The sequence below is a fragment of the Panthera onca genome, chromosome C2, assembly GCF_046562875.1.
Source record: "Panthera onca isolate mPanOnc1 chromosome C2, mPanOnc1 haplotype 2, whole genome shotgun sequence".
Taxonomy (NCBI): Eukaryota; Metazoa; Chordata; class Mammalia; order Carnivora; family Felidae; genus Panthera; species Panthera onca.
In genome coordinates this window covers 78,953,745-79,025,833 of record NC_138347.1, presented here as the reverse complement: position 1 = coordinate 79,025,833, position 72,089 = coordinate 78,953,745, and the positions used below count along the sequence as shown (strand labels likewise).

Sequence of the window (72,089 nt, the reverse complement as noted above, 5' to 3'; positions counted from 1 at the left end):
TCTGGCAGCCCCCCATCCCACCCCAGGGTGCGCTCGCTGCAGGATTCCTTCAATTCTTGCCTGGACGCCAGGGCCTCCGTCCCCTCCCTGGGGGATCGCTCTAGTGCAGTAATAAGCACCTTGGCCCTGCATCTCGAGGAGGGCAGCTATATTTAGAGTGGCATCCCCTTGCCCCTCCCTCGCCGCCCCTCCGGCCGCTCGGCCCGCCCGCTCCCCACCGCCCCTCCCAGCCATCTCTCCCTCTTTGTCGCATTACATAGTAATCTGAGATGCATTGGATGAGCTCCAGGGAACAGAATGTACTTGGCAGAGACGCGGGGCTTGATGTCTGCAAAATGTCGGAAACGCAGCCAAGAGCTGCTAACTGGGTCATTAACCTCCAAAAGCTAAGCGAGGACTGTAGGCTCGCTCTGCCTCCCTTCATCTCGCCAATAAAAGTGCCTCAGTGTGAGGGGAAGAAAAAGCCCAAGGTTGGCTGCTTTGATTTCTAGGCACCAAAGGCAGGCCCGGCCCCTCCTCCTGGCCCCAGCTCTTGGGCTGCCCCTGCTGCTTCGTCCCCCAGTACATGTGGCCTTTGAAAGGCCCAGCAACCCCACGGGGCCAGGCTCTCGCGCCCCAGGAGAGACATAACTGGGCAGCCCTTCCCTACCGCAGAGCCTGGGCCCACTTTCTTGGGTCTGGGAGGAAAAAGTGGGAGAGGGTTTCTAGGCCCATCTGGGACCCCACAACCAGATGGAAGGGTTTGCCCTCCCTCTATTCTGATTCTCTCCCTTCTTCCTTCTTCCCTCCCTCCCTCCCTCTGGCTCTGCCTTCTCTGCCACCTTTGCCTCCTTCCCCTCCTCGTCAGCTCCCTTGTCTCCCTTCTGAGAGCAGGCTGTGGGGTTGGTGCATGCGTACATGGCCTGGCTCCAGGAGAGGAGCTCCACGGCTTGCTTGCTGTATGACCTTGGATGAGTCACCCATCTGTCTGCTCCTTAATTCCCTTATATGTCACTTGTTCACAGTAATAACACCTTCCTGACCTCTCTCACAAAATGTGGGGACCACATTGGAAAGTCTCTTACTTCCCAACTGCAAAGCTCTGCTCAGTGTCAGAGATACTCTCCCTGGCTACCTTGACCTATCTCTTTCTGAAAGCCCCAAGGTCCCAACTTCCTCTGGACTTGTGTGCACTCTTGGAAATTAGGACTGTAAGTGGTCCCACCACGAATCTCAAAGGTTTGACTATTTACCATGGGATAGCCCCTAAAATCCACCCCCCCCCCCAATGTCTAGCCCTCAGGATTGCCAAACAGACACTTCCCCCTAATGTCCAAACCCACTTCTCCAGCAGCTGGATGGAGAGAGAAAGTGCTTGGTCCTGAAACCAGAAGAGGTCCTGTAGTTCCTCAATGATGAGACTCCCTTTGTTGTCCGAGGGGAGGACGGTTGGCCCCGTGAGACCAGTAGCAGCTTATGCGATGTGTCTGGGCATCTGGGTAGTCTCAACTGAAGTCCAAGGCCGGGGAAGCTGATCTGTGCAACCCCACCTATGCTTCCTGCTGGTGTCCACAGAGCTAGAACCAAGTCCAAATGGGCATCAGCACCCTTCCTGCCTCATCCCTCCCCGGTCTCACTACACCTCCTCTACAGCTCCAGATGCAGCCCCTCACCATGCCCCATAGAGGCCCCTGCCACTGGGCCTTGGCTCAGGCTTCTTTTTTTTTTCAAAATCACCTGGAAGTCTCTTTGGCCTCTCATTGCTATACATTCAAATCTTTGGCATCCCCCAAAACCAATTCTCAAATGCAATTGTCTTCTCTACAGGTGTTACCCTTCTCCTTCAACTCTTCTTGGGACTGTTCTGTAATGTCTCAGTATAAGCAGCTAGCTTCAGGTCATGTCATCTGTGTGCTTGTTATGTCCTTCTTATGGGGGGAGAGTTCTCCATGGACAGACAGGGACCCATCATTGTTGACCTCAACTCTGAAGGTTAAGGTGACCACATATCCTGCTTTGCCTTTACAGTGTATGCCCATTGCTCTGGTATTATGATTCAATAGCTCCCTTTCCACCCTTAAGTGCTCTGGTTTGGATGATACATTATAGGGTCACCTTACTGAGGGTTTCTATCCTAGTACCGAGCACATTAGTAGGACTCCGAGAATGTGGAGAGCTACTCTGCAGAGCCTGTCAGAGCTGTTTCTTGCCCAGGCCCCGGGGGCTCTCAGTTCCCTCCTTTTTCTCCAGTCTGGAAGTTCTCAGGCATTCTTCTTTCTCTTTCCTGGGGAAGAACTTCAGAGACACCCAGTACCATTGTCTTTTCAACCAGCCTTCCCAAGATTTCCCAAATGCACTGACCCCACATGAAGTTGTATACCCCAACTCTTCCCATTCCTCTGAACCCCTGAACAGTAGTAGGACCACCACTGGATGCTGGAAGTAGATAGCAAACTCCAGAACCGGTTACGTGGTCTGTGAGACAAAGCCCTCGTTTCTAACCTCCACTGGATTTTAGGCCTCGCCCAATTTCTTTCACAGTTCGACTCTTCAAAATTACCTTCAGATAATTATGTAGTTGCCTTAGGAGGGGGGTCACAACCTAGAAAGCTCAGATCTTCTTTGTTATAAAATAAGTAGTTACGGGCGCCTGGGTGGCTCAGTCGGTTAAGCGTCTGACTTCGGCTCAGGTCATGATCTCGCAGTTCATGAGTTCGAGACCCTCATCGAGCTCTGTGCTGAGTGCTCGGAGCCTGGAGCCTACTTCAGCTTCTGTCTCCATTTCTCTGCCCCTCCCCTGCTCATGCTCTGTCTCTCTGTCTCTTTTTCTCTCAAATATAAAATAAAAAGTAAAAAAGTAAAAAAAAAAAAAAAGTAGTTAACATTCTAGGTACGGCTCAAAGGCTGGGGATAACAAGGTCCTTTGCATCAGGATAATTTTTCTCAAAAGCAAACTTGATGGGGTGAGTTTTGCCTTATTTTTTTAAATATCAAGCATTTGGAAATAACAGCAGGCAAGGTGCCTGGCCCGGTGAATGGAGCACCAGCGTCAGGAAGCCTGGGGCTTCTTTCTACTTCCCCTCTGACTCACTGCTTTCTGGAGGATGAATCATATGCCCTTTCTTGGCATTGGGTCTCACTTCCTTCATCTCCCCTATAAAATGGGCGTATTTGCCATTCCTACCACTCAGGAGGGGGCTGAGGCTTGAAGAGGCCTTGGTAATTATGCAAAAATATTATTAAAAGTAAAAATGTGCTGTAAGTGGTTTTTTCTTTTTTGACCCTCTGGAGAGGCACACATGAAGGGTATCCGAGGCCACTTGATGATTTGCTTTCGTTTGGGGAATACTTCAATTCACTGAGAACAGCCTCTCAGAAACTAGAAATGGGGAGGAGGATCAGTCTCAAGACAGGGGTTGAAATGAGTCTGGTCTGAGTAGGAGCAAGAGTCATGTGAGGAGCAGGCCAGCTAGCAATCAGGAAGGGAAACTGGGAGCTGGGATGAAAAAGCAAAAAGGACTATTAGCCGCAGGACTCTGATGCCAGGCTGGGACATTGCAGTCTCCCCCGAGGGCCACGGGAGATGGATGGAAGTGACCGAGCAGGGGCATGGCATTGTCTACATTGTGTTTCGGTGAGACACATCCATTAGATGGAGGGACAGACTCTGCAGCTGGCATCTGTCACAACCCAGTTTGTCCCTAAGCAAGTGGCAGCTCCCTTCCATCTTTGTAAAATAAATGGGTAAAATGACCCCGAGTAGCTCTAACATGCCGTGGTTCTCCGGTAAAGACCACGAAGAACCACCTTGCCTGTATGTGCGTGTATTTGGATGGGGGGAAGGAGTGGGAATGAAGTGACTACTCAGTAGACACAAAGCCAAGTCCGGCAGCCTCGTTCTTCAGGGAGGAAGCCTGATCAGTCTCAGCATCTCAGGTCTGAAGGACTCCCTGTATATCCAGAGCCCAAAGACCTTCCTTTGGGCCCCAGCATGGCACATCTGAACTTTAGGGCCTGGTCAGCAACCTCTGTCTAGACTTGTCTACTATCTACTTCCTAGTCCGGCTGAGACACCAGTATCTGAGGAGACAGCACCGTGGTTCCTGCTAAGCAGCTGTTCTTTAAGATGCTTCAGATTTCCCCCTATCCTGTATTAGGTTTCCAGGAAGCCCTATACTATCCAAGACTACCTGTTTTGGAGCCTCAGAACTCTGCCTTAGCAGTACAACTCCACAGTATATGTTTGACATTTACTAAGTTCCACGAAAAGATTGACATGTAGAACGTTCTTTGTTATGAGGGTGCTCTTGGCATATTGTCTGTTAAAGTATTTAATAGCTCTTATGTATAGGCCCACGTAGAAAATCCCTCAGTGTAGTCATACTGTAAAAAAACATTATTTAAAATCATTTTGGGTTATTCTGGGGTTGCAATAGTGCCTTCAGGTTTCAGGGTGGTTTTAAAAGCACTTATGCTTTTTACTGTAATCTTCCTTAAATATCTTTTCTCAAGTCAGTTTACATAAATAAGTAAATGAATAAGTGAGGGTTCAGTTAGACCTAAGTCAGTGTGTGAAGTTGAGAAATAAACCCACTTACGATTAGTGAACTGACTAAAGCCCTCCTAATTATAATTGAAGTCAAAGGTCCAAATTTCATGGCATCACTCAAACTATTGACTTAGTGCTCCTATGTTTGAGTGGCAGTTTTGTGTGAAATGGTTTGACAGGATTGTGATTATCTGTAGGCAGTGCAAGGACCCAATGATAATTGGAAGAAGAAAATTTAAATAGTACTGGGGGGGTCATGGGATTAGCAAGTGTGGAGTTTATACAGTGGAAGTTACAACTAACCTAGGAAGATACCATAATCCAGACTTATTCTACCAATGCCCGTGTTGCCTTGAGATGTCTGTCTTGGTATTATTAAATGATAAAGAGAGTGGTTGCACTGTAAGTTTCCTTCCAGTGCTCATGGTCTATTTGCTGAAAAGTCAGAGTCTGCCTGGGTTCAAATTCCACAATCCACCTTGGAGCCCACAAACCAGTGAAAAAACCGATGCCCTCCCACCACACTCCCACTGCCAGTGGTTAAAGGGCAGAAATGACTGGGGAGGGTTGTGGCTAGAACTTTCTAACTCAAGCCATTCTTCCTGACAAAGGGCGTATGTATTCATTGAACAGTGACTGAACAAACAGTTATCCTTAACCTTCCTTATGTGAATTCCCCAAAGAAAAGTTAAATTATAATTCTAAGGTGCTAGCAGCGGATAGACTCAGAATGCAGAATGAGAAATGCATCTGACAGATTGTGTGGTTCACCTCCCTCACTCGATAGATGAGGAAACCGAGGCAAAGAAACCTACCCAAGGGACTTGGTCCAAGACACAGAGAAAGGAAGTCTCAGAGCCAGGGCTGGAGCCCAGATCTGCACTGTTCCTTGGCGCTTATGTTTTTGGTAAGAGCTGCAGCTCAGTCTCCAGGTTGCAATGGATACATCTTTTTCTAGGCAGCCCAGTTGCTAAGCTTTGATTACATCATTCTCGGTCTCAAAACTCTTTCTGGATTTCTGCTCCCCATTCCTACTTCAAAGTTCATTTTGTGTCATTATTGGGCTCTATCCATGCTATCGGCCCCTGCTTTTTAAAAATTTGTGAATTTCCACTCCCGACCCCACCCCCAATTTTTGAATTCCCTTGTAGATGATGAGATATGGAGAGGTAGATAGGTGATCTTGCTTATGCTAGTTTGACTGTCTCTGACACACACCTAACCTGGTTAACCTTTTCCTGATTTCTCAGTTCTCAGCAGCTTTTCAGTGCAATTGCATAGGTGTCACATTTCTTAACTCATTTCTGAACTCATTTCTTATCTCTTGAGGATCAGTTAGTCACTTTTTTCTTGTAGTGGGAAGAGAGGTAGAGCTGGAAAACAGGGTCTTCAGCAGAGTTTAACTGGGCTATGAATAGAATCCTATAAAGCAGGGCAGGAAAGACCAAGGATCTGTCTTGCAGGTCAGCCCAGAAGGCTGTAACACCAAACCAGCCTGGTGGTTGGAGGTGGAGGTTGTCTTCCCAGAGTTTCCCACCACCCTCACCAATTGTACTCCAACAGCGCCCTCTGCTGGATTGGAGCAGGACCCAGCAGTCTCAACCATCTTGGAAGTGGGGCCAACAGGAACTTTAAAAGAATGAAAAGTAAGATTGGGGTTTCCTTGAGAGAAGGGGTCCCCACTCAGGGAAGCTCTGAGTTGCCAGTATTTAAACACAAGCTCAAAATAACGTGGCTCCATTCCATGAGATTCCCTTGCTTTCCACTCAGGGAAGCTCTGAGCTGCCCCTAATAAAACACAACCTCAAAACAAGATGGATCCATACCATGAGGTTCTCTTGCGTCTTCATTTCTCATTCCTTCTATTTCAAGTTCTGTCTTTTGCCTCATCTCGCTGATTAGTATTTGAGGAAAAATTTCACTGTAGTAATTAAACCCAAAAGATCATCTTTGAATAGATGAAAAGAGGGGATTTATGGAGAGGAAAGTGGGCATAAAATATGAATTCTACCTTCTTGATGTCAAATGGCTGGGTTACAAAGAGCAAGTTCTTGCAATAATGATTTCTAATCTCAGCTTGTATTATTCCTTAGGTTAAAGACTTTCATCAGACCCTCACTGCCTACTAAATTAAGTCTACATTCTTTACCTTAGCATTCAAGGTATATTTGTATATTCACAATGCATTATTTTGTTTGCATTAATTTATCAAGGCTAATAGCATGCTTATTTTAAACAAGAACCTTACCATGATTTAGTTTTTAGAAAATGAAAATGTATTGAAATTTTTAAAAGTATATTTGAATACCAAATTTATACCTTTCACACTGAAATCAGGTTCAACAAATAATTAATCTGCTTTTAATTTTGAACAAGGCAGAAGACCTTGTGTAAATAATTAATTTTTTTTTAAACAGAAGCAATAATTGATAGATTCAGTGTTATCTTTAGCATTGATGTTAGTCCTAACATATTTTTTATTGAGAAAACCAGGTGAAACTTATTTGATATAAAAGGTTTTGGGGGCTGATAATCTTTCTAGTGCCACGGAGACAGTGGGAGACACAGTGGTTAGGAGTGTATTTATTGACCAGAGACAGTAATATGGTAACCACTAAAACTGCGCCCCCAAATTAATGACTAAAGCTGGATGGGGCACCTGGGTGGCCCAATCAGTTAAGCATCCGACTCTTGGTATGAGCTCAGGTCATGACCTCACAGTTCGTGGGTTCAAGTCCCACATCAGGCTCTGTGCTGACAGTGCAGAGCCCACTTGGGATTCTCTCTCTCTCTCTCTCTCTCTCTCTCTCTCCCTCTTTCTGCCCTTCCCCCTTTTCTCAAAATAAATAAATAATTTTTTTTTTAAATCCAAGAAAAAGAAAAAAAAAGAAAAAAAGAAAAGAAAACCCTCCTGGATGAAAACTTACAGAGGGCTCTACCCTTTTATAACTCAGATGGTAAAATGAGACCCAGAAAGAAAAACCTCAGCACACGTTCACAGGCAGTTAGTGAAGGAGCCCAAGTTGAAATCTGGGTCATCTAATTCTTAGTCCGAAGCTCTCACCACTCCTCAACACAACCTTCCCACAAAGGCATGAAAAAGGACTCATAGAAGAGGACCCTAAAGTGCCTTTGGAAACTGTGGCCCAAATTATATTAAAAATTAAAGAGTCCCCTAATCCAGGATCTGTCCCATTTCACTATATCTTTGAGGCTGAGAAATGGGGCATTCAGATCCTTTCCTCTCTCTGAGCCTTCATTCTGTTTACACATGGGTGGACCAGATGTCAGAGAAATAAGAGAAACATTTGCAGCTGTTACAGGGAGAGGGAGGGGTTGGGTGGAACCCATGAGGTTCCCAAGTTTTGATGCAACACATCAGAACACATTTGATTTTTACTGGTGGCTTAGAGTTTACTACCCTCAGCTCCATCTTCAAAGCTGGGAGTTTGCCACTTCATGTTGAAGGCCACACTGAGACATGCTGAGGGTTTCCGGAGCTAACTTCAGCCCATGGCCACAGCAACCCAGGTGACCAAGGCAGCTACTGCTCCATTACAACTTTAGGGGTCCCTTTCTGCTCACCCCCTGAATTCCCTGATGCAAGGTCAGTGTTTCTTCTTATCAGGCAGAGGCCAAGAGGGACACCATGTGAGAGACAGTGCATTCTAGTGAGCAGAATGTGGGCTTTGGGGTTATGTAAGACCTAGTTTTGATCCTGGCCCAGCCATTCACTGGCCATGTGATTTTGAGTGCGTTGCTGCTTAACTCCGAGCCTTATTATCCTTGCTTTTTCTTAAAAGAGGAATAGATACTAATACTTACTTTTCAAAGTGAAAAGGTTTAGGGATATAATGTATTTGGACTTTATGGTGTACAGGAATGTCCAATAAACTGTAGCTATCACTATTTTTTCCTGAGGGTTTTTTTTTTTTTTAATCTTCCTGGAGCCTATATGAATGATGTAGCTACTAATTGGTAAGAATCTAGGGGAGAGCATTAGGCCTGTTACCATTATGCTGTTTCCTGAGGCCTCAAAAAAATGTGATGACATTATCAATAATAGTCTACTGTCTGAGTTTAAAGCTCTTCAAAGCTTGTTCCCCACCCCCTCCATTTTATGGGAAAAAATTTTAAATCTATATCAAAGATAACATAATTTTATAACACTTATATACCCACTACTTAGATTCTACCATTAACATTTGACTGAACCTGTTTTATCAATTATCTATCCATTTAACCATTCCTTTATCCATCCATTAATCCACATTTTTATGTATTTCAAAATAATTTGCAGACATCCATACACTTCCCCTTAAATTCTTCAGCATGAATATCATTAGCTTGAGTTCACTATTTGTTTGCTGTTTTTCTTTCCATATATACTCATATACAATGAAATGAAGTCTTAACTATACATTCGCTGAGTTTTGACAAATGCGTGCATCTGTGAATCCCAACACCCTGTGAGGATATATAACACATTAGCATCACCCTGTAAAGTTCTGCTACGTCTCCTTCCAGTAAATCCTTGTCTTCCCCACCTAGCGGGAAACTCTATTCTGATTTTTTTCACCATAGATTCATTTTGCCTGTTCTAGAACTTCCATATAAATGGAATAATATAGTATGTACTTGTCTGTATAAGTCTTTTTTCACTCAACATACTATTTTTGATTCTTGTTACCGTATGTATTGGCAGTTTGTTCATTTCCACTAGACAGCTATCTTTAGTGAGTGGTTTTACATACCTCTTTGAGAATGCTGACTTGGTAAAAACAAAAGCTTATGTGTGTATACAAAAAGAAGAAAATCTGGAAAGATCATCAGCAAAGTGTGTATAGCCTTTACCTCAGATATGCAATTGGAGTAAAAGGAAGAAATGGGGAATTTGTTCTTGAAAGTACACACTTTTATAGTGGTTGAATTTCTACACATGTATAGAGATGTTAAAATATAGGCAACACATAAAAGTATTTTAAAAACAAAACAACAACTAAACTAAACTCCGTGTGGGATGGGAAGAGGACTGAAGGTCTCATGCTACTGAGGCCAAGGAGCCCCAAGCTTCCTCTCTGCCAGAGCTTTCTTCATGCTACTGAATAGACAATCGAGCCTGGAAAAGTAGCGATGATGAGGTCTGGATGAGAAGAATAGTCAGAGAAAACAGAGAAAGTTATAAAATACGGTCAGGGTTTGAAGGGGGGAAAAGGTATAAAGGAAATAATTCTGGAAGTAGACTGACAGACTGGCCCAGCCAGTAGTCCTAGAATCCTACAGCTATAAATCCATAAGAGGTTTCAAAGGGTATTATTGTGACTCCTTTGTTTTGAAAAGTGCAAAATGAGGTCCTACTTAAGAAAATGACATGTAATAGATCTTAGAGATCATCAAAGCTCCTTGAGGGCCAGTCCATGTCTGTGTTTCCTTTCAAGGGTACCATGTACTTAAGTGCCATTTATTGGAAGAGTGATTCTAATCCTAGACCTGATTTTACAGATAAGGAAACTCACACATGAACTGACACTTGCTCAGAACAATACATATCTTACCCAAAGGATAATAAGAGTTGTTGATTACTAGTTTCCACTCAGACAACACAATAAGAGATAGATTGAAATTGTATTTCAGGGCTCTAGGTTAAATATAAGGAAGACTTTCTTGGAGGAAAGGGTTCTGAAACCTCCATTTCTTAGAAATATCTAAGAATGCAGTACAGTCTCGCATGTTGAAAGACTTTAAATGTGGCACTACTTGCCACGCTAGACCACCTCTTGTTTCCTCCCAGTTAGGGAAAAAAAGAAAGAAAAAAAAAACAATCCAAAATTTTGGTTCTTTCTTGCAGGTCTGACCCCTAGTGGTCATCTCTCTGGGTTGGACCTAAGAGAAAAAAGGCCAAGAAAAGGAGGACTACCAGACTTTGTTTTTAAAATTGGAAATGAACCTTGAAATTTCCTAGTTGAATGATCTAATTTCATAAACAAGAAAACTTAGACCAAATGAATAGCAATGATTTCCCAACATCAGTGACTTTGTAGTAAAACTTGAAGTGGAACCCAGCTTTTGTTAGTGTTATAGGTTCAAGCTCCAATTCCTACACCTCTCATTCTCTGACCTTTGGTGACTCTGGAAGCTGGAGCCTGGCTAGATATTTAGGCCTCAAGTATGCTTATGGTCTTGGTCACTAGCCTTAAAAATAAGTTATTTTCTTTAGCTAAAAGAGCATTAAAAAATCATCTGAGCATTGTGTCATGGACAGGTGACCTCAGACAAACTGCTTCTGTCTCTGAGCTTCAGTTTTTAAAATGGGGAAACCATATGATCTCTAAGGGCTTATCCAGCTCAAATACTTAAGGCTTTCAAGCATACTCTGTATTTTGGCTCAGAATTTTTAGCAAAGTGACGGAACTGTTACATTAACATAATACTCCTCGCTTTTATAATAAGGATCCCTAATCTAGGATGGACAGAATCCTGTAGGATCAGGCTTCATGAGAAGAATCATGAGCTCTCTGACATTGCATGGGGTTGCTAATGCATCTGTATATTTTCATGAAGAAAAACCTTCTTATATTTAATCAGAAGGGTCTAGGACCACCTCAAAAGGTGTAAGAACCACTGAGTTATAATACTGGAATGAGGTTTCCAAGAAAGTAAAGGACACAATCTCTGACCCTTAGCTCTAATTACACAGAGCTAGACTAGTGTCCCTTCAGTCCCTTGTTGACATAGAGACAACAGATAAACATGATCTCTGCATTCAGAGTGCAGGCGTTCATTTCACATTCTCTCCTTCTCTTCCAGGTTGAGGAGCAGTTGGTGAATCAGTAGATGTAACTCCCATTTAACTGTCAGAAGCTTTCAGTTCCCTTTGTAAGGATTCCTAGTGATGCCCTAACACACTACTCATGGATGCCAAGCTGCTGTCCAGTGCCCTGGTGCCCATATCTTCCCACTAGTTGAGCTGTATATTTAGCAAAGATTGGTTGATTTCCTCCCTCCCCCCCCCAACATGTTTATGCTGGTTGTATTTGTTAATATAATTATATTATTTAAATATTATGCAAACAGATGAAGTATGGATGTGAAAATAAAGAGACCGATTTCAATGAAAACTAAATTAGTTACATTGGAAAGGCTCAAAGGGGATGGGTTACTGGAAAATACTTTAAAATTAGTTCATGGATGAGGCAACTATAAAAGAATGACACAGATTTAAAATGTAGATGATTAGTTTTAAAGTCTTCTGTTGTTAAAAAAAACCACAAAACAGTAAAAGGAAGACGAAAACACACAAAATGGGAAATAGTGGAGGATACATCATGGGAGTGGTTTGGTCAAGAAGGAAATCGGAATTGGGACATGCATGCTGAAAGACTGAACTTTGTTGACTGGCAAATGAGTGTCTTAAGTTAAAATATATGCATTCATATGAATCCCAGGTTTGGCCAATTCTTCTGATTAGCTGACACTGTGGCCATGTTTCTTGAGTATTAAGACCAAAATATCAAAGTGAGGTCCAAAGGAACTGGTCGACTTGTGTCTCCTGAGTGCTAATCTCTTGAGGGTTTGATCTTTTCAAAATTCCCTTGAGATCGCTTTTCATTCCTATTTCTTGTAGGCACTTCTCACGAACCTTTCCCACCTTGACAGTCAGCTTTGCCTTGGAATCAAAACTTCTATTAAATTAATGTTGGTTTCCCTTAGCAAATCAGTCACGTTTACTCAAAATCTGGAATCAGATTCACTCTTCAATGCCTTAAGATTTCAACAGTCCAGGGTCACTTGTGGTCGCCATCAATATTGCACTCTCCCTTTTCAGAGTACGGGCCACAGACATGAACATAGCTTTGCCTTAGCTTTGCCTTCTGGGCAATGCTTTGCCTTAGCTTTGCGTTCTGGACAATGCTTGCTATAGAAACAATGTGACTGATTAAAAAAAAAAAAAGTGTTGAATGGTGTAATGATATTTATTGCAACATTATATATAATAGTAAATATACCTGAAACGACTTAAAGTTTAGCAACAGGGTCATTAGTTAATTTGATAGTTGTTGCTGGTTGTTTATGTAATCATGAAAATGATAATTATGAAAAATTTTCGCAGTGATTATTGGGAAAATGTTCAGGACAATAAATTCAGTGAAGAAACAAAAATGCAAAATGAAATGAACCCCATGATTACAAATGTAATAAATGTCTGTATGAAATTGGTAAGCTGGGGAAGATTTGGGGTTTTTATCTTTTTCCACTTTTTCACTTATAAGGGTCTTTCATGATTAGAAAATCCTGCATTATGCAACGATTCACCAGTTTTTATCTTGAGAGGCCTTGTGATGTCTGAGGTTACCATAGAGTTGCCCAGAACCACAGAATTACCCCCAGAGGAGAGAGGATTAGGCAAGAGCTCACTCAATTATACATGGACTGGGTTGGAATGTGCCTTTGAGGTCAGAGTGGTCCCATCCCCTCAATCTCCAAATAAGACTTATCATAGCAGTTACCAGCAGCTTCACCTGAACAAGTCACTCATCCACCATACTTCACTTTTCTCCTCGGCAAAATGCAATAATAAACATGCCCACGGTTTGTTGTTGTGAGGTTTCAATGATATAAATACAGTGCACGGCACAGAGTAAGCTCTCAATAAATGTTAGTTATTAATATCACCAGAGTTAGTGGTTGAGCCAGGGGCCAAATTCAGGTTTCCCAACTTCCTCACTGGGGCTATTTCTATCATACCACATCACAGAACTCATTCCATAGAACTTAATCCAGGCCGGGATCCTTTGCTCTGCTGAGTGCTGGGCAGGAAAAAGTCTGTTCTGCTAACACAGAAGCTACTATGACTATGCATGACTCTTGCCTATCAGGCGACCAGGAGCTTACACTGTAGTCGGAACCATGTATGAAAACTGTCAGCAGCATCATAAGATGCTAGTACCTTCCAAAGTGAAAATACGTCTTCAGTAAGACAGAACTGAGTTCAAGTCTATAACCGTTTAAGGCCTCCTTGACTTCTTGATCTGCACTTGCTTTCAGGCAAGATGGGGATTCATGGGGGTAATCCTTCCTGTGGATACGTGATGGGAGCCGCCATATGTGAAAACACTTCATAAAGTATAAAGTGGAATATAGTTCAAAGTAGTGATTTTGTTTTCTAAAATTATTTTTATTTTAAAAACTTAAGGACACTTATATATGTTCTGTGTGCCAGGCGTTATTCCAAGGACTTCACAAGCATCAATTAATTGAATAGACTCTTCACAGCAGTCCTGTACAGTAGGGACTATTACCCTAGCTTTTACTCAGGGGGGCACAAGGAATTTAAGGAACTTATCCTACATCACGGAGCTAGTAAGTGGTGGTGCGGAGGTGTGAACTTAGGAATCTGTAGTTTGGCTACAGAGTCCATGCACAGCTCTCGTGTTGCTCTGTTATCACTGAAAGTGCCTTGGCCCCAAAGCAGAAGAAACATAGGTTCTGGAATCTGTCCTCCCTTTTTACAACGTTTAATTCCGTAGTCCAGTCCAATGCAGTGCAATCCAGTACAACCCCTTCCCATCCAGTCCAATCCTGCCTGGCTTAACTCAGTTAACTGAACTCAGTTGAACTTAACTCAGTTCAACTCAGGAAATACTCTTTTGAATATTTAGTTTGGGCGGGCAATCATTGCACACAGCAGCATGAGAACTAACCTAGAGGACGGGACCCAAGAAACCTGGGTTTAGATGGCAAGGGGTAAGTCACATGTAAAAATGATGGTAAAATATAGAGTGAGTAAGGCAGTTGCAGGAAAGAATATCAAATCTAGAACTGTGAAGGTCACGATAAAGCTACTTTATCAAGTGTCTCCTCTCCACTGCTCATTGAATAAAAAGTGGCCCAGCCATCAGGGCAGATAGGGGCCTTTTGGCAAGAAGGTTGCAAAAGAGATACTCTAAACCCCTAAAAAGTAAGTGGTCTTCAACTATGTTTATATCTTCAACACTGGGACCATTGCTCTCTGTCTGACATGTTCCTGACAAGTGGCCACAGCCTTTGGCTGCCGTTTTAAGCTGAGATGAGTCATTTCAGTGGCTTGGTGTGTGTGATTTCTTGTTCTGCCTCTCTCAGCATTCCAAGGGAAACCTACGTATTGGTGGATTTGCTATCTTTCAACCATTAAAGAGATTATCTATATGAAGCAACTGATACAGTGTCTGGCCCACAGTTGAGGTTCATAAGGTGGCAAATACTGTCATCATTAGCCCAAATCTTTATAATCTGACCACTTTCCCGTAGTTCCCTCTGAGAGACAAGTTAGAATGACCTCAGAGGCCTGACTCTATGACAATCATTTGTCTCTTCCAGAGCGTTCTATTTTTCTGTTCCAAGATGAAGAGTGGGACAAACCAGGCTACACATCTCAGATCATGCTCGTACTTGTCCTGTGGTCACACTACACAGAATATGAGTATTCCCCATGGGTAAACTGTTCCCTTACACAACACTTTTGACGTTACACAATTAAAACGGCTTACATATTAAAATTTGAGGCAATGTGAAAGTACCTCATAATTAACTGCTGTCTATTTAACCAGACAGTTCTAGCAAGTTAATTTGATGTCTGTTACGAGACTTAATAATTGTCAGTGATTTTTAAAAACAATTTACTGGTATAATCATTAACTACCCCTAGATTATCTTGTCAAATTGATAATTAAATGCCTCAAAAATTCATTACAGAGTCAGTGTATTAATAGGAATGTAATTAAGTAATGTTTGCTTATGTAATCTAGAGTTTATTACCTGTACACTTATTTATCTTTTCTACACTTATTAAATCTTTCTAGGGGCCTTTTCAGAATCAATAGAAAAACCAAGAGTCAATAAATGTCTTATTGGATCCAAATGAGGCACTTAATTGAGAGACTGTGAAATAAATATGGATTCTCCATGTCTGTGGAGAGGAAGACGAGATTATTCCTATTTTACAGCAGGATTATCAGTTGGGGACATAGAACACTATTTATTCCTTCTTCCATTCCTTCCTGTGTCTTTTCTTTCCCTCCTGTTCACCTTCCGTCTCTTTCCCTTTATTCTTTCTTCATCCTTCCCCCCCCTTTCCTTTTGTCAAACACGTAAGTGCCTGCTATGTGCCGGTCGTTGTGTGAGACCCTGAGACTAGATAAGGTCTGATTTGAGTCTAATGTAGCAAAGAAAAAAGACCTATAAAAAATTACAAGGCAACATGTTTAATGCTACCCTAGAGCTGTGTACAAAGTGCTAAGGGAGCACAGAGGAAGGAACAACTGACTGTTTTGGTAGTCAGGGAAGACTTCTCAGAGGAGGTGGCATTCGAGCTTGCCAAATTTCCCAGGGAGAAAGAGTTGGAGAGAGGCATTCCAGGCACATATGTGCAAAGAAGTGGGGCCAGGGAGGAACATGGGCCACTCAGCGACTAGATGGAAAGGGCTGACTTTTAAACTGTAGAGTATCATGATCAGAGCTATGTTTTTCAAAGGATATCTTTGGAGGACAGAGTCTTCAGGATATGCATTCAAACCGCAGTCTGGTTGGCCTGTCCTTTCCACAGCCTCTCATCCTGGTGATGATCATCATATGCCCAGGGGCTTATGGGTTACATTGGCTTTTGCTCTGTTGGCACTGTAAAGATAGTCATACTTTTCAGATTACATATTCAAAGCTTGAGCTTCATAAGTAATATCACAACATATTTCAACCCGGGCCTTCCCCAACCAGGAATCCACAGTTCAGTTTGCTTATTCTCAGAAACTCTCCCATAGACCCAGAACCAAGAATGTTTGGTTGAAGGGAAGGGGCCTTAACTTCCAATTGACAGTTTTCAAACTTCTACATAGACGTGAACCTTCTTATCCCTCATCACCATTGAGGCATACAAGAGTCAGTTGTAATAATTTTTGTCCTTGACCAAGTGTCAATGACTATAAAAGTAAGTCCTTGCATGTTTCCTTTGGCTGTATGGCCGGGTACCTTTTAGTGAAGTGGGAAACATGGGAGAGAGAGAGAAAATGAAAATAAAAACACCTATTCTGGTATTTAAAACTATATTGCTTATACACAACAAGTGAAAAAACATGTTCAGAGTCTCTGAAGACTTTTTCGTGATGCTTGGAAATCATTTTCATATGTTAAGCTCAGGCTCATGGGAGAACCTGCTTGGAGGGCTCTCGTTGCCCTAGGAAATAAGTACAGTGCATATCTGATACCCATATGCCCTGCATGTGCCGGGCCTCCCGAAGTGATATGTACTGTGACCCACAGTGTTTCAAAATGACCAAAATGGTCACATTAGATCATGACATTAGACAAGGTCAGAGAGGATCCAAGTCAATGGCTAATTAGTCCTGAGAGTCTCTAAACTTTGAGCCTAGAAGTGTTTAGAATTAAGTGACAAAAGATACTCTATAAATACAAAGTAGCTTACTTTTAAATGTGTATATATTCATATATGAACATATGAATATATATGTGTGTGTGTGTGTGTGTGTGTGTGTGTATACACACACATATGAAAGAAGAACTTCAAAATCCTCCTCTGAGATCTCTGATGACACATCTGCAGGTTTGACCAAAGAGGTAATTCAGTTTGTCAAAGCTTCTGGGCCAAGATAGGAAGATGATGTTGTCTTAAGGCCGGACATTCGTGAAACCTGGACCCCAGTCTGATGACCTGGTTTGAAGTCCCTGGTCTGCCGCTGCTAAATGGATGCCTTAGGACCAATGGCCTCTCTTTGGGCCTCATTTCCTCAGTTTCCACTTAGCCACTGCTAAGTGGATGACTCAGGACCAGCAGCCTTCTCTCTTCGGGCCTCAGTTTCCTCAGTTCTGGGAAGAATTGTCCGAGGCCCACCCATCTCACATTACTCTTGGGAGGATCAAATGAGATCATGAGTGTAAAATACCTCGTAAACAGGTCACAAAATCCTGCAGAATCACGAGGGGTAGTATTATGATGAGATCGAAAAGGCTATAAGTATTTCAAAGAAAAATAGTATTCAAAGCACATTCACAGAGTTCTGTTCTCTGGGAGGGGCTGCTCTTCCCAGGTACTCCCCTGTGGAGGCAGGTATTGTCACTCCTTATTGACCTGTCTTCAACCTCATTTAGCCTGTGAGCTCTGGGCATGTGGAGACCCTGCCCACCATGACAGTCTGGCACAGTGGCAAATGCACAGGATTTAGGGACAAGTAACCTAGGTCAGTCCTTCTTCTGGCCCTGGCTTTGCCGTTGACCCGTTGTGTGACTTGGGGCAAATTACTGAACCTCTTCAAGTCTTAATGTCCTCGTCTGTGACATGAAGGTAATAAATATTACCTTAGTGACATTACAAAGATTCAATGAGTTAGTAGATGTCAAATGCCTGATTTAAAACCTGCAACATAGAGAGTGCTCAAGGAACACTGGGTAGTCGCTATGATTATTTTTGCCATTGTTCTTCCTTTACATCTCCAGTGCCCAGAATAATGCCCAGCATGTAATAGGTATTCATTAAATAGGTAGTGAAAGAATAAAAAAAGAAAGTCCTTATCTCAGCAGATGGGTATACTGAGATTGGAGAAACATAAATTCAGAAAAAAGATGGAAAAGGGTTGAGTTTTGTGGGCTGAGGAATTCAAACTTTGAGCTTGTTTCCACCTTTTATCAACACTGGTAAAAGAGCATTTCTATTTGTGCTGGAAATGTATAGTATCGGCATAGCATTTTAGAGTTTACAAACAATTTTTAAGACCAGTGTCCTATTAGATTTCCACACCAACACTGTGGGGAAGGTATTGTTATATTACCCACTTCACTGATAAGAACATTGAGGTTTAGGGAGGGGAAGTATCTTGCCCAGCCATCACACATCTGATAAGTGGAACTGCTGAAATCAGGTCTTCTGGCTCATTGTTCTTTTCTCCCTCTGGACAGAGACCCAAGGCTGATCCACCCAGGACTGGGTTTCTGATGGTAACCATGAACAGTATTATACAGAAGTGCCTGGTTTTTCTCCTTTCGTGCTACAACCAAAATTAGGGGGAAAGCCCCTAGATTTCGTGTAGTGATACATTAAGAATCTTTCACCTGTCAGTTTAACTATCAACGCTTGTGAAGCTTATTAGTTCAGTTTGTACTTTGGTTTTGAATCCCAGTTTCCTTGGCTGTGAAATGTGCTTCACCATCATTGTGGTGGGTTTTCCCCTAGGAGAGCCGATCTGTTGCAACTAGTCCCTGCTCTGGAAATGGAAACCAGAAACCCTGGAGGTCTTTCAACCCGGGTCACTTAGGCAAAGCAGCCCGAGAAGTATAATTACACCATTACTCAACTTCATAGATCCTCCAGATTGCCTGAAGAGAAAAGCACGTCTTTTGATAAATCCGAACCCTCTGATAATTTCCTTTAAGGGATTTCGAGCCGATTGCAAAACCAGCATGGCTCCCCACTGCCTCACCTTCTCTCTAGTCCCACTCTCTGATATCTCTCTGCCACATTGATGCTTTTGACAACCTTTCCTCCAACATTTCCTGAGACCCAGCATTACTCTGGTTCTTCTCCAACACCTTCATCCTGGCCGCCTCCTGTTCTTTCACAGCTTTGCAACTATGGACATTCCCTGGAGGCTAAGCCTGTGTCCTCTGTTTCCACTTCTCCCCTTCTCTCTCTCTTCCCATCTGCTCTGGTGCCAGCTTTTAAGGGAGGCACCGGATGTACAAAGACCAACAGATTAGATTGTGCATCTAATCTCAAGGGACTGGCAGTGTGGTAGAGGGAGAAGAGTTGTGAACGAAGACCTCAAATTCTAGTGAGTGCGGTGCTTCCCTGCTGCTGGCCGGGCTTGAATGCAGGGAGAGGCCAGTGAGTGGGGAAGGGCAGAAATGTCCCTGTGGGAGGAGTCTTCAGACTGTCTTAGAAGATAAGTAGGTGCTCCTCATTCAGCTAAGAAAAGCAAGGCTATCTGAGACAGGAGCACAGCTTGTACAAAGACACCGAGGGAAGAAACTTTGAGATTTATTTTCCAAATCAGGAAAATGGGGATAATGATACTTGACTTGCAGTGTTGTGAGCACTGATGATAATATACACAAATGGAGCCTGGAACAGGGTAGGTGATAAATGAATGACCAATAATAAAATAACAACAAGCCCCTTTTTCCATTTCTCTAACCAGTTCAGTTTGTTCTCTTTTTCTTTCTTTCTTTCTTTCTTTCTTTCTTTCTTTCTTTCTTTCTTTCTTTTCTTTCCTCTCTTTCTTTCATACAGGACTGGACTAGAAGATTTTTAAAAGGCTTTCTGGATCTTAAAAGGCATCCCAATGCCTTAAAATCCTCTGGAAAAGTTTAACAACAGTGCTGTCCTTTATCCATGCTTTCTGTGAATGCTGCAAATCCTCAGCACTCTCCCACCTCTGGACACACAGATCATTTATTCCAAAGACCATCAATTTTACAGACAATGCTGCCTCATTAGGTATATTTCACCATTGTATGTACTGTCTGGCTTTGACTGTTCAACTTTATACATGGGCTCAGCTTGTCTTCTGTTCTTGATTGTAAATTCTCTGGAACAAGAATGGATGCTACTGAATTTAGAGTAGGAACATCGGATGCCTGTCTGGCTCTGTTACCTACCAGCAACCAGGGCTTGGCTAATTTTGTTAACCTCCATTCTCTCATGATTTAAATAGGGAGCATGATAATGGCCGCCAACAACAACAACTTCTTCTTCTCCCTCTCCTCCTCCTCCTCCTTCTTCTTTTCTTCTTCTTCTTCTCCAAGTTAATTAACATACAGTGTAATAATGGCTTCAGGAGTAGAATTTAGTGATTCATCACTTCCATGTAACACCCAGTGCTCATCCCAACAAGTGCCCTCCTTAATGCCCATAGCCCATTTAGCCCATTCCACCCGCCCCCACCTCCCTTCCAACAACCTTCAGTTCGTTTTCTGTATTCAAGAGTCTCTATGGTTTGCCTCCTTCTCTGTTTTTATATTATTTTTCCTTCCCTTCCCCATATTCATCTGTTGTGTTTCTTAAATTCCACATGTGAGTGAAATCATGTGATATTTGTCTTTCTCTGGCTGACTTATTTCACTTAGCATAATACATTCTAGTTCCAACCATGTTATTTCAAATGGCAAGATTTCATTCTTTTCGGTCACTGAGTAAAAAATTCCATTGTGTATATATATACCACATCTTCTTTATCCATTCAGCAGTCAACGGACATTTGGGCTCTTTCCAAATTTTGGCTATTGTTGATAGCACTGCTATTAGCATTAGGGTGCAGGCGCCCCTTCAAATCAGCATTTTGGATCCTTTAGATAAATACCTAGTAGTGCAATTGCTGGGTCCTAGGGTAGTTCTATTTCTGATTTTTTTGAGGAACCTCCATACTGTTTTCCAGAGTGTCCATACCAGTTTGCATTCCCACCAGCAGTGCAAAAGGGTTCCTCTTTCTCCACATCCTCGCCAACATCTGTTGTTGCCTGAGTTATTAATGTTAACCATTCTGACAGGTGTGAGGTTGTGTCTCATTGTGGTTTAGATTTGTATTTCCCTGATGACGATTGATGTCGAGCATCTTTTCATGTGTCTGTTAGTCAACTGGATATCTTCTTTGGAAAATTGTCTGTTCATGCCTTTTGCCCAATAATGGCCAACTTTTGAATCTTTTATGATATTTAAATGAGATAATGCATTTGATGGTACTTTGCAAAGTAGAAAGCATTATGAAGATAGGAATTTTATATTACATTTGTCTCTGCACCTCTATTAACCAGGGATCTTTTGGTTGCAACTAACAGAAACCCAACACAAAGTAGACTAAGCAATAAATCACATATTGGGTACATAACTGAAAAATTGCAACAGGTATCAAGTAAGAAAATCAGAATAATGCTTCTCTGCTTTTATCAGCTCTGCTTTTCTCTGTGTTGGCTTCTTTTTTTTTTTTTTTTTTTTTTTTTTTTTTTGTGTTGGCTTCTTTATCAGGCATCTGTTTGTTAGTGTTTCTCAGCAGCTGCATATTTATATGGTATCAGTTAAAAAACCTTAACCAAAAGTTGGTTTTCTTCCCCACCCCCCCCCCCAAGTAATTTTGACAAAAAATCCACAATCAACTCTCAGTGGACTGACAGGGACACGTGCCCATCTCTTATTTGGTTAGTGTGGCCAGTGAGGTTAGATGTGCTGATTGACCAAGCTTGGGAGCTAAGAGGAATAAGGTCAGTTCCTCATATACCACATGGATTGAGAGGGAGGGGTGGTTCTCTAAAGGAAAAGTGATTGCCAGAATAGGAGAAAATAGGTGCTAAGAAGGCCAAAACAACATGTAGCACCCACTACAGCAGCCTTATCAATCAAAGCCAAGAGAACTTACGAAGGCTAACGCCTTATGGGGCAACACCATACACACATGGGAAGGTACTGTTATGCATCAAAATTCATGTCACCAGAACATGACAATTCATTCGACCACTGATCTGGAGAAGACAGGTTGTGGAAAGTTCCAAAGCAGAATATTCATAGGGTATATATTTGGGAGTCCAACCAATGTTAAATTGCTTTGATTTTGTTGATTTCAAACTGGGCTAGTTCTCTTATACTGGCCTTGGGGACTATGAGAGCAGGAGGAACAGAGAAAGTTCTGAGACCGTATTTTTAAACAAAGTCTTTTAAAATAAAACATTCACTCATTTGAATACCTGTCCGAAAGCAGGAGGGCCTCGGATGAGTTCACTCCAGGACATGCTCACTTGGTGCTGTGGAGCCAGGCTGTGGCGAGGCAGGAAAGGGCAGAGCCCACAGCGTCTCCTGCCAGCTGGGGCTGCTCCCTCCTCCCACAAGCCTCCCAGCAGCGGGGCCTCCTGGCCTTCGGTGTCCTTTCTGGTGGGCATGGTTTGGGGGCACATCTGGGTGCTTGTGTTCGGTCCCTCCGTCCTGGCTCTGATGGCAGTTGTCTACATTTGTGGACAGTCATGGGACAGATTTTAGCGAGAAACTCAGGAAATGCCAGAAGTGGCTCCTAATTTGTTTGGGAAAATGGACTAAGCTAAGGGATTAGAGGGTCTTCTACTTCTTTTTTCTCTTCCTCCCCTTCTCCACATTTATCCTTATCTTCCTTCCCTTTCAACTCTTTCTGCCTTCTCCCCCCCTCCCATTTGCCCCTTCTACTAGGATAAAATCCCCTTAAGGACAGTCTCTGTGTCTTAATTATGTACAAAGCCTTGGTTGGCAGAAGATCTTAAGACAAATAAAATACAAATCCTGTCTTTAAACTTTACTTTTATTAAAGGGAAAAGCCCCACTGACAACAAACCCAAGATAGGCATTGGTGACAACCCATCACCCCAAGACACATGTACTAGTTTGAGAGTTCAGAGGCAGAAGTAATTTCGGCTGGGGATTCACAGGATTCTGAAGGAAGTTTTACTTAAGTCGGGTCTTAAAGGCCATTCACTGAACAAATACAAGTAAACCTGGCAAATAAGCACAGGACATGGATACAGCCACAAGAAGGGCTCAAACTTAATGCACCAATGTTGACCTAGTTTGCTGATGGGCTATAGTCCTTTACTCAGAGCTTGATTAATTTTAATTTATACAGACTAATAACAAACTTGGTTACCTACAAATACATATGAGACCAAACACAGCAAATTAAAAGTGGGAGAAGGTGCTGGCACGGGCAGGCTACTGAAAATGGAGAGAAGTACAAGGTTGATGGCTTAGTAAGAGGAGAGGAGACAGAAAAACAAAAAACAAAGCCCTCCCACAAATCCACAAGCATGAAAAAAAAATCGCTGCAATCTGAACTGAGTGTGGAGGTCAAGAGTCCCTTAAATTTAGAGTCCTCTAGAATGTCATTGTGCATTAGAGTTCAGTGAAGAATGTGACAGCCTGTAGTCCACTCCTCCCAAAAAGGCTAAATTGCATTTTTTGTGCTTTGTTTCAGAATATAGACAAACACGTAATGGATTTTTGAAAGAGTTGTAATCCGACTAAGTTACGATAACATTTGTATTAAAATCATAAAACTTCCCCATCTGGGATGCTACATCCTAGAGAAGGAATGATTTGATTTGATGTTTAATAAGTCCAAGATGCTGTGGGTCATTTTTTGTCATACACTCTCCTTCCAGTATCCTTGTAATCTTTGTGCCTCCCACGTTCCTAAGGTTTCTTCTGGTTCTTTCCTGACTGTGGCTTTCAGCAGCCCCCTCCAGATACTGGCATACTGAGCTGCTTTTGGTCCCTCTTCTGAGGCATTTCCAATATGGCGGTGAGGAGCAGGAAAGAGCTCTGAGGCATGGCCTAGGGACTTGGGTACTGGACTTAGCTTCCTACTTAAGAGATGGGTACTTCAGAAAAATCACATTTCTTCTTTGAACCTCTGTTTTTCCATTTAGAAAATGGAAAATAACCCTTATTCATGGAGTTGTGAAAATCAAAGACATTAATTGATGTGAGATTGGTCAACTGAATGGTGGTTCCATTTTCAGCCTATAACTGCACTTATCTCTACTCCTAACCCCTGATTATCATTTGCATACACATCTGTCTCCATCGTTTGATTGTTGCTTATTTGAGGTTGTGTTTTTCTTGGATTTTGTTTGTTTTTGTTTGTCTTTTGTTTGTTTGGGTGTCTCCTTGAAGAAAGGGTATCTTGAAATGCTTGACAGGTCACGTGTACTACACAACACTGGGGGAGGGGCACCATCTATAGGACCATGATGTGAATAGGGCTTCCTTTCAGGTTGTGTGACTCAGGGGCTCTGACCAAAGTGCCTGGTATATTGTAAATATTAAATAACAATGGCTCTCTTTTCCTTCCCCAATAGTTAAACACTGTCCTGGGGCATAAAATATTGCTGAACACTGGATTCTGGGCCCGAACTGAAGATTTTCCCTCTATTATCTGGTTTCAGGCCCAGCTTTCAACCTCCATTTTATCTTTGGTTGGGCCGAACTGGTCATGTCCTTGGCAGAATCCTTCAGCCACGCAGGTGTCCACCCCACAGGTGAAGAGGGGTTTTGGGCAATCAGGATTTCAAAGTAAAAGTAAGTAAAAAAAAACTTGGCAAGCCTCCTGTTTAGACTTTAGTGTGTTAATCCCAAAATCTTTGTAAATGAGGGGGTCTAAAAAGTCAGGACCGAAAACAGGACAGAAAAAATCACACACGTTTCTCCTCTACTCCTTCATTCATTCCAATCATTATGGAGATTTCACAGCATCTGTGAAATGTTCTAGGCTGATCTCTACATTGGAAAGTGATGGGCTTCACTTTCCGCTTCTGCATATTGGGACTAATCCTATCCACTTCCTAGGGTTACTAAAGAGATGTACCATGAACCTATCCAGGCCCAGAGCCTGACCCCTATTACATGCTCAAAAATGGTAAGTGAATCTGAAACGACAGAGGCAAGAAGCCCACGTCTTCCATTCTTTGATAATGTTTTCAGTTGTTGGGTAGCTTTGCCATAGAACTATCTACCTTGCAAAGAAAGAAAAAGTCCTCTCTCCATGTAACTTCCACCTATGAGGCCTGTGGGCAAGGATGAAGTGCTCTCCCACTTTCCTGGCCTCCCCCTTAGTGAGGACAGACAGCAGAGGGCCTCTGTGGTCAGAGGGCCGAGGAGCCAGACAAGCCTCTGTGGTTACACACTTATTTATTTCCTTATTTATTACTTTTGCAGCTAACATTTTTACAATCATGTTATTTTGTGGTTTATTTGCAAAATGCATCGCGAGTCAAGTTTGCTTCAAATGTTCTCTGGGTTGGGGAGCCCAGGGAGAGGTGGGGGAGGGCAGGAAAGCAGTCACAGAGACGTTATACAATTTATTTATCTTAATGATCCTTTCTTTGTAAATAGGCCATATGAGGCAGACAGAGAAACTGGGAAGGCATCACAGGCTCGTGGGTAGCGGCATGAACAGACAGCAACCTCAGAAATGAAATGTAAAGAGACCAGACTTGGGGAAGGCAACCCAAGAGGAAGATGATGAACTCCTGTTCACCAGCCCCCAAGGCACCAAAATGGCATCTTCCGAGAGACTTGGGGAGACACTAGAGGTTGGTTATAGAAGACTGATGGATAATGACTCAATCCATAAACATTAGTATTAGAGACCTTATTATAATTAGGTTTTGAAGATTTTAATAAAAACGAAAACCCAGTTTTCAGAGAGTAGCTAAAATGGGGCTCCGGAGACGCTCTGCGGGAGCTGCTATTTCTTTTATTCTATATTCTTTCTTCCTCAGCCCCCAGGCAATAGTAGATTCCTGAGAGGGTGCCCAGTTATTGCTACAGCCCATTTTGACTGCATGCAAGTTTGTTCTTGTATTATTCCATCTGGTGGCTCCCCAAACCACTTTCCTTTTTTACCCTCCTTGTAAATATTTACATAAGAAGGTTCTTGCAGGATCCTATATTGGTGGATGGTGCAAAGCAGAGAGTCTTGGTGTGTTTTATTCCTTTTACAAACAATTTGGTTAAGTGGATTCCCTTCCAGCTCATTAAAAAAAATTCTTTCATTTTAATAACATCATCAGAAGCTAAACAGCATCAGAGGGAAAAATAAGTTCGCAACGTACAGCCTCGAGTGGCAATCTCAGAGCGGCTTCTAGCTGTTAATGGTTGATGCAAGAGCTGGTGATTGTAGTTAATGGTTGGAATGCAGCGTGCATTTAAAGGCCTTCTCTCCTTGGGCCGGACAAAGATATGTGGTGTTTTCTGGGTTGGCCGATGAATAAGAGATCAGATAACTGAATCAGGAGATCAAGACGTGGTTCATAAACTTCAGACACTGGCTCATCCTGCCACCCTCCCTAAGGCTCTGTCTTTGTTTGCTTTCTCGTCTCTGCCCGCTTTCTTGGACAAGTTCATCCTTGCCCACAGCTTTTACCTGTGCCTTTCCACAGGTAAAATCAAAGCTCTCTCTTCAGCTTTGACCTCTTTTCTGAGCCCCCAGTCTGTATTTTCAGCTCTTCTGGACATATCAGCAAGATAGCCATCACTATCCTAACTCAGCAAGACCAAAGCCAACTGCATTTCCATCTGGACCTGGCCCCACTCTGGCTCCTGGGAATGTCACTTTCTATTCCCACCCAAAGCAGCATCCTTCACTCAGACACTTCGTTCCTAAATCTCTCACCTCTGACTACTCCCTCCAGCGACCCCGAATCTAGTCTGTTACCATGTGCTGTTGGTTTTAACACCTCATGAGACTCGCATGGATTTGTTCCTGCTTCTATCCTGCCTGTCATTACCCGAGGTTTCTTTAAGCTTTATATTCATTTATCCGTATACTCATTGATTGAACACACAAATTGTTTAGATACTTCCTACATGCTAGGTGACTAGCAGGTGCTGGGGACACTGGAGTGTACAAGACAAAAAAGATCTGTACCTGCTTTCTTAGGGAAAGATGCATTAAAAAGAACATTAAAATTTTTAAATTATATCCTGAGAAACTTAACAGAAACCCATGGGGGAGGGGAAGGAAAAAAAAAGAAAAAAAAAGAGGTTAGAGTGGGAGAGAGAGCCAAAGCATAAGAGACTCTTAAAAGCTGAGAACAAGCTGAGGGTTGATGGGGGGTGGGAGGGAGGGGAGGGTGGGTGATGGGCATTGAGGAGGGCATCTTTTGGGATGAGCACTGGGTATTGTACGGAAACTAATTTGACAATAAAGTTCATATAATAAAAAAAATAATGACAGAGATGAAAAAAAATTTAATTATAAAACAGAATGCTTAGGAGGAAAACAGGGTAAGTCACAGGTTTCTCTGTCTTCCTACTCTTCCCAAATCCTGCAACATACTGTTGCCATATTTATCTAATTGTGTCACTTTCCCTCAAATGTCATCAATGCCCTTTGCTGTCACCTACTTCTTTCATGTCATTTATTCGTTCCTCATTTGTATAGTCTTGTGCTTCTCCCTCACACCATGCTGACTACCTTCTTGCTATCATGGTTCCTTCTCCCTGTATTTACCGTCTTTTCACCTTACCACACCCAGCTGTTCTTTACTTGGCTAATAGAAGACACCTTCATCAGTGCAGAATTCAAAATCTCTAGCCAGATCTTTTCAGTCCTCGCCGAGGTGAAACATGTTCACCAGCTTGTTTTCCATCCCCTCGTTCCACCTTTAGGTACCTGTTCACTCATATCTTTAGAACATCGGAGCATTTGATACTGATCAATCTGGCTGTGAACACGTGGTTCTGTGACACTAGCCGTGATCTAAATGTGGTGTTTGTAGCACATCTTCCTTGAGTTAAAAGCCCTGCTTTCCCTAACACACTGCCTTTGATTTGGCTGATCTCTCCCGGCCTTGGGCCCTCTTGCCTGGGGTAGAGACTACCTCCTGTCAGCTGCGGTCCGCCGAAGCTCCTAGTAACCCTGGCTCCTCGGTCTGGACTGTGCCACAGTCACAGAACAGATAGGTTCCATATGACTATTTAGTATGTGACCTGGGTAAAAGGGTATTATACAGCTGGACAGTGGCACCTTCACAAGAATCCACTGCTCTGTGTTCCTTCTTTCTCTCTCCAGTTTACAGATGGGGAAGGACAAAGTTGAAAGAATAGCGTCTTGTGCATCTTGTAACGAATTAGAAGAGATGTTAGAAATTGGATCTTATGAAGGCAAATTTCAATATTTGGTCCCCTGGATTTGTGTGGCTGCAGTGAAAATTGGTTAGATGCTGTAATGTTTCGGTCTGGTTAGTCTACTATGTTTTGATTCCCTTACATTGAGCGTCCCTCTCACCCCACCCCTTTGCAAAGAAAGACCAGCCTTCCTGAGAGCACAGAACGTCTGCTGTGGAGACATTGTGAGTACGAGAGGAGCGTCAGGCTATTTAGTAACACCTGCCTGCAGCTGGGCCAAAGATGAGACTGGGTTCTGAGAAAGACTTTGCACTCTCCCTGTTGGAAAGGCAGACATCATTTTGGGAACCATTCAATACAAAGTTTTTGAGACATAGAGTCCAGCTCATGGTGGGAGGGATTGGAGGAAGCTGTTTTCCCTCTCTAGTCTTAGGTCAGTCTGGAAGGATGCTATTTAATGTAACCCAGAACTGATTATTTTGTTGATCATATTTCAAAACCCCTGCCCTTTAAACGAGTTCCCAGAGTAAATTGAATGCAATTGTGGGAAGTTGGACTTAAAAAAAAAACTTATTATTTTTTTGAGATTTGAGGGAGAGGATGGCAAGAGAAGGTCAATGGAAACCTGCCCAAGGACCAAAATATAAAAGAAGCTTGGGGGTTGGGGACGGAGAGAGCAAAGAAAGATGAGAATTCTGGGTCAGAAACTCTTGCTGAATGAGTCATCCTGCAGGACAAATAAAACCTCACTCATCACCCTGTCTTCCTTCTCTGTAGCGAGAGAAGCAAACAGTGGGGCCCTGGAAAAACATCAGCAACTTCTTGTAGCATCTGTAGGTGGGGAAGGTTTCCAAGCCACAGAGAGAGAGAGAGCTGTGGATGCCTTTACCGGGGCCCCAGTTTTTCTCAGCCAAATAGGAAGAACCTCCAAATTGACCTTGGAAAAACATACTCACTGAGGGAAAAATATTCTAAGCTCCCTCTGTGTATTTGTATTAAGAGATTTTTTTTTTTTTAAAGAAACAAATAGATCGCTTTCCAGTTTTCCATGAAAAGAGTTTGAATGGTCTCAGACGCGCAGTGATGGAATCCTTACAGCAGGTTTCGAAAGGCTGCGGAGAGGACTGAAGCCTTGTCCCTAGTTAGTGAATACAAGGTCACCCACATAGCACAACCGTATCCCTATTGAAAAGCCTAAGGGGAAAAGCATTCTTGCCACTGCTCTCTGCGAAGATTGCAATTAGCATTTTTATGAAGAACATAAACTCTCTGTGTATCAAAGATGCACTTTTATTACTCTGAAACTGGCTCCAAGAAGCATCCCGCAAACGTTTGGCTCTTTCCCTTCCAGGAGGAGACCAATTAAAGCACCGTCTGTCTGACTGCCAGCCCCTACCCACCCCTCAGTGGGGCAACAACAATACCGAGATGGTAGCACTGGCACCCTCAGTAGTGGCTTTTCAGTTATTGGGCACCTGGAAAGAAAATAAGGATTCCTTGGCTGTCATCACACACGTACGCACAAAAACAAAAACCCAAGGCTTATTTTACTTTCCCCTCCCGACGCCAGCCATGAATTGCTTGGTTCAGAAGGATGATTGAACTCGCCACCAATTGTGTCAGCTGCCGCCCCACCTCTGGAGCAGCAAAGGCTCCTGGGAGAGTGGCAGTTGACCATGTCTTAGTGGCGCCAGCATGCTTTCACGAGCTGTACTGCCCTCTGGAAAGCAGCCTGTGCCTGTGGGCCGCTGCCTGGAGCAGACACTCACTTCGCACAGTTTCCCCAAGGCGGTTCCCGACTCACGGTGCCATGTTACATTGTTTCTTCGGGTATTTTCTGACGGGACTGATGCTTTTCCTCTGAAAGGTGGAGTCTATCATGGCGTGGGGCAGAAAGTGAAAAGGACAGTGCCTGGCTGCTTTTAGAGCCAAAGGCAACAGGCCAGCTTTGACCTCACCCCTTTGGTCCTATTCGTCAGCCAAATGGGTCTAGCTAAAATATTTAGTCTCCATATACACAATAAACAATCTTGAACCAGAGTCAGGAAAAAGTATAAATAAGCCTAATATCCCTTTCAGTGGAAATGGCACCAAGCGCAGTGTAAGTAGACAGCACTCAGTAAAGGTCTCTTGAATAAAGAATTAATATGGCAAGGCTAGGAAGGGGATACTTTCTACCACATGACTTTAGATACAATTTAAATACAATGGCATTTTCCTATTGTACCTCTAGTTCATTCCCCTCTACTTTTCTAAAGTGATGAAAGTCATTCTTCTGATTTACTAATTTTACCTGCTTTACTAATATTACCTCTGAGACTGAGTCTTCCAGACTTCAGACAAAGGATTGAACTGACTTCATGTGAAAACAATGAATGTAACTCTTGGAAATGTGACAGTTTTGATGTTTTTGGCTGAAAAAAAGAGTGACCCTGTCAAAACTCATTCAAAGGATTCAGATTTATTAATAAAAGTTTCAAAGCAAGGCGTCCAGAGATTAGCAGTTCTGGCGTTGAGTCAGCAACTCATCAATGTCAAAGGTTAAGATCAATGTCTGTGGAATTTCCTTTTTCTTTCTTCCATGCTTTCAAGATGGCTGTTACCATTCCGAGCATCATGTCTTCCTAGAATAACATCTAAAGTGCAACATAGGAGGCTTCTTTGAAAGTCCTAAAAGACTTCTTGTTATATCTAATTTTCTATAGCTGGGCCATATGCAAAATAAAAACAAATTTCCATGACTGACTTTGACCCATTGTATTAGTTTCCTAGAGCTACCATAGCGAAGTACCACAGACTGGGGAGCTTACACGACAGAAATTTATTTTCTCATGTTTCTGGAAGCTAAACATCCAATATCAGTGTTAGAAGGGTTGTTTTTGTCTGCAGCCTTTCTTCTTGGCTTGTAGATGACTGTCTTCTACCTGTGTCTCCACATGGTCATTCCTCTATGTGACACACTAGGTGTTAATCTCCTCTTCTTATAAGGGTATCAGTCAGAATGAATTAGGGGCCATCCTAATGACTTCATTTTAACTTGATTACCTCTTTAAAGTTTCTCTCTCCAAATGTAGTCGCATTCTGAAGTAATGGGGACTAGGACTTCAATATGGTCTGAGTTCTGGGGGACTACAATTTAGCCCGTAGTACCTATCGTGATTAATCCAATGAATTCGGCATATTGCTGCTCAGGCAATATTGGGGTTTGGTTAACAAGAAAGAAGGAAGAATGCCACAGATATCCTTATTAGCATTATTATATTTTATGGAATTACTGTTGTGATGCCTTCGTTCCCCCAAAGAGAACCAACTTTGAAGAGGCCAATGTTAGAAATGATTCAGAGAAACCGAAGATCAGGATAACTGACCACCTCTGTCTCTAGCTATGTCCCTTGACACAGGGCTAGCCCATATCCCCTGAGCAAGTGCATGGTAAGGGAAATAAATGGGTTTTCTTAACAAACGGCACAAGGAGTTTTCTTAAGGAAGAAAATATCTCGGGCTAGAAAAATCCTTGACAAGCTGCTTAGTGAGAAAGTGATACTCAGAGGTTCTGAGCTACCAAGAACCAAGATAACAAGAGAGAAGGCTAAACTCCTTTGAATAAATGATGAACAGGGACTTGGGAATTGAGGGAGAAAAGTGAGGGGGTAAGAGGAAAAAGACAGGACATTCAAAGGTGGCATAAGGCTGAAGGCCTCAGGAGAAAAGGGGGCAGTTATAATACCCATCTGTGGGTGAAGCCAAGGCTTACTAGTGCAGAGGAATCTGGTGTTTAATTTGAATGTGTTTCGTTGGTGTGATGTACTCCTCTCCTTGGCCACCTTTCTTTGATGGTTGGTAAAACCCACTAAGGACCCACCTATCTCAAGAGAGTGGAGCTTCATGGAAGGGGCTGGGCTGCAGCTTTGAAAATGTCATGAGCCTATCTGGCAAATGATTCACACATGGAACTGATTCTGCCAAAGAAGGACTTTAGAAACACACGTATCTATGAGGTTGAAACACTTTCTACTCCTACCTCCAGGCAAGCACAGGAATCTGGGGAAACTGTTTTGATTTTCACGGGACACTGAAAGGGACATGTGAGTAAGGATGCATTTAACTCAATCTTACCTACACTTTAAGCGGCAGGCTGATCCCAGATGTCATGTAGTTTACATACATATTGTAACTCATTACTTTTTAGAGACAACAACCTTGGGGCACCTGGGTGGCTCGGTTAGTTAAGGGTCTGACTTTGGCTCAGGTCATGATCTCACAGTTCATGAGTTTGAGCCCTGCATCGGGCTCTGTGCTGACAGCTCAGAGCCTGGAGCCTGGAGCCTGCTTTAGATTCTGTGTCTCCCTCTCTCTCTGCCCCTTCCCTGCTCGTGCTCTGTCTCTGTCTCTCTCTCTCTCTCTCTCTCTCTCTCTCTCAAAAATAAAAAAAGCATTAAATTTTTTTTAAAAACAACAACAACAAAAAAAATAGAAACAACAACCTTATGTTGGATTACGAACGATTTTAAAATGTTTCTCCACATATTATTCTTTATTTTCTAAGTCTTCTGTTTTTATCACATTTGATTACAATAATGCAGGAAAACCAGCACAAACTTAAAAAAAAAAACATTTTATTTCTTTAGGTTAAAAGTTCATCTTGAGATCATATTAAATTGGCATGCAGTTGTAAGAAAAAAACACAGAGAGTTCTTGTGTACTTTTGCCCAGTACAGTATCACAACTGGGATATTGATTTTCATGTCATGATGCAGAACATCTCATCACCACAGGGATCCATCTTTTTCCTTCTTTAGCTGCACACACTTCTCTCCTGCCCCAACCCCTCTTTAATTCCTGGCAGCCACGTATCAGTTATCTATTTCCACAATTTTGTCATTTGAAGAATGTTATATAAATGGAGCCACACAGTATGTTAAGAAGCCTTTGGAGATTTCCTTTTTTCACTTAGCATAATGACCTGGCAAGTCATCCAGATTGTTGCATGTATCAACATTTTTTCTTTTCATTACTGAGTAATATTCCATGGTATAGATCAAGAAAGCCTGTTTAAATATTTACCTACCAAAAGACATCTAAGTTGCTTCCGGGAATGGGCTGTTACAAATAAAGGTGCTTATTGTGAACTGAATTGTGTCTCCCCAGAATTCCTATGTTGAAGTCCTAGCCCCCAGTACCTCAGAATATGACTGTATTTGGAGATAGGGTCTTCACAGGGTTAATCAAGTTTAAATTGAAGTCATTGAGATGAACAGGTGTTCTTGTGAAAGGATAAATTTGGACGCAGGGATGCACACAAGGTCAATACCACCTGAAAATGGAGCCAGAGATTGGGGTGATGATTCAGCAAGTCAAGGAGCACCAAGAACTGCAGACAACTACCAAAAGCCAGGCAAGAGGCATGGAACAAAATCTCTCTCACAACCCTCCATGGGGGAAGTGATCCTCTGACGCTTTGATCTTGGACTTCTGGCCTCCCAAATTGTGAGACAATACACATCTGTTGTTAAAGCCACCCAGTTTGTAGTGCTTTGTTAGGGCAGCACTAGCAAACTAATACACTGCCGTAAACATTTACATATAAGGTTTGGAATGATTACAAGCCTTCATTTCTTTGGGATAAATGCCCAGGAGTACAATTACTGGTTCATATGGTAATTGCATGTTTCATTTTTAAAGAAATAGCCAAACTATTTTCCAGAGTGGCTGTACCATTTTCCATTCCCCCTGCAGTAACGTATGAGTGATCCAGTTTCTCTGCATCTTCTCAAGCATGTGGTGTCACTGTTTTTTTATTTTAGCCATTTTGATAGGTGTGTAGTGATATCTCATCCTGGTGTTAATATGCATTTCTTTAATGGCAAATGATGATGGACATCTTCCATGTGCTTGGTTGTTTGTTTTTACTGTTGAGTTTTGAGAGTTTTTATATATTCAGGATAATGGTCCTTTGTTGTATATGTGGTTTGCAAAGATTTTCTTCCAGTCTGTATCCTTGTTCTGTTATCCCCTAATAGGGTCTTTCTGGATCAAAAGTTTAATTTTGATGAATTCCATTTTGTCATTTGTTTCTTCTTATGGATCATGCTTTTAGTGTCAATTATAAGAATTCTTGCTTGCCCCAGGATACCGAAGACTTTTTCCTATTTTTTAAATAAAATTTTATAGTTTTTCATTTTCCATTTCAGTCTGTGATCGATTTGAGTTAATTTTTGTGTGAGATGTGGGGATTATATTGAAGTTTATTTTTTATTCTAAAAATTTTTTGGTTTATAGATATCTAATTATTCCAGCACCATTTGTTTAAAAGCATGGCTTTTCCCCATTGAATTGTTTTTGTACTTTAGTCAAAAAACAGTTGGGCATATTTTTTGTGACTCTATTTCTTACTTCTTTATCCTGTTCTGTTGATCTATGTTTCTATTCTTCCACCAATAGTGGAGGTGTTTGATTAGTGTAGGTATATATATATACCTATATCTATATCTATATCTATATCTATATCTATATATACCTATATATAGATATAGGTATATATATATATACCTACACTAATATATATATATATATACCTATATATAGGTATATATATCTATATATAGGTATATATATATATAAAGCTTTAATATCAGCATGGTGATTTCTACCACTTTCTTCTTCTTTTCTCTTCTGCCAATGTCTTTTAATTAATTCATTTGGACCATTACATTTTTTTATAATTATTGATATCTTAGGGTTATGTTTGTCATTTTATTTTTTGCTTTATTTTTCTGTTTTTTTAAATTTATGTTTTCTTTTTTTTCCTGCCATTCATGGGGTTAATTGAACATTTTTTTATAATTGCTTTTTTATTTTTCTGTATCTTTTGTTTTTTACAATCTTATCTCTTTGTATAGCTGTTTTAGTGGTTGCTCTAGGTTTTACATCACATATGCATAACTTATCACTATTTACTGGCATCATTTAACAAGTTTGAGTGAAGTATACAAACTTTATCTCCCTCTGTATTTCTTAACCTTCCCCCATTTAAAATATAATTTTCTGAAATATTTTCTCTACATACATTGACATCCATATTAAACAGAATTGTAACTTTTGCTTCAATTGTGAAAAATACTTTTAAAAATTCAAGAGGAAGAAAGTCTTGTTTGTATTTTATACAAATTTGTATTTGTCTTTATATTTGTGCTTACCATATACTTTATTTCTTCCTGATATTCTAAGATTTCTTCTTTTATCATTTATTCTCTGTTTAGAGAAATTCTTTCTTCTTTTTGCTGGTTTTCTGATGACAAATTCTCTTGTTTTCCTGTTTTTGAGAATGTCTTGATTTCCCTTTTCCCCTGAAGGATATTTTCACTGGACATTGGATTCTAGGTTGACACTTCATTTAAGCAGTTGAAAAATGTTCTGCCATTTCCTTCTAGCCTCTATAATTTCTGCTGGGAAATCCATTGTAATTTGAATGGTGGTTTTCACAAAGGTATGCTCTAAACTCTCTTTCGCTGCTTTCAATATTTTTTTGTCTTTAGTTTTCAGGACTTTGACTCTGATGTCTTGGTGTGAATTTCTTTGGGGTTTTTCTCTTTAGGATTTTCTCAGCTTCTTGAATCTGGAGGTTTATGTGTTATTTTTGTGTTTGTTAATTTTGGGGGGGACAAACTTGGGAAATTTTCAGACATTATTTCCTCAAGTAATTTTTTAGTCCCACCCTTTTTTCCTTTTCTTCTAGAACCCCAGAGACACCAATGTTAGATTTTTTTCTTTTTATTCCCACAGGTTATTGAGGCTTTGCTCATTTTTTTTTTCAGTCTATTTTCCTCTGTTGTTTTTGGATTGGGTAATTTCCATTGGTCTTAAAGTTCACGAATTAGGGGCACCTGGGTGGCTCAGTTGATGAAGCACCTGACTCTTGGTTTTGGCTCAGGTCATGATCACAAACTCAAAGTTTGTGAGTTCAAGTCCCATGTCAGGCTCCATGCTGACAGTGCAGAGTCTGCTTGGGATTCTCTCTCTCTCCCTCTCTCTTCTCCTCCCCTCCTCCTGCTCTCTCTCACTCTCTCTCTAAATAAGTAAATAAACTTAAAAAGAAAGTTCACTAATTAATCTGTCTCCTCCATTTTACCTTTGAATCTATCCATTTTTAAATTTCAGTTGTTGTATTTTTAAGTGCTAAAATTTTGGTTCTTTGTGTATTTTATATTCCTTGCCGGGACCTCTCCTTCTTCACTGGTACTTTCTTTGTTTCATGTATCTCATCTGTGTTCATAATGGCTCATTAAAGTCTTTTTATGATGGCTGCTTTACAACATTTGTCAAATAATTCTAACATCACTGTCATCTCCGTGTTGGCATCTATTGATTTTCTTCTTTCATTCAATTCGAGATCTTTCTGGTGTTGGCATGAATTTTTTTTTTTCTCAGGAAAACATGGACATTTTGGGCACTATGTTATGACAAACCAGATCTTATCCAAACCCTCCATTTGAGCTTGTCTTCTCTGATTCCACTTTGGCAGGGGTAAGGGCAAGAAAGCAGTGCATTGTTACTATAATGTCGTGGTAGAAGCTGGGTTCCCAAATTGGCCTCCATTGACACACAACAGGTGGGCTCTTCAATTCTGCTAGGTAAGGTTGGGAATTCCAGTTTACTTTTCTTTCATTTTTTTAAATGCCATCTGATTTCTTTGAATCACTTGAGAGTAAGTTGCAAAACATAACAACTTCAATGTGTCAAAGAATAGGAATATTCTTTACCTGACCACGGTACAATGATCAAAATCAAGAAATTGAAGTTGATACAATATTATTTCATCTTACAATTACCAATTGTCCCACTTACTCTTTGTAACACAAGGAAAAATTACTCTTGGGTATTTTATGGGGAAGTATGTCCTCTCATGTTGGACCTTGGGATTTGCTGTATTATTTTATTGGGCAGTAAATGCATGGATTCTCTTTCTTACTTGTCTTTTTCTTTTCTTTTTAAAAAAATATTTATTTTTGAGAGAGAGAGAAAGAGAGTGACAGAGCACCAGCAGGGGAGGGGCAGAGAGAGAGACACAGAGTCTGAAGCAGGCTCCAGACTCTGAGCTGTCAGCACAGAGCCCAGGGTAGGGATGGAACTTATGAATCACGAGGTCATGACCGGAGCCGAAGTTGGATGCTTAACCAACTGAACCACCTAGGTGCCCCTTTTTTATCTTTTTCTTTACCCAATCCACCCTGATTCTTGATCTTTGAAGGTACTTTATAACCAACCAGGCTAGAATCTCTTTGCTTTTATTTAACTAGATCTCCACCTGTACCACAATTTGTTAGGAAAGGAAAACACAGTTATTCTAAGTAATGCAGGAATAATATTTTATATAGAATATAAAATATATAGAGTATTGCATTCTATGTAGGATATAGAATATGTAAAATATTGGATTCTATGTAGAATATGTAATACTATTTTAATGTAGGAATTAAGGATTAACTGAGAAAGGGAAGATTAAGAAGGGTGCAGTCAAAATATCAGAGAAACATCTTGAAATTCTAAAGTAAAGTAGTTATAAAAAGTTCACCAGGAAATTGCTGCAACTCTTGAGTTTCATAAAACTCTCAATCAACTATGTAACTTACCTCTGGCCACCGGTGTGGCCACGCTGATTTCTCAAATCATTTCTGCCTACCAAAATGTCATGTGAATTTTTCTTATTGGCAAACACTAATGTATAGTCACATAACAAAGGGAATTCCAGGAAAATGTAGTTAGATGATTTCTTTACCCAAGTCTCTTGATGAGTGAATGGTAACCCTGTGATAGGAGAGGTAATGGATGGGAAAACATCCAGCTGCCTCAGGAAATCTGTCTTTCTGGATAATTATTCAAATAGAAATACATTGCTAAATTCTGCCACTGGACCCATGGTAGAGATAATTGGTTCTCCTTTCCCCCATCATAATGTTGAATTTGTTTTTGTTATCCTCACTTTCCCCAACTGATTCACCTTAAAATATTATCTAAAAAAGACATCTATAGTGTTGTCTAATCTATACCTTTCGTTTCTTTTAGGAATTGTTTTTTTCCCCATTCCAACCAATTGATTTTAAACGGGACTACTATGACTTTCCGTGACCTTGATCCCATCTTTGTCCATAGTGTTTACTGGTCCAAAAATGGCATATTACTCAAGTTGAAACAGTTGGAGTCTTTTGTTTCCTGGAAACAGTTTATTGGTCTAAGTGTAGGTCCTTGATGTGATGAAGCAATCAGAATTATTTCTATATTTTTTTGGAAATGTAATTGAGAGGAAGTGTTAGTTGTTGTATTCTTGTGGGAATCTCAAGAACTTTTGGCAGCCCTGTTTTCTTCTTCAGAACATCCAGTTTGCAGTGAGAGGAAGGACTGTGACAATAGAGAAAAAGAGCAAAAATGAAAAAAAACAAACAAACATAGGAAAAGAAAGAGGCATGGTCATGTTCAAGTCCCTGATTCTAGTTGTTCTAAAGTCAAGCTTCATCTCTCCTCTTCTCCTGCTTTTCTTATTCAAATCTTATTTAGTTTATGGGAACCGATTACCTTCTACTCTCTTTTTTTTTTACTAAACTGGTTCAAACCAGGTTTTTGTCACTTGGACACACATATTATCATAACACTGGACCAAGTGCAATATAACTCACATTTGTGAAGCTTCTCAAACCACTTATTTAGATTACCTCCACTTTTTCTGATGGAGTCTTTAAATGATCAAAGTTGGTTATTCAGGCTTGAGTGCCGTTGGTTTATGCGGACACTATGTATACATTTTTACATAACTTGTTCAATTTAAATCTCTTAACAATCAAAGTGTAAAGATTTTTGTACATATTTTAAAGATAAAAAAAAAAGGAAGCTTTAGATAAGTTGCGTAATGTCTCATAAGTCATCCTACATGTGAGATCTGAGTTCAGGGTTTCAGCTTTCATATAAAGCACTTTTGTGTGATTTGGAAAAAGCTACCCGCGGGTGGACACAGCTCTGAACCATGATGCACAGCTTGGTAAATAAAGCATGAATTAGATTTCAGAATTCACTTGTCCTCATCTGATGTTTGTGCAGTGAAAAACTTTGACAACCAATGCATGGTACCTGGTAGAGTTCATGTCTTAGAGTGGATTGGACTTTTGACTTTAATTTCAGTTACTTTTTTTTTTCATTTGGCTAGGTCGCATTTATTTTCCATTTCTACAAATGGCTTAATTTTAGGATACATCTAGAGCAAATGAAGACTACATCAGTCAGTATAGACTAAGATACGCTACGGTAACAAACAACTCCAAAATCTTAGTAATTTAGCATAGCAAAATTTTGTCTAGTGCTCAAATTCTACTGAAAGTCTAGGTGTTTCTCCAGGGCAACTGTCCCCAACTTGCTAACTCGGTATTTAAGGCTGCTTAGATCTTATGGTACCTCCATATGGATACATACTTCCATAATTCTTGTGGCAAAGGAAAAGCCAAGCTGTAGTCTCAAGAATCTGCAGTTAAATACTTCCACATGCAAACTGTAGTTGTCACATCCACTCAACTTTCATGGTGAAATCAAATCACATGGTTATGTCCAACTTCAGGAGATGGATTAGTGCAGCTTTCCATGTCCTCAGAGGTAGAGGATACCTAGATATCAATAAACATTAGTGATGGCTACAATGTAAACTTACAGTTGGAGTTAATGATTAAGGTAGGTAAGTATGATGCCCCTATAGTCTTGGTTCAAAACACTGTGAGTCAGTACTAAGGAAAATATTCTCTCTCTCTCTCTCTCTCCCTTTCTCTCTGCTTTGATCAATAAGCTTGGGAAAGTCAAACACAACTACTACTATTTCTTTATATTTTGCCCAGCATTGTAGATGGCTTACTTTTCTTTTATATAGTATCTCTTCTGAGTTAGAAAATCTAGTGTTAAAGTTAATGATAGAGTACTATTTATGCAGCCTGCCATAAAGGGTTGTTGTAAACCTCATAGGAAATAATGCTTATAAAAAGGCTGGGTATACTTTAATATTTTAAGTTGTTATCATTTTCTCTTTGGATTTCCACAAGGAGCATCTCTGATGACTTTTCAGCAGAAAGACGAGTATATGATTCATTAGAGGGCATAGACCCCCATTTCCTGACAATCTAAAGCCCTCTATTGGCAACAGAGTCCCATAAGCATTTATTTACTCAGTGAAAGACCCAGTTAAGTGTGGCAGGGTAGAATAGGCCTGGGGTAGAAGGTAAGGGTGATCAGAACAAGTCAGTGATAAGGATGTGGCTCCGATGGAAAAATAAAGCATCCTATAGTATAAATGTGAGCCTGCTGAGATCTGCTCTGTGATTCTCTCTAATAACGGAGTCGAGAGGTGTTAATGAGCATGACACAGGGCACACAGCCATCAAGCGAATTAGTCATAGCTTGATTCTTTTATGTGCCTTGTCTAATGGCAAACATTACCCAGCAATCATAGCAGCAGCACTCTCAGATGGAGCAGAAGGTGTGGAAGGGAGTAATGAGGCTGCCTAAAAACTGTTTTACAGAGCCCTGCACCAATTCACAACAGATAATAGAACTCAAAGCCAGACAGATAATAGAAGCGACAGCCATTTATTGCTAAGAGACTGTCTGAATATTTGTGTGTAAAACAGCCCACTCCAAGTTCTTTAATCACATTTCCTGAGAAAAAGTGGCAAAAAGGCAAGCCACGTGGCAGGCTACTTCCATTAGTGTGTTCTAAATGAATATAAGGAAGAGGAATTAGTAGATGTGAAGAAAAGAATACTGACAGAGACTGCAGATCAGAAACAGTCTGGCCATTTGACTCCAGTAAATTGGGACATGTTCTCCTTGTGGGTAGGGCAGGGTATTGGAAAAAGATCTCATCCTAGGGTTATTTGATATTCAGGATGGTTTTAAAAAAAATCTTAGTTTATAATTCTTCTTTGATTCCTGGAAGAGAGGTTGGCTCACCCAGACCTCATTCTCTCTTACTTCACACCTAGACTTTAAAACCTTTTCGGTATTGTGGATAGCGAATGGGGACAGAGGTGTTTGGTAAAGGCCTAGGGAATAGAATTCATAATTTTCCATAAGTTTTTATTAAGCACAAACAGTCTTATCTTTTGCCAAAAGGACCCCAAAGGAAACTTATATGATGCCTCCTAATATAATGTAAAATTCAGAAACTTTTTCTTTTCTTTCTTTTTTTTGTTTTTTGTTTTTGTTTTTGTTTTTGTTTTTGTTTTTTTTGCCACTTAATCTGACAATCATGTGTCCTGTTCTGGTGCATCATTTTAAGAGGGACATTAACCAGATGAAGCGCATCCAAAAGAAGATACCCAATTGTCACTAGAATGTGAAATCGTATCATTTAAAAATGGTTGGAGGACCTGGAGAAGAATTTAACATGGGGGGGATTTTGAGTGGATAGCTTGACAACAGTATTAAAATAGCTGATTACTTTCTCGTGAAAGAGGAATTCTGTATGACTTTAGGGAGTAGAAAAATGAATACAACAAAGTTAGAGTAGGCTGACCTTGACCTGATTATAGGGAATGATTGGCAGTGATTAGAGCTGTGTAGGAATTGAATGGACTGTCTGGAGAAATAGTGAGCTTCCTGTCAGTGAAGATGTTCAAGCAGAAGCTAAGTAACCACTTGTTGGGGATAATGCAGAGAAAAATTAAGCTGGTGAGTTATCCTAATTGATATAAAGTCCACTGCAACTCATAGAGTCTGTGATTTCTTTTTGTTACTAGTCTCAGGGGGTCCTTGATACATGTAACCTGGAGCTCAGGGGATGAACAAGGACGGAAAAAAGGAAACTTTAAAGGCTATATTTAAAATAGTTTTTCTTCCCTTCTGAAGTCAGACTTCTGTGTTTACATTGTTAAGATTATAAAATTCTTTTTTTAATGTTTATTTATTTTTGAAAGATAGAAAAAGAGACAGAGACAGAGACAGAGACAGAGAGAATGAACACAAATGGGGGAAGGGCAGAGAGTGAGAGGGAGAAAGAGAATCCCAAGCAGGCTCCATGCTGTCAATACAGAGCCAGATGTGGGGCTTGAACTCACAAACTGTGAGATCATGACCTGAGCTGAAAACGAGCTGGACAATTAACTGGCTGAGCCACCCAGCTGCCATTATGTTGTTCTGATTATAAAAGCAAGGTTTATTTTTTAAAATTTTTTAAATGTTTACTCATTTTTAAGAGACAGAGAGAGACAGAGTGCAAGTGGGGAAGGGTCAGAGAGAGAGGGATACACAGAATCTGAAGCAGGCTCCAGACTCTGAGCTGTCAGAGCCTCCAATGTGGGACTCAAACCCACAAACTGTGAGATCATGACCTGAGACAAAGTAGGATCCTTAACTGACTAAGCCACCTAGGCATCTCAAGGTTTATATTTGAAATAAAGAGTAAACCATGATGTTTGAGTTTTAGTACAATTCTTTGTTTTTCCTGAAGTTAATAATTGCCTTGCTTCTTAATTTTCTTCATTTTCTAGTTCACATAGATAATTAATCTCCATATGCTCTAATGGTTTTGTAAAATATTCTGCATTATTATTTTATATGCAATCAAATGCATTAGGTGATTTATCAAGTCCACATGTAACAATTTAGTACCCACCACTGTTGTGTATCCAAAATCCATTCTCCTTTTCTCTTTTAATGGAAGCCTAATATTTTTTTAGTGTAGCAATATGTATAGCTTTAAAAATTTATTTGCTAGCCTCTCTTACAGGAAGTATCATCCATAAGATACTCATAAAATCTATAATATACTTCACCTTCTCTTTATTCTCCTTCTTCTATTTTTCTTTCTTTCTTCCTGAATATTTTATGTGATGAATGATGCAGGCTTATATTACATGAGGCAACCACTAGAATAAAGATATAAAGAGCAGAATAGAGCCTGGGATCTAACGGCATTACAAAACCAAGTCCAGGATTTTTACCTTCAAATTTCTGATTTAAAAAGTAGATTTCTGAAAAAATCTACTTGATTCAATCACTTTGATCAGGTCTCTAAGATATTTAGCTAAATGTAACCCTAACTGACACCAATAGTATTTCACATCAGTGAATTTCTCACAATTAATGTTGGGGCAAGTACCTAGTTATTTGGGGAAAAAATGAAGTAGAATCTTTACTTTTTATACCAAAATTAGTCCCAGATGGACTAATGGTATAAATGTAAAAGAAATACTAAATGTTTTAGAAACAAGTGCAATATTTTATAAAATACAATCTTGGATTATAGAAGGCTTGCCTCAGTATTAGTAAAACTTCTGAAATAAACAATGACTAAACTTAATCATACAAAATTTAAATTTTTATATAGGTTCTCAAATAAGACAAATGATTAATTGGTAGGAAAATGGTTACCATGCTGAACTATAAGGCTAACCTCCTTTATATACAAAGAGTTCTGTAATAAAAACAAGAAAATTTTCTCACAGTAATAGAAAATTTGGCAGAGGAAACAGATAATTATAAGAAAAAACGAAAGATATGTGAAAAAAATCTCTCACAAACAGACTGAATAAATAAGTAAAATAACAAATAAAAAGGAAATTGAAAAAAACAGACATAATGGAAGACACCAGTTAAAATACTGTGAATAATTTCCTCAGAGAGATAAAATAGAATATCTTGGAAATAACAAAAAGATGTCTCATCTATTTAAAGACAAAACAAACAAAAGCACCTGAAAACAAGACAGATTTTTTTAGAAATTTTAAAAACATGGTAATAAAAATGTGTGAAACATGGTTGGAATAAAAAATAAAGAAATAAGTCAGTAATTACAATAAAAACTCAAAGAGATGGTTAACAACAACAACAAACAAACAAAATTGAAAGACTAAACCATAAGCTCCCACATCAATTACTAGAAGCTAGAAGAAAGAAAAACTAAACAGTGGAGAAGAAATAAAACAAGTAACAATTTTCTTCAATTTTGTCAATCCAAAGGATGTGACACCATGTATATGTGGTGCCTATCAGAATGAACCAAAAAAAAAAAAAGACCCAGAACACTATGGACAAACAGATGTTTCTAAGCTACTAGAAGAGAGAAACTCTCCCATACAAAGGATCAGCAATCAAAATGGAATATCCATCTATTCCTACTTCCTGTTTTATTGTATCTTTGATTCTGGAAAAGATGTTGAAGTTGATCAAATGCATTTTCTAGTGATATGAGAAGGTGGTCTTGTAGATATCTCTTAGCCATGAAGAAATTGACCACAAGAGGGGCTTAGTGTGAGGGGACAGGTGAATTGGCATAAATTCTATCTTCATTGCTGGAAAAACGACTCAGAGGAATTGAGGCTCATTGGTGCCAGTACGATATACTTTTTCATTGAGATTATTTGCGTTTTCTTTCCTTTCTCCATTCATTTTTTTTCCCTATGGCACATATTGTTAAGAGTTGGCATAGGTACAAGAATCTCTAGGCTAAAGACACATCAATTCTGTTTCTGTGTATGCCACTTTCCCCTGGGCCTATCTCACTGTAATCACACAGATGTCATCAGGTGGTTTCCTGTAAACACTCTCAATTTCCTTGTTTGCTCAGGCCTGAGGAGGTTTCCGGGACAGGAGAATTTCCATTTTAAAAGTGGGACAGTTCCAGGTAAATTGGGCCGAGTTGGTCACCCTAGATTGTACCCAACTAGCTCACTGACATACCTACCCTTCAGCCTCAATGAATGAGCACAACCTCTCAGGTTCCTGAAAAGAGTACTTATCTCTCTAGCTCCTGGGAATATCTGCAGGGAATACATGTCTGAACACTACAATCCAGTAGCTATCTCTGATGCATCTTGATGCCTGTCTCATAGACTGTAAAGAGGGAGGCTTCCTCTTTTGCAGTTCATCTGTACTCTTCCTTACCCTATACCCCTCTCCTCCATCCCTTCACCTCCCACTTCCTCAACCCTTAATTTCTGGATTGAGAAATCCAGAACCCTCAACCCTTAATTTCCGGTTTGAGGCATGTGATTCTTCTTCCCCAGTTTGTCTTTACCTTAGCGATAGACCCTTCTTCTACACCAGGATTTAAGTTTACTCTTAGGGGCTGTGATATAATATAAAAATATACAGTAAAACCTTGGTTTGCAAGTGTAATCAGTTCCAGAATTGTAATCCAAAGTGTTTGTAATCCAAAGCACTTGTATATCAAAGCGAATTTCCCCATAAGAAATAATGGAAACTCAGATGATTTGTTCACAACCCCAAAATATCCATATAAAAATGATTGCAATACTGTAATGTAATACAATATAATAAAGAAAATACAAAATATAAAAGAAAAATAAACACATTAACCTTCACTTACCTTTGAAAACCTTTGTGGCCAGCATGAGGGAGATGAGAGGAGGGTTATTTTGTAGCATGGCTTTCACTATCACTAATGAATCGCTTCTATCTATTGGCTCAATGGAATCTTTTTCTTTTCATGAAACTTTAACAAGGAACCTATCCAATGACACTTGCTTTGCCTCCTTTTGAGGATTTCATGGAAATGTGACATTGCATTGGCGATCACCCACAATCCCGTAATGGGGTGGGAGGGAGGAGAGAGAGAGAAGAACCATTGACTCGGTTGTGATCATGTGATGTTCAGCATCATGTACTATTCCTATTGCAAGACATCACTCATTTATCAAGTTAAAAGTTATTAGAAATGTTTGCTCATCTTGTGGAACACTCACAGAGCAAGTTACTCACAATCCACGGTTTTATTCCATTTGGCGTTTGTCTTGGTTCTTAGCACAGAGCTCCTAAAAGCCTTGGAATTTCCTGAGTGATAGATGTGTCTTTTGTTATTCACAACAAGCCCCTTTGGATCACACCTGAGTTTATACTAATAAAATGACTTAGAGCCCCTAGATACCCAGAGGATGGAGCTGATCAGGGGAAAGAACTAGTGAATAGAGGGTCAGAACTCTCAGCCATGAAACTCACCCATGAAACTCCAGGAAGAGTAGGGGGGGTGGGGAGCGGCTGGAGATAGAGCTCTACAAAAATATGGGGCACCTGGGTGACTTGGTTGGTTGAGTGTCCCACTTTAGCTCGGGTCATGATCCCACAGTTTGTGGGTTCTAGGCCCTCATCGGTCTCTGTGCTGACAGCTCAGATTCTGTGTCTCCCTCTCTCTCTGCCCTCCCTTGCTTGCACTTTGTCTGTGTCTCTGTCTCTCAAAAATAAACATTAAAAAAAAAAATTAAAGAAAAAATGTTCCAAAAATAAGATAGAAGGCTTCTAGGCTGTTGTATGCACATCAAGATGTTGGGAGAGTAGCGTGCTTAAAAAGAGCCAGGAGCTCTGCCTCCCCCTCCCCCGCCAGTACTTTGTCTTACGTATCTCTTCTACTTGGCTGTTCTAAATTGTAGCCTTTATAATGAACTGGTAATTATAAGTAAAGCATTTTCCTGAGTTTTATAAGTTGTTCTAGCAAATTATAAAATGTTGTGGAGAATGGGGAGGGTGAGTTATGAGAATCCTCACACTTGTAGCCAAGTCAGACAGAAATGTGGATAACCTGAGGAGCTGATATATATGGCTGAAATCTGAAGTGGAGACAGTTTTGTATAAGGATTGAATTGAACTGTAGAATGTCCAGTTGGTATCATAATTGGTTAGTTTGAGGGAAAAAAACAACAACATACAATTGGTGCAAGAAGTGTTATGAGTAAAAACAGTAAAACAGTTCAGGGCAAAATTTAAAACTCATATTCCTTCCTTCCTGTCTGCCTTCCTGCCTTCCTTCCCTCACTTGTTCAATTAAAGACGTATGGAGGGGTGCCTGGGTGGCTCAGTCGGTTGAGCGTCCGGTTTCGGCTCAGGTCATGATCTCACGGTTTGTGAGTTTGAGCCCCATGTCAGGCTCTGTGCTGACAGCTCAGAGCGTGGAGCCTGCTTCAGATTCTGTGTCTCCCTCTCTCTCTCTGTCCCTCCCCTGCTCACACTCTGTGTCTGTCTCTCAATAATAAATAAACGTTAAAAACAAAATAAAAAAAAAACGTATGGAGTTTTTACTATGTTGCTGGGCACTATTTTATGTGTTGAGGATTTAGTAGTAAAGAAACAACAATAATATTCTTGTTGCTATGGAATTTATGTTCTTATGGGAGTAAACAATTAACAAACAGACATGGAAGTATAAGAATGACATAGTTTGGATGTGAATAAAATCGAATGGTGTGAGGGGATAAAGAGTAACGGGGTGTATTTTAAATTGTGTGTTCAGGAAGGAACTCTGTGAGGGTGTAAAATGTGAGCTGTGGCTGGAAACAACAGAAGGAGCCAGTACTAAGATTTAGGAAAAGGAAGAGTGACTATACAAATACTCCCAAATGAAAAGGAATTTGGCTTATTTGAAAAACATCTAGAAGACCAGTATGGCTGGAACATAGGAAACAAAAATGTTTTTGTGTGATATGAGAAAGGTTAGAAGGAACCAGAGCATGCTAGGACTTTGAAGTCCTTAGTAAATAATTTGTTTTGTTTCTTAAATTGTTCTTTACTTTTTGTATATCTATTACTGGGTTTTGATTTGTGGTGATCATTAGGCTTGTAAATAACATATTCTGCATAAGCAGTCTACATTGAGTTGATGGTTGCTTAGGTTTGGACCTATTCTTTACTACTCCCTTGCTACATTATGGATACTTGGTGTCATACTTTACATCCTTTCATTTTTTGAATATCTTGACTGATTTTTATAGATATACTTAATTTTACCGCTTTTGTGCTTTGTACTGTTCTTACTCCTGCTTATGGTCTTTCCTTTCTACTCCAGGAATCCCCTCTGACATTTCTTGTAGGGCTGCTTTAAGTGGTGATGAATTCCTTCAACTTTGGTTTGTCTAGGAAACTATCTCCTCTTCTCCTCTGAATGATAGACTTTCTGGAGAGAGTATTCTTGGTTGCAGGTTCTTTTCTTTCAGCACTTCAGATATTTTACTCCTTTCTGGACTGCAAAGTTTCTGTTGAAAAATCAGCTGATAGTCTAACGGGGGTTTCCCTTGTACGTAATTGTTTTCTTTTTTCTCGCTGCTTTTAATATTTTCTTTATCACTACTTTTTGCCATTATAATTACTACATGTGTTTGTGTGGACCTCCTTGACTTGATTTCGTTGAGGACCTTCTGTGCATCCTGGATCTGAATTTCTGTTTCCTTCCCCAGATTTGGGAAGTCTTCAGCTATTACTTCTTCAAATAAGATTTCTGCCCCTTTTTTTTCCTCTCTTCTCCTTCAGGGATCTCTGTAATATAACTGTTATGATGCTTGATGCTGAGTTTTCTAAGTATATTTTCATTTATTATTAATATTTTTCTCTCTCCTGTTCAGTTTGATTGCTTTCTATTACTCTTCCAGGTCACTAATCTGTTCTCTTGCCTCCTCCAGCCTACTATTTATTGTCACTAGTGTATTTAAAAACATTTTTTTAATGCTTATTTATTTTAGAGACAGAGCATGGGGGGGGGAGCAAAGGGAGGGGGACAAGAGAGAGAGGGAGACACAGAATCTGAAGCAGGCTCCAGGCTCTGAGCTTTCATGACCTGAGCCAAAATTGGACGCTTAACTGACAGAGCCACCCAGGCACCCCTCATTAGTGTATTTTTAATTTCAGTTATTGAGTTCTTCAACTCTGATTTCTTTTTTTTTTTTTTTTTTTTTTTTTTTTTTTGATCTCTCTGTTAAGGGTCTCAGTGAGGTCCTCCAATCTTTTCTAAAATCTGTGTCTTTATGAAAAATATTTTAAATTCTCTATCAGGCATATTACTTGTTTCTGTTTCATTTAGCTCTCTTGCTGTGATTTTGTTCTGTTCCTTAATCTATTCCACATATTGTTCTGTCTCCTCATTTTGTCTAACTTTCTGTGTCTGTTTCCATGCGTTAGGAAAATCAGTTATGTTTCCTGTGGTTGAAAATAGTGACCTTATGAAGAAGAGGTCCGGTAGTGCCCTGTAGTGCAATATGCTCTGTTAACCAGAACCTGGTGTTTCAAGGGGTTTCCTGTGTGTGTTGTGTGCTCTCTGCTGTTGTGGCGGAACCACTTTTGCCTTCAGTCCAGTCATCTGCAGTGGCTCTTCTTGCCTATTGTGGGTAAGGTTTGGTTCCCATACTGTGAGTTTGCCAGTCTGGGGCCACCTTGGGTTTGAGTTGATTCAGAGCAGGCGTTTGCCATAGATGTGGTAGCACTAAACTTCAGGGTGCTCTCCCTGTGTTGTCCTCTAAGAAGTTTTCATTGGTGGGTGGGGCCTGTAGTCAGACCAGCTGGCTGTCCTCAGACCACTGCTTGGGCCGCAAACTGCTGTGTGTGGTTATCTTCTCCTTTTCCCCAGGGCAGGAGTCACTTTGGAGTAGTGCTGTTCCCTGTTGGGGTTGCTTGAACACTGCTAGGCTTATGGCACCATTTTGGACAAACTCCAGCTAAGAGCGTATTGGAGAGGACAGGTCTGAAGGGGAACACAGAGGTTGGGCCTGCAATGTTGGCAAGGTTTGTGTGTGTCTGCTCTGGAAGGATATCTGGAGCCAAGACCTAGCTGGAAAGGGCATGTCTGCAGAAAACGTGGGGGTGGAGTGTGCTCTTCAGTTAGGGAGCGAGTGTTGGCACTGTGTTGGTTCCCATAGGTATTCCTGTGTCTAGCTGGGGGGGGGGGCAGGGGAAGGAAATGGTTCCTGCCAGCTCTTTTGTTCTTGAAGAAGTCTTCCAGTGATTGCTGTCCCTCTAGCACATGTTTTGAGTTTAGTAAATAAATCTCCCTCTTGTATACCCCAGGCATTTTTCAAATTGCTGCTTCTATGTTGTATCTCTGTGGGGCTGTTTGTTGTGCTGTATCTTTAAGGGCAGGAACTCCACCCTCCTGGCTCTCCCAGAGCTGAGCCTACTGATTTTTAAAGTTCTAGGTGCTAAGCCCCACTGATTGTAAGAACCTGTGATATGTAGTCCTTCTGGTTTTCAAAGCCATATGTTATGGGAATTTGTTTTCTCATGTGGGCTCCCTGGTGTGAGAGTCAGTTTCTTTCCCTTCTCCGTGCTGAAGGTGTCCCTCCCTCCTTTGGACAGTCCTGTGGTCTGTTTAGCTCCCGACCATGTCTCCACCCTTCCTACCCTCTTTGATGTGGCCTCTTCGCTACATTTAGCTATGGAGAGTTTGTTCTGCCAGTCTTCGGGTCATTTTTCTGGGTTATTTACACTGATGTGAGTGTTATCCAGTTTTATCCATGGGATGGGGGAAGTTTAGGGTCCTCCTAATCTGTCATCTTCCCTGGAAGTGTATTCATTTTTAGATTGTAGTAAAACATACACCATATAACATTTATCATTTTAATCACTTTTAAACGTGCACTTCAGTGGTATTATATGCATTTATGATGTTGTACAATTTCACCACTATCTATCTCTGTAACCTTTTTCATCTTATAAAACTGCAACTCTATGCTCATTAAGCAACAACTCTCCATTCTCCCCTTTTCTCCAGATCTTGGCAAAAACAATTATACTGTCCATTTCTATAACTTCAACTATTCTAAGTACCTCAAAAAACTGGAATCATACAGTATTTTTTCCGTGACTGGTTTATTTTTCTGTGACTGTTTTATTAATTTCCATAATATTCAAGGTTCATCCATGGTGTAGCATATCGCAGAATTTCCTTTCTTTTAAATGCTGAGTAATATTCCATGATGCATATACCACCTTTTGCTTATCCATTCATCTGCTGAAGCACTTATTAAGTGCATGGGTTGCTTCCACATTTTAGCTATTGTAAATAACGCTGCCATAAACATATATTGCTTGGAGACTCTGTTTTCAATTCTTTTAGGTATATCCCCAGAAGTGGAATTGTGGATCATATGTTAATTCTATTTTTAACTTTTTAAGGAATTACCATGTTGCTTTCCATAGCGGCTGTATCATTATACCTTCCCAAAAATGGAGCACAAGGATTCCAGTTTCTCCATTACCTCTTCAATACATTTTTTTTTATTGTATCCATTGTAATGGATGTAAGGTGGTATCTCAATGTAGTCTTGACTTCCATTTCCTTAATGATTAGTGATATTGAGCATTTTTTCATGTGCTTATTGATCATCTCTCTGTCTTCTTTATATAAATGCCTATTCAAGTCCTTTGCCCATTTTTGAATTGGATTTTTGTTTATTGTTGAGTTTTAAAAGTTCTCTATCTATTCCGGATATTAACCCCTTATCGGATATATGATTTGCAAATATTTTCTCCCATTCTTTGGGTTGCCTTTTTACTCTGTTGATATCATCCTTTGATGCATAATTAAAAAATTTTTCATGAAGTCTAATTTGTTTATTGTTTCTTTTGTTGCCTGTGCCTTTGGTGTTAAATTCAAGAAATTACCAAATCCAATGTCGTAAGGTTTTTGACCTATGTTCTTATCTAAGAGTTTTATAGCATTAGGTCTTATATTCAAGTTTTTGATCCATTTTGAGCTAATTTTTATCTATCAGGTAAAAAGTCTAATTTCATTCTTTTGCATGTGGCTATCCAGAACCAGTTGTTGAAAAGACTGTCCTTTCCCCATTAAATGGTCTTGGCACCTTTGTCAAAAATCATTTGACCGTAACACAAGAATTTATTTCTGGACTCTATATTCTATTCCGTTGGCCTATATGTCTTTCTTTATGCCAACATCACACTCTACTCATTATTGTGCTTTGTATTAAGTTTTGAAATCAGAAATGTGAATCCTCCAGTTTTTTTTCTTCTTTTTCAAGATTGCTTTAGCTATTTGGGGATCTCTTTAGATTCCATATAAATTTTAGGATGGGTTTTTCTATTTCTGTAAAAAAAAGGTTATCGGAATTTTGATAGAGATTGCATTGAATTTGTAGCTTGTTTTGGATACTATTGACATCTTAACAATATTAAGTATTACAGTTCATTAACGAGATTTCTTTCCATTTATTTATGTCTTATTCAATTTGAGTAACATTTTGTAGTTTTAATAAGTCTTTTATCTTTTTGGCTAATTCCTAAGTATTTTACTCTTTTTGATGCTATTTAAATTTTTTAAATGTTTATTTATTTTTGAGAGAGAGACAGAGTGTGAGCAGGGGAGGGGTAGAGAGAGAAGGAGACACAGAATCTGAAGCATGCTCGAGGCTCTGAGGTGTCAGCACAGAGACTGATATGAGGCTTGAACCCAGGAACCACAAGATCATGACATGAGGTGAAGTCAGATGCTTAACCAACTAAGCCACCTAGGCATCCCCTTTTTGATGCTATTTTATTTTTTTAAATATGAAATTTATTGTCAAATTGGTTTCCATAAACACACTGTGCTCATCTCAACAGGTGCCCTCCTCAATGGCCACAACCCATTTTCCCCTCCCACCCACCCCCCATCAACCCTTAGTTTATTCTCAGTTTTTAAGAGTCTCTTATGGTTTGCCTTCCTCCCTCTCTAACTTTTTTTTTCCCCCTTCCCCTCCCCCATGGTCTTCTGTTAAGTTTCTCAGGATCCACATAAGAGTGAAAACATATGGTATCTGTCTTTCTCTGTAGGACTTATTTCACTTAGCATAACACTCTCCAGTTCCATCCACGTTGCTACAAAAGGCCATATTTCATTCTTTCTCATTGCCAAGTAGTATTCCATTGTATATATAAACCACAACTTCTTTATCTATTCATCACTTGATGGACATTTTTGATGCTATTTAAATGGACTTGTCTTTGTCATTTCCATTTCAGGTTGCTCATTGCTAGCACATAGAAATGCAACTAACTTTTGCATGTTGACTTTGTATCGTGCTACTTTACTGAATTCATCTATTAACTCTAACAGGTTTTTGTTTATTTGTTTTTCTTTTTGTTTGTGGGGTTTTTATTTGATAGAATTGTTAGGGATTTCTACATCTAAGATCCATATCTTCTACAAATAGAGATAATTTTACTTCTTTATTTCCCTTTCTTGCCTAATTGGCTCTGGTGAGAACTTCCAGTTCTATGGTAAATAGAAATGGTGAAAATGAACATCCTTGCCTTGTCCCTGATCTTAGAGGAAAAACTTTCAGTGTTTCACAATTGGGTATGATGTTCACAGTGGGTTTTTCACATGTGGTTTTTATCATGTTGAAATAGATTCTTTCTCTATTCATCAGTGAAGCCCTCAGGTCTAGGGCTTTTTCTTGTTGAGAGATTTCTTTTTAAGTTTATTTATTTATTTTGAGAGGGAGAGAGAGAGAAAAAGAGTGACAGAGAGGCAGAGAGGGAGAGAGAATTCCAAGCAGACTCCCTGCTATTAGTACAAAGCCTGACCCAGGGCTGGATTTCACAAAACCGTGAGATCATGACCTGAGCTGAAACTGAGAGTCAGATGCTTGTTAACCAACTGAGCCACCCAGGTGCCTCTGAGAGACTTTTGATTACTCATTCAATCTCCTTACTGGTTATAGGTCTATTAATATTTTCTAATTTTTCCCATAATTTAATCTTGATGAATTTTGCGTTTCTAGATTTTGTCCATTTCATCCAGGTTATTAATTTTTTTTAGTATATAATTTTCCATAGTACTCTTTTATAATTCTTTTTATTTCTGTAGATAAGGTAGTAATATCCACATTTTCATTTCTAATTTTAGAAATTGAATCTCCTCTCTTTTTTTCTTAGTTTAGCTTGCTAAGTTGGTCAATTTGGTTCTTCTTTTCAAAGAATCAGCCTTTGGCTTCATTGATTTTCCTCTATTCTTAAAAATTTTCTGTTTCATTATCTTTATTCTCATCTTTATTATTTCCTTCCTATTTCTAACTTTGGGTTTAGTTTATTCTTCTTTTTCTAGTTCCTTAGTTTGCAAGGTTAGATTGTTGATTTGAGTTTTCTTTTCTTTTTTTTTAATGTAATTGTTCATAGCTACAAATTTCCCCTTATCACTGCTTTCACTATGTTCCCTAAGTTTTGGTATGTTGTTTTCTCATTTTCATTCATCTATAAGTATTTTCTAATTTCTCTTGTGATTTCTTCTTCGACCCTTTGTTTTAAGAGTATCTTGTTTAATTTCCACAAATTTGTGAATTTTCCAGTTTTACTTCTGTTATTCGTTTCTTATTTTATTTTATTTTTATTATTATGATTTGTTTTTTAAGAGAGAGAGGGCATGAGATGGGGAGAGGGGCAGAGGAAGAGAAAGAGAGAGAATCCTCAGCAGGCTCCATACTCAGAACCCTATGCAGGGCTCAGTCCCATGACCCTGGTATCATGACCTGGGTTGAAATCAAAAGTTGGATGCTCAGTCATCTGAGCTACCCAGACGTCCCCTATTATTCGTGTCTAACTTTATCCTCATCCTGTTGTGGTTGGTGTAAAAAATGTGTATATCTATCTCTTAAAATCTATTAAGATTTTATTTGTGGCCTAACATATGGTTTCTTCTGGAAAATGTCCCTTCTGCACTTGATAACAATGTGCATGCTGTTGATGTTGGGTAGAGTGTACTGTATATATCTCTTAGAAATAGTTCATTGTGTTAAGTCTTCTGTTTTCTTACTTATCTTTTGTTTGATTGTTCTAACTATTATTGAGAGTGGGAGATTGAAGTCTTCAACTATTATTACAGATCTGCTATTTTTCCCTTCAATTCTGTTTTTGATTCATATATTTTAACGGTCTGTCACTAAATGCATAAATGTTACAATTGTTATATCTTCTTGTTCTATTGAACCTTTGTTAATATATTAACTCCTTCTTTGTCTCATATTTTTTTTTCATTTGTTTTAAAGTCTATTTTATCTTATATAGTATTAGTCTTATGTAGTATAGTTCTGTTCTCTTTTGGTTACTATTTGCATGGAATATCTATTTTCATCCTTTTACTTTCAACTTATTTGTGTCTTTGGAAATAAACTGAGTGTTTTATGGAGAGGATATAGTTGCAACCTGTGTTTTTATCCATTCTGATAATCTCTGTCTTTTGACTGGAGAAATGAATCCATTTGCATTTAAAGTAATTGTTATCAGTAAGGACTTACTTGTATCTTTCGCTATTTATTTTCTATCTGCCTTATATATCTTTTGCCCCTAATTTCCTTCATTGCTGACTTCTTTTGCCTTTAATTGTTTTGTGTAATAAAATGTTTACGCTTATTTCTTATTTTCTTTTGCATGTATTCAATAGCTATTCTCTTTGTCGTTACCATGGAGATTATCAGTAACATCCTAAAATTATAACATTCTTATTTGCTATAAGCAGTTTAACTTCAATAACATACAAAAACTCTGCTCCTTACAGTTCTGTCCCCACCCTGTTTGGTTATTGGCATCACGAACTCACATCCTTATGTTTTGTATGCCCCAAAACATAACCAATAATTCTTTTATGTTCTTTAGTCTCTTAAATTTTATAGAAAAGACAATGTGGAATTAGGCACTGAAGCTATAATAGCACTGGCATTTATTTATTTATTTATTTATTTATTAAAAAAATTTAATGTTTATTTATTTTTGGGAGAGAGACAGAGTGCAAGCAGGGGAGGGGAAGAGGGAGAAAGGGAGGCACAGAATCCGAAGCAGGCTCCAGACTCTGAGCTATCAGCACAGAGCCCCATGTGGGACTTGAACCCACAAACTGTGAGATCATGACCTCAGCTGAAGTCAGACATTTAACCGACCCATGTGCCCCTACAATAACACTAGCTTTTAGACTAACACATTTTTTTTTTTTAAAGTAAGCTCCACACCCAGCACAGAGCCCACTGTGGGGCTCAAACTCACAATCCTGAGATTAAGGCCCGAGCTAAGATCAAGATTTGGATGCTTAACTGACTGAGCCACCCAGACACTCCTACTAATACTTTTTAATTAATTAGTTAATTTACTTATTTTTAAAGGTTATAATTTGTTTTATTTTTTTAATTTTTTAAAATATAATTTATTGTCAAATTAGTTTCCATACAACACCCAGTGCTCATCCCAACAGGTGCCCTCCTCACTCAATGCCCATCACCCACTTTCCCCTCTCCCCCACCCCCCATCAGCCCTCAGTTTGTTCACAGTATCCAAGAGTCTCTTCACTTTTTAAAAAATGTATGAGTCTCAGGGTATCTGGGTGGCTCAGTTGGTTAAGAGTCCGACTTCAGCTCAGGTCATGATCTCATGGCTTGGTTTGTGAATTTGAGCCCCACATCAGGCTCTCTGCTGTCAGCACAGAGCCTACTGCAGACCCGCTTTCTCCCTCTCTCTCTGCCCCTCCCTCTCTTTGTGCCCCTCCCCCACTCATGCTCTCTCTTTCTCTCTCAAAAATAACCATTAAAAAAATGTATGAGTCTCTTTAATGATGTAGAAGACACAAAGTAGTTACAAATTATTGGTACAATAATATTAGCTTTTATAATTGTCCGAGTATTTACCTTTATTGAGATCTTTCTTCATATGGCTTATAGTTACTATCTAATGTCCTTTCATTTCACCTCACATGACTTCTTTGAGCGTTTCTTGCCAAGCAGGTCTAGTTGTAATGAACTCCCTAAGCTTTTGTTTACTTGGGAATATCTTATTTCTCCCTCACTTTTGAAGGACAGTTTCGACAGATGTAAGATTCTTGGTTGACAGTTATTTCTGTTAGCACTTTGAATATATGGGCCCACGGTCTTCTAGCCTCCAAGGTTTCTGATGAAAAGTCTGGTATTTAATTGAGAATTCCTTGTATGTGACAAGTGTCTTCTTTCTTGTTGTTTTCAAGATTCTCTCTTTGTCTTTGTCTTTCAAATAGTTGTTTATAATGTGTCTCAGTGTGCATCTCTTTGAGTTCAACTTCCTTGTAGTTTGTTGAGCTTCTTGTATGTTTACATTCGAGCCTTGAATCAACTTTGGGAAGTTTTTAAACATTCTTTTTTCAGATACCCTTTTTGCTGTTTCTCATCCTAAGATTCCCAAATGTGTATGTTGGTCACTTGGTATCCCATGTGTTCTTTAGACTCTGTTCTCTTTTCTTTAATCTTTTTTTTTCCTGTTCTTTAGACTCAATAATGTCAATTATCCTATCTTTAAATTTGATAATTCTTTCTTCTGTCTGCTCAAATCTGTCTTTGAATCCCTCCAGTGAAATTTTCATTTTCATTATTATATTTTTAACTTCAGAATTTCTTTTTGGTTTCTTTTCAGTTTTTTTTTTTTTTTTCCATTTTGCTCATACACCATTTTCTTACCTTCTCCACATCATCCTTTAGTTCTTTGAACATCTCTAAAATGTCACTGACTTTGAGTCTGCAGTTCTCTCTTGTCCAACAAGAGAGTGGAAGCAGAATTGAAAATGGCAGAGGCTATGGGGCACCTGGGTGGCTCAGTGGGTTAAGCGTCTGACTTTGGCTTAGGTCATGATCTCACGGTTAGTGAGGTCAAGCCCCACATCAGAATCTGTGCTGACAGCTCAGTGCCTGGAGCCTGCTTTGGATTCTGTGTTGCCTTCTCTCTCTGCCTTACCCCTCTCGTGCTCTGTCCTCTCTCTGAAAAACACTAAATAAACTTAAAAAAAAGTTTTTTTTTTTTAATATGACAGGGGCTAATGTCCAGGAGGAGAGAAGAGCCCTGAACAGGGGTTTTGTCTCTGTATTTATTGAGCTTTCAAGGTTTTACATATGTGGTGAACGTGCAGAAGAAAACAATAAGAAAGTGGCCATTAATTTGTGTGTGTAAGAAGCAAAAGGTTTGGAGTGCGAGTGGCATTAGAAGTTGAGATTAAAGCACAATAATATATTGGCATCTGACACCAGACAGACAAGAGTTTCTCTGTGGGCGATACAGCCAAGTGACTGTTATCTCCAAAGTTAAAGATTACTGGAGCATGATGCCTCAAGGGTAGCCCTTTTCACTAGGTAATCTTGGGTGCAGTGGTTGCTTTCTGCCTCTATGCTTGGTCTTACTGGCCTTGGGTATTTTCACCCTGTGGCAGCTTTTGCTCTAAGCCTTTTAACCCGTTGGTGCAAGCATACAGAATTCTAAATTTATTTCCCACACTAAAAGAGGTGTTTTAAAGTCTTCGTCTAATAGATTTGCCATCAAGTCTTTTTCAGAGATAGTTTCTGTTGATTTCATTTTCCTTTGAATACGACACATTTTTCTGTTTCCTTATATGCCTTGTGATTTCATGTTGAAAATTGGACATTCAAATCTAATAAGGTGGTAACTCTGGAAATCAGATTCTACCCCTCCTGCCTGGGTTTCCTGTTTTTGCTTTTGTTTTGTTTGATGTAGACTGTCTCTGTGCCCAGGTTTAGCATGAGATGTAAACTCATGGTCTTCTCAGTCCTTTTCTGAATCTGTGTTTTCCCTTGGGCACGTACTTTTTAATTTTCTCTATATGTGCCGTTGTTTTTGCATGTCCTAGTCTTTAATATCTAGCCTCCAAAAGAGGAAAAAGAGAAAAATGAAGGGAGGAAGAAAAAGTACACTGGCCCTTTAAGTCCCCAGAAATTCACTTCAGCCAGTGGGGAGAGACTTCCAACAATAGAAGGAAGTGTAAGAAAGAGGTCACCCACCTCTTTGTATGACTGATCAGCAGCAAAGATCTCAGATAATTGGAAGATAGAGCCCTTTTTGCCCATCCTGGCTTTTGGTAGAAGCTGCTCTTGAAACATGGTCACAGTTCCCTGCCATGGAGCTGAGGGTGTGGGATGGGTAGCTGTTACTATCTGAACATTAAAATGGACGGAAACAAACTGCACTTTGTTTTCTAAGACTTCTCTGGAAGTTGAAAGACTTCAGTAGACTCCAGAGTTCCAAAATCGTTAAATCAGATAAATTCTGCCAGTGCAATTATTGTCTAGACAAAGAGGAAGGTTCCTAATGCTTCTACTCCACCATCTTCCCAGAATCCTCTTTCCCTTGAGGAAACTTGACCTTTGTTTTATTGAAAGATGCTGAAGAGAAGGTGAGTTCAATAACCTGGGACTCTTTCTGACTGTGAGAATTGGAAATACAGAAATGACAAAAATATATTACACATATGTGTTGCTATTTTACTTATCAAGGTGTTTTTATATCCACATGTCACATCATCTTCCCAGGATCCCTGAAGAAAAGCAGGGAAATTGTTAAAATGTCCATTTTACAGAAGAGGAATTCATCCCGGGATGCCTGAGCTGCCTTGAGTGGCACATCTTGTTGAAGCAGCCCTTGGTTCAAGATAGGTCATTTGGATTCTAGTGCCTGCTCTATGATACTCCTGAGCCTAGTGGGTTCTGGGTATGAAGAGCATTAAACACGAGGTACACTGCCTCATGTACCCAACCCCTGCCCCAACGAAAATATATTTGACTCAGGACAGTTTGTTTTCCACAGTTTAAACCCTTTTCTCCTCTGCAGAGGCCAGAGTTTTGTTTTGTTTTTTTTTTTGTTTTGTTTTTGTTTTTAAGTCCTTGTTACTTTCTTTCTCAATGCCTGTTCATGTGAAAAGAAGTGATATATCTAAATTTCACAGGTACTTCCTTATATTTCAGCTATTGACAGATTTGAAGTCTAAGTCATAGGGCAGAAATGTGACACAGTAGGCACCTGAGAGCTGGGTTGGAAGATAATGTTTTAATCAGGTTGAATTTTTCACATGCTGGGTTCACACTGTGTAGACAGAGCTTTCCTGTTCTGTATGGCCATTGAGCAGATTCCATATAATAGGGGCTTACAGATATAGAAGAGCCCTTATATGCATTTCCCATTTTGTAGATGGAAAACTAATGCCCAAAGAGGTAAACTGACTTTTCAAGGTCACTCCATGCAAATTCAACCTTTGTTTCATTGAAAGATGATCCAGTTAAACCCTAGCTCAGTGATTAGTGATCTGTGGAAGGTTGGCTGTTGACCCTGCTACAGAGATTAGTTCATAGGATGTTTGCTGGGATGTTTATATCCTTAGGATCAGCACCCATGGAAGAAAAGGGCAAATGTGGGAGAGGGCAGAAGAAGTGGAGCTGTCATTCAGGAACTCGGTTGCCTGGTCACCTCAACAAACACCACAAGAAGCGCTGGAGCTAAAATGGTCCACCAGAGGTGCTCCAGTTTGATTGCAATGGCCAGGACTTTTTAGTCCAGTCTCTATCCGTTCTTGGATATGTACCACACCAGGAAGGAGTCACCTTGGCCAAGGAAGCTCTGCACCTGAAGCCCTGCAGCCCCGGAAGGCTGACAGCTAAAGACAGTCCATGATAGCAGTTTCAGCAGCTGGGGAAGCAGGACCTTTCTTGAAGGGGGATCAAGGCCATGCCTCTTCACATCCATCACAAGAGGCTTGCTGAATGTGAAGATTAGCGATTGTGGCCAAGTGTTATCAACACTTACGGCAAAACTGGGACTTGAAATGAGGATTCCCTGGTTATTAGCCCCAGTCTTTACCATTCTCCTTTGCTAGAATTCAAAATCTTTCTCAGGGGTTTGTGATTTGAGGTTATTTGTGATTCTTAGATGTGAACTGTTGAACTGTGAAGAGACTTGCCAATCTGGTTGGCTCAATCTGTTTATTTTCATGCTCAGCCACCACAATAGAAACACTTAAGTCTATTCCTGGTGGTTTAACAGTTCTGGTTATAGAGCAGAATACTTAATACCAGGCTCTCCAAATCTCTCCAAACTCCATAATTAAAAAAAAAAAAAAAATCTGTTTACTCCATTCTCCCGGGAGCTGCATGTTGATAAATGATTACCCTAAGGTATTTTCTGAATCTACATCTTTTTTTTTGTCTGCAGACATCATCCTTCATCTGATGAATACCGAACCAGAATTCTCCAATGCCATACAGGGTTTAAGGATATTATTTGGATCTTGCTATAAACCAACACAGGCTTCACCTAGGACCTGAACTAAGTCATATTCTACCTTCTCATTATATCAACATGTCAGTGTCTTGTTTATTTTTTAAGCATCTCTCAAAGGCCACCCCTCCAAGAGGATTAAATGATTTAATATATGAAAAACACTCAACCACACCTAGCACATATATTTAAGACTTCAATATATATCAGCTATTATTGTTATTGTCTTTTTAATGGCTTTGAATCTTTCACACGGAGCTCTATAATGTGCACTCTACAGCTTATTCCTTGGTGTGTTAAAGGCCCAACAACTGCATTTTTTTCCACATGCCATTGTCACTTGCAGCTGTGGTTTTGGAGATGATGATTACGTTTGACTGCAACTAACTACTTGGTCCACATCCCATGCATATTGTTCAAGCAGTGACACAGAGAGGGAGAGAATAGGAGAGAGAGTGCTGAAGTCATCCACAAGGACCATCTATCTCAAAGTGCTCCCACAGTACCTCTAGCCAGTTGACCCCCATGCTTATGTTACATCCCTCCCTCAAAGTGGCACAGTGGTCCATGCTATCTCTAGAAAATTGTTTTAAATTTTTCTCAATTTGGAACAAAGTTTACCTTTGGGAAATCCTTGGGGATTTTCATCCAGGCTTTTCATTCTGTTCTCTAGGACTACATGGATCAAGTTTGTTCCATCTTCTTTAAGACTACCCTTTAATATAGAGAGAAACCTATTGTGGCTGATTACTCTAGAACACATTTGTAGAGCTATGCCTTGTATAATGACTGACTTCAAAATCCCTTTGTGTTGCCTAGTCTCTTTCATTTGTGGGGGGCTGAGTATGGACTAGAGATTCAGTTTGATCCTTGGATGGGTTAGTATCACAGTTCTCTCTTGCAGGCTGGTCTGGAAAGTCCTTTCTTTCTTTCCATTTACTCAAATGTGACCTTTTCCAAAAAGGCTCTATTTATGTCAAAGAATGCTATGGCTCAATATTGATATTCATTTCTTCTTTAGAGTTGTCCTTTCTATAATCTTCTTCAGGAGCACCAATATCTATGTGCCATTCTGGCCTTTTAGGGGCACCTATAGCTATGCCCACTTCTTGCCATCCCCTCTATGAGGAGCTAGAGAACGTTATACTCTTGAGCGGAGAATTTAGGGGTGAATCTTACCAGGTGGCTCTTGTCCCTGATTCTATGTGCTCATCTAATTGTATTGGTGGAAGTAAACACAATCAGTGAAACCCACAGAGTGAATTGATGCTACTGAAGAGCCAAAGGAAGACAGACTGTTTGGATGCAGTGAGCACCAGGTTTTCTTTATGTTCATTTTAAAAGTTGCTATTTTTTTGGAAATGGTAATACATTTATGTGGTTCAAAACTCTAAACAATGTTAACAGATATAAACGGAAAATCTGGCTCCCACCCCTGTCTCTCTTCTCTCTGTTTTCCCTTTCTCACTGTGTTTGTCCTTTTACTGTTTATTTTTAAAATAACAAGCAAATATAAATGCATATACTTATCCCCCCCCCCTTTTTACACAGTGGGTAATTATAGCAGAAACCAGTAATGCTCACCAATATTCATGCTCCCCTCTATCTAGGAGAGACTTTGTGTGTATTTGTATAAGAAACTGACAAGAAGGAAATAGGTTCTAAACCTACCAAATTTTCTGGTGCATTGTCACATCAAAGAAACCATGGCCCAGGACTGAAAATGCTTTTATGTTTTCTTCAGTTCTTCATATTTGCACCAGCAAGAAGTTGGCTGTAAATTTTGGACTGCTGCAAAAAAGCACATTCACTTTAGATATGGCCACAGAGGATATGGATAAGGAAGAACTTCCCAAGGAGGACGTCAGTGGTCATAGCAACAAATGGACAGGGGAGCTCCTCCCAAGGGCATCATCAATATCCAGTCAACTAATCTTCTGTATTCCCATTTTATTTTTTTTTTAATTTTTTTTTAACGTTTATTTATTTTTGAGACAGAGAGAACAGAGCATGAATGGGGGAGGGTCAGAGAGAGGGAGACACAGAATCTGAAACAGGCTCCAGGCTCTGAGCTGTCAGCACAGAGCCCGACGCGGGGCTCGAACTCACACACTGAGAGATCATGACCTGAGCCGAAGTCGGACACTCAACCGACTGAGCCACCCAGGCGCCCCCGTATTCCCATTTTAAAAGGCCTTCAAAATGCCTTCCCAGGGGGATTTAGGAATTGCTATGGATTAATCACTTCTGTGTGTTGTCCATTCTTCCCCTTTCTGAACGACTATTTCTATTTTGGCTATCCTTCTTATTATATAATTATATATTCCATGTAGCTTCCAGGTCATTGGACCAATTGGACCATAAGGAAATATATCCAGATCAGACAGAAAGGACAGATTCAGCATGCTGGACTTTCAGTTTGGTGAAGTTACTAGATGGATATATATATATATATATATATATATATATATATACACACACACACACACACACATATATATATGTGTCTATGTATATATACATACATATATATGTATATGTATGTATATGTATATAGACACATATATATGTATATGTATATATATGTATACACACACACACACACACATATATATATATATATATATATATATATATACAACACATTTTCTTTATCCATTCGTCAGTTACTGGACATTTGAGTTCTTTCCATAATTTGGCTATTATTGATAATGCTGCTATAAACATTGGGGCCCATGTGACCCTTCAAATCAGCATTTTGGATCCTTTGGATAAATACCTAGTAGTGCAATTGCTGGGTCGTAGGGTAACTCTATTTTTAATTTTTTGAGGAACCTCCATACTGTTTTCCAGAGTGACTGCACCAGTTTGCATTCCCACCAACAGTGCAAAAGTGTCTCCCTTTCTCTTCATCCTTGCCAACATCTGTTGTTTCCTGAGTTGTTAATTTTAGCCATTCTGACCGTTGTATGGTGGTATTGCATTGTAGCTTTGCTTTGTATTTCCCTACTGATGAGTGATGTTGAGCATCTTTTCGTGTGTCTGTCAGCCACCTGGATGTCTTCTTTGGAAAATTGTCTATTCATGTCTTTTTCCCATTTCTTCACTGGATTATTTTGTGTGTGTGTGTGTGTGTTGAGTTTGATAAGCACTTTATAGATTTTGGATACTAACCCTTTATCTGATATGTCATTTGCATATATCTTCTCCCATTCCATCGGTTGTGTTTTAGTTTTGTTAAGTGTTTCCTTCACTGTGCATAAGCTTTTTTTTATTTTGATTAGGTATCTATAGTTCATTTTGCTTTTGTTTCCCTTGTCGCTGGAGAAGGCAAGTAAGAAGTTGCTGCAGCTGAGGTCAAAGAGGTTGTTGCCTGTTTTCTCCTCTAGGATTTTGACAGTCTCCTGTCTTACATTTAGGTCTTTCATCCATTTTGAATTTAGTTTTGTGTATGGTGTATAAAAGTGGTCCTGACTGAGTTTTGACTGATGAAAGAAGAACCGAAGTGATGTGTCCCTTAAAAACTTTCCTCATGTGATTCTATTCCTCATGATTCTTACTCTCTTGGCACTCATCCTCTGGCTGAATAGTGCGGACCCTAAGGACTTAGAGCAGGGGAGAGTCACAGGAGAGCAAGGACGCCTGAATGCCATCCTGGAGCAGAACTCTTAAGGAACTTGCTCTTCAGACCTCTTTTTGAGCCAGCTGGTAAAGTCTCTTCCTCTTTCTTCTTCCAGCCGTTACCTCCTCAAATGCCTGACCAGGTGCCAGTACTCAGTACAAGTCCATGTACCACTAGAAGTCTGGAGCTGGGAATTTGCCCTTGGAAGATTTCCCTGCCTATATTGGCTCATACTGATCTCTCTCTCTCTCTCTCTCTCTCTTTCTCTCTCTTGAGTTTTAGGCCAACACCCCAGAGCATACTTTACAGAGTCCATTTCAGAATTGTACATCTGTTCTTACTCATCAGATCGTAAACTGCTGGAACTCATAGATCACATCTTTTGCTTCTGTCACCACCTCAGTGCCCAGTAAAGTGCCTGATACATAGTGGGGATTCAGTATGTCTTAAACGATTTGCTGATTTCCCAGTGGAGCAAATGAGAGATGATTGGGGTGCTTGAATGAGATATTTCTGAACTTTTGACCCTCTCCAGGGCTCTCCAGGAGTGTTTGTCATATCTTCCAAGAAAAATTCTAAGTCGAGAGAAAATTATCATTTTTACTGATGATTCAGCCAAAGCTGAGCATCTACTAATCCAGAAAATACTGCTGACAGCTTTTCTTTTGTTGATGTTTAGGCATTAATGATTCTATAAGAAAGAGAAGTCAGCTGGGGGTTATGTTCCCTTACTTTAGGTTGTTAAGTAAAGTGTTTCTGGGCATGTACACTTGGCTAAGGGGATTCTTTGAATTGAGAAGGAAATTTCTTTTATATATTGTCTTTTTAAAAAGGAGTCATCCAATTTTCCTCTGCTTTGGGGGATATTTTCATCACTTTTAAAAGGAAGGAGCTTATAAATACAGGTCTATATAACCAAATCATTAGTAAACTAATTAATTTTTTAAACATTTGTTTAATTTTGAGAGACAGAGAGAGACACAGCATGAGCAGGAGAGGGGAAGAGAGAGAGGGAAACACAGAACCAGAAGCAGGCTCCAGGCTCCGAGCTGTCAGCCCAGAGCCCGATGCGGGGCTCGAACCCACAAACCGTGAGTGAGATCGTGACCCGAGCTGAAGTCGGATGCTTAACCGACTGAGCCACGCGGGCGCCCCATTAGTAAACTAATTAATTCAATTCACTCAGTATTAATTAAGCACCTATCAAATAAAGGCACTGTGCTAAAACAATGAAGCATGCAACAGTGAATGGAAGTGGATGGAACATGTGCAAAATGGGAAGAATCTTGGATAAGCAGTAGTCTTAATAGTAGTAGTTTTAATAATAATGGCATTAGCAGTGGTAGTAATGGTAGCTGCCAGTATTTACACTAATTAATACCAGAAATTTTGATCAAATTATCTCTAATTCTCAGCACAAACCCTAAAGGTGAATATATACTGGTGTCCATATTTTTGTAGTGTAAGAAACAAAATTTCGAGGCGTCGACTGACTTAAGATTACGAAACTACCAACTGATTTTTTTCGTTTTACAAATATTTATGTTTATAATCAGCCAACTGGATTCGATTACGATGATCCCAATTTTGTTGGCAATATGCAAAGCATCATAGGAGCAAGTCAAATCTATGCCTTTTTCTTTCCCGCCCGCCTCATCAGGAAGGGTGTGGATGTTGGTCACCGTCAATGTCATAGAGTTTCTTCACAGGCTGTTTAATCTGGTGCTCTTTGGTCTTGACCTCCACAATGAATGTAAAAGTGTGTTGTGTTTTTTTTTTGTTTTTTTTTAATTTTCATAGCCACTACTAAATAAATTTGAATGCAGCTCTCTGATTCCATATGCAGTTTCCCCACCTGCATTAAACACGCTTTCTTGCCATCACAAGATCCGGACTCAAGTGTAGACTGCCTCTTAATGCTCAGTAATTTTGTTGAGTCTTAGTGTTCTCATCTTGACATCCAGGTGGTGATCATCATGGTTCCACTCGTCTCCCAGGGGGATGACGAAGGCCTAGTGGATGTGAAAGTGGCCGTGAACTGCAGTGCAACCTGTGCATGCAAATAATAATAATACTAATTAGTAGTAGTATTCATTACAGTAACTATCATTCAGTTACTTATGGTCTAGAACAGGAAATAGAATGTGCAAAGTAATAGTGCGGAAGGGGACAAGTAATGCAATCAATATACGCACAGAGAAGGAGCTAGAGGTGTCCAGAGGGAGGTACCGAACATCTGTGGGTATGGGCTCTTGGGGACCACCGTGGCCTCTGCCCTGAAAAAGCAGCTCTATTCAACAACAGGAGTAGGCAGAGGAGAACTATTCTGCAGGAAGTCTTTCCTTCAGGCGGGCAAATACACTCCAACAGTTACAATGGAGTGCGGAAGGCCACTGGCATCAGAGTCACTGTAGCCCCCGTTTGAAAAATGTAGTAATTGCTTTATATGTCCTAGAGACTCTAAATTGAAGGTCTGCAAACTGTAGCTTGAGGGCCGGGCACCTATTCTCACAAATATAGTTTTATTGGAATACGGCCATGTCCATTACTTACATATTTTCTGTCTTTCTTGCTACAACGGCACAGTTGAGTACAGAGACTGTATGACTTAAGAAGTCTAAAATATTTACTATCCGGCTCTTTAGGAAAATGTTTAAAGAATTTTGCTGTAAACAGATAGCAGCTACTAGTTAAATAAACAACTCATTATTCTAAGTACATACCTGCACATATGTGAGTAGGGAGAGGGGACACGGAGGGGAAGCTGAGGTGAGCAATGAGGGTACCGTCTACTTCTTTGTTCACTGTCCATGGGACCTAGACCATTGGCCATTAGTCACTAGGAGAGGCAGCACACTGTGATGAGTGGTTTTGCAAGCTTGGCTGCATATTAGAATCACCTGGGGATCTTTTAAAGCTCTGGATACGCAGGCCATCAGACCAATTAAATCAGAATCTCTTGGGGTGTGACTGGACATCAGTAATTATTAAAGCTGTATAGGCGATTTCAGTGTGCAGCCAAGGTTGAGAATCATTAATGTAGTGGAAATAACGCTGGCCTGGGTTTCTGAAATATAGTTCTAACCCAAGCTCTGGCACTATTTTATTTTAACTAATTAGTGGAATGTCTCAATGAGAAATTAATTAGTTTGCTATGCTTTCTTCCTTCTAAAGCAAGTACTTTTACTGTCTTTTTTGGGGTAGGAGGATGCCTGGGAGGCTCTAAAGTAATGGCATTCTTATTTGGGGTTTTCTCTTTCCAGTCAGAGATTGTTCCCATGTACAATGGATTGAAGAGTTTATGGACCCTGGGAGTCATCAAATGGGCATGGAAAAGGGAACAGTCATAGGGCAAATCCATTTCGAACTTAAGATGTGTCAAGTAAAACAAAACAAAACAAAACAAAAAAACCCCAAATCTCTATTTGAAGAGCTCTTCTACTGAAGAGGCATAGGCATAGGTATCTAAATACTTTCTTTTCTCTTTCCTTTTTTTTTTTTTTAACGTTTATTTATTTTTGAGACAGAGAGAGACAGAGCATGAACGGGGGAGGATCAGAGAGAGAGGGAGACACAGAATCGGAAGCAGGCTCCAGGCTCTGAGCCATCAGCCCAGAGCCCGTCGCGGGGCTCAAACTCACGGAAGTGAGATCTGACTTGAGCTGAAGTCGGACGCTTAACCGACTGAGCCACCCAGGCGCCCTCTTTTCTCTTTCTAAGACCTCTTTACTCTTTCACATTAAGAGTGAATGGATCAACCAAGGTGGTTAAGAGAGAGGTATGAGAATAAACCAGGGTTTGGCAATTTGGCACGGTGCTGTGGCTGTCCATTTGCAACCACAGGACTAATTATTTACTCCAGTATAAAGTAGGGTTACTGAATCAGTGACCACATTTTGGTTAGTGACTGGAAGGCTGGTCTAGCCCCACCCACACTTTCATGGACCGCTGGGTAGCTGCAGGGTCAGAGAGTCCACATTTTGGAAGTGTTTTCTGAAGGTGTGATCGAAATTCAAAAATGTTAATTAGAGTTGTAGGGCACTTAACCCTATTAACTCATTAGCTCACATTAATATGGTTAATTTATTTGACTGACCTGAGGGAAAGGACATTGGTCTAGTGAATGTAAATGATGACCAAGGAGCAGGGCAAAAATGGTGCTAATTTGAGAAGGTAGATCTATTGAGACCTTATAAGGAGAGACCCGGGAGACTGGATAGAGATTCTGCTCTATCCAGAGTAGAATTTCTTTATTTTTTTCCCCCTTGATTCTAAAAGTAATATTTAATCACCAGAGAAAAATTGCAAATGCAGAGAAGCATTAAGAAAACAAACAAACGCTAAACTAAAATCACCTTGTAATCTTTTCTCCTAAATCCCAACACTTTCTGATCTGTTGTTTCTGATCATTCATTAATGCAAAGTCCCATGACAACAGGAATCAATTTAATATTTATTTCTAATATTTACCTATAGTGTTGTCCTATGACTCTCAGATGATCATTGCCCAAGCACAAGAATTCTCAACTGGTTTGCTGATGTGCCTTCTCAGGGATGCAGATGAAATGTGGACAGTGTGTTAAAACTAGGTTTTGGTGTGACTGATTGTACACACTCTGATGGTTGACGTCTTTCCTGAAATAAGAGTATGAACAGGGAGTAACTTCCTGACTGTGGGAGGGAAGAGACATGGCACAATCAAGCCTGTGTTTGCTTTCTGGAGTGTTCTCTAGAATGTGAAGGAATGTTGTCTTTCAAATATTTAAGAAAGCACTGTCAGATCAGTCAACATATCTACAATAAAAATAATTACATTATTGTGTAATGACCCCCCCCCCCAAAAGTGCAATAACCATGAGTGATATTTAATCATTGGGAATCACTGTTCTTCCTCAGAAGTGATTGCATTCTCATTACTAGTGACTTTTTCAGAGAGTTTACATACCCAGATTTTTAGTCCCATATTAGCACATTATTCAATTTAAAGGACAATTTAAAGGACTCAAAACCAGTCATTGAACACAATATTGAGACTCCCTATCCTAAGGAACGAGGGAGAGTATTAGTCTGCTATACATAACTCTACAGGCTGGGTGGCGTAAGCAGCAGAAATTTATTTTCTTATAATTCTGGAAGTTGAAAATCTAAGATCAAAACACCAACAGAATTGGCCTCTGGTGAGGCCTCTCTTCCTGGCTTGCAAATAGCTGCCTTCTTGCTGTGTCCTCATATGACTTTTCCTCTATATGTGTATCCCTGAGGTCTCTTCTCTAAGGACATCAGTCACATTGAATTAAGACACACCCATATGACTTCATTTAACTTTCATTATGTCCAAAAAGGCCTTATCTTCACATATAGTCATGCTGGGGGTTGGGGCTTCAAAATAAGGGTTTTGGAGGGACATAATTCAGTCCATACCAGAGTATGTGATTTTTGCATTTTGGAGGACGAGGTGAGGTTAGCCTTGCTATTGGGAGGGTTTTTGATGGACTGTGGACAGGGCCATAGACACAGGATAATCAAATCATGATTTTGGAATAGGAAGAGAGGGTTTAAATTTAGCTGGAACACAAGATTTGTGGAGAGAGAAATTTAGGACATAGGTTGAAAAAGGAAGATTGGGGCCAAGTTGTGGAGCCCTGGAGTACCAGGCTGAGGATGTGTCACTGGGTTTGGAAGGGCAGCTAGGGGCCACTGAAGTATTTTGAGCTGGGGGATGACATGGGTCAAAGCTGCATTATAAGCAGATCATGCTGGTGAAGAACAGGTTGGAAGGTGGGGCGTACAAGACGGGGAGTAAGGAAGCCAGTTCAAAGGCCGCTGAAATAACTTAAGGACATTTCAAGAGGCAGCTTGGTGTGGTATGGTTGGTAAGAGCATTGACTCCAAAGCCAGGTTGTCTTGTTTCACACCTGATTTATGCCCCTTACATAACCGAATTACTTTCGGCAAAGACTTTGCTTCTCTAAGCTTTTGTTTCTTTGTAAGTGATATGTGGCTGATGGAAGTGTTAGGAATTTTACACAAGTCAACAGATGTAAGGTGTTTAGAATAAAGTACGTGGCGTACAATTCTGTTTAACTGTTTGCTTATATAGTGAAGGTGGGAAAACACTAGACCAAAATCCCAAACCACTTTCTTTTTTCCTTGCCCAACTTTGAAATAAGTTTCTTGCTTAATGACTACTATAATTTTCCCTACATTGATATCTCGGGCTTACTTCTGTCATCAACAAGATTTTCGCTCAGCCTACCCCGATCTGCCTCCACTGATCCTGCCAAAAGAAATCCAAGATATACCCAACCAGGATTCAGAATGCATACAAGCAACCAATCTTTTGAATCTAAAGGATACAGCTGTTTTAAAAGTTTACATCTGGATTAAGTAAGGTATGTAAATAGAAAGTCAGAACTATGCTAAAAATCTCATCTTTCTGCATTCATTTGAACAACCAGACTATAATGAACCAAATCACTTTAAGCTCTGCCTAGGAATATAAACACATGCATAGTGCACTCAGGACAAGCCCACAAGGGCAACGTCCTGTGATTAGAAATATTGTCGGGTCGAAGTTCCTCACTAGGTTCTTGAAGGCATACAGAATGGCGGTTTTTATAACTAATGCAATATTCCATGCTGCTAGTGGATGGTACTTGGACTCACTTTAAGTTAGTCTGTGTTTAGGATGAATTATGTAAAATCCCCAAATCATCTGTTTTGTAAACATAAGAAAGGAAGTGATTCCAATGAATGGGAAAAGTTGTTCCAAATTGGGAAAATGGAAAATCAGGGCCAGATGGAAGTGTGTGAGAAGGCTTGAAAGCTCTAGCATTGCAAACAGTGCACTTACATCCTCTCTTGTGCACTGAAGTGAAAGGGAACCTTATTTATGATTCCTGGGAACTGAGCTAAGGGCCATATATGTGTTGTTCACTCATTGTTTTCATTATATCAGCGGAGTTTTTATTATTAAGAACTTACTCTGTGCCAGGTGCTGGGTTTCTCAGGAAACCCATATTCCAGTAGTTTATAGGAGGATTACAGCTAGAAAGAAGGAAACTTTATGTAGTTCAGCCTCATGACTTTACAGATGAAGAAACTCTGTTAAATCACTGCCAGGGCTAGGCATCCGGGTCCCTGATCTTCACTCCAGTGCCCTGCTTGTCACCGAACACTGGCACTTGAGGTAGACACTTCAGCATTCTTTGCACTGCTCACTGTAGAAAGGTGGGGAAAACAGTGCAAAAACAGATGACCTTGGAAGCCTTGGAAGATGACCGATGGTGTCAATGATCTCCTCTCTAGGGCCTTGGGATTACCTTCTGCTGCCCTTGGAATAGCACGCATAACTTATGAATTCCTTGGCATTAAGTAAAGGGTGGAGAAGGACAAAGATCATGGTCTGTCACATCTGAGGTCTTCACCCATTACAGCGAATGGCTGAGAAAACAAGGGGCTTCCAGTGCAGATCTAGATTTAAATAGTCTTTTTAGTGTTTTCTCGCTGTT

At 40.1% G+C, this 72,089-nt stretch overlaps 1 long non-coding RNA gene across 1 annotated transcript; it reads right to left on the bottom strand.

Moving 5' to 3' along the window:
• Positions 1 to 15,791: 15,791 nt before the first annotated feature.
• LOC132683511 (uncharacterized) lies at positions 15,792 to 56,804 on the bottom strand. Its single transcript, XR_009612266.3, has 3 exons — positions 56,564 to 56,804; positions 39,609 to 39,796; positions 15,792 to 16,180 (listed from the first exon to the last, which is right to left on the bottom strand). It is a non-coding gene; the product is annotated as an uncharacterized LOC132683511 (long non-coding RNA).
• Between the last annotated feature and the right edge of the window lie 15,285 nt (positions 56,805 to 72,089).